At 44.5% G+C, this 72,089-nt stretch overlaps 1 protein-coding gene across 1 annotated transcript; it reads left to right on the plus strand.

The window, feature by feature from the left end:
• Positions 1 to 6,937: 6,937 nt before the first annotated feature.
• On the plus strand, positions 6,938 to 31,726 carry LOC115460039 (cathelicidin-related peptide Na_CRAMP-like). The gene is made up of 4 exons (XM_030189895.1): positions 6,938 to 7,198; positions 17,476 to 17,574; positions 24,291 to 24,371; positions 31,512 to 31,726. Exons 1-4 carry the CDS (start codon positions 7,010 to 7,012, stop codon positions 31,707 to 31,709), a joined length of 567 nt encoding a protein of 188 aa, XP_030045755.1. The 5' UTR covers positions 6,938 to 7,009; the 3' UTR covers positions 31,710 to 31,726.
• The last annotated feature ends 40,363 nt before the right edge of the window (positions 31,727 to 72,089 follow it).

Below are 72,089 nucleotides of genomic sequence, written 5' to 3' on the forward strand. Positions count from 1 at the left end.
TCCAGAATTTCTCCTCTCTCCCTTAAATCCATGTGCATCTCCTCCTCTGCCTTCCCTCCCCTCCATTCATGTCCAGCCTTTCTACTTCCTCTGTCTTTCCTCCCCTCCATCCATGTCAGCATTTCTCCTCTCTCCCTTCCCCGTCATCTGTGTGCATCTCCTTCCTCTGTCTTTCCTTCCCTCCAACATTTCTCCTCTCTTCCCTGCCCTCCACTCTATCCATGCCCAGCATTTCTCCTCTCTCCCCTCCTCTCCATCCATGTGCATCTCCTTCCTGTCTTCCCTCTCTTCTATCCATGTTCAGCATTTCTCCTGCCCTCCCCTCCATCCATCCATGTCCAGCAGCTCTCCTCTCTCCCCTGTCCTCCCCTCCCATCCATGTCCAGTGATTCTCCTCTCTTCCCTGCCCCCTTCTCCCATCCATGTCCATCGACTTTCCTTTGCCCTCCCCTAACCATCCATGTCCAGCAATTTCTCCTCTCTCTCCTACCCTACCCTCCCATCCATGACATATGGAGCCCTGTGGTTCAGTGTCTATGCTATTTAACATTATTTAAAGGCTTGAGGTAGATATAAATAATGTTAATGAATTTATTATATTCACGCTAATTTATTGCTTTAAAAACCATTATTTATTCACTGTGCACTTTAGCTTACATGACACATTTTATTCATGTAACATCTGAATTTGGGGATTAATAATTTAGGGGGTCTTTTACTAAGTCACGGTAGCGTTTTTAGCTCGAGGTAGAAATCAGCTGGCGGTAAACGCTGAGATGCCCATTATATTCCTATGGGCATCTCGGCATTTACCACCAGCTGATTTCTACCATGGCTTAGTAAAAGACCCCCCAAAAGAACTGTTAACATTTTCAAGTTATCACAGTCCAACTTAGCTTTCATTTCCTTCAATTTGTCTCAGACATCTTGGATAAGGTTAGTGTTTTTGTCCTTCCTTTCTTGGGTTCAGCATTTGCACTGAAGTAACAATCACTGACTACATTCTAGGTAAACTAGTAAGGCATTTGCTGAAACAAAAGAGGAAGCTTGGTCACACTATGATGTGGGGAAACAAAAAGTGAACAAGAACTGTGTTCATGATACAAGAAATCAAATATTGCAAGATTACTCTAGGCTTCTGGTAAGAAGCCTGAGTTTATGAAATCTTCAGAATTTCTGACTTGATTTCAAAAACCACATCCTCCTTGTGGTATTTGAGTTCCTCTGAAGTGTACAAACTATTGTCTCGTCTTGCTTCTGAATATTATTATCTCAGACTCCATGAGATCAGTATTCAAAAGATTTTTCCAGGTCATTTTTGAAGCTAGCCTGACAAATCTTGGCAGTTTTAAAATTTTTCCCATCCTATCCCACTCACTGACTAAATTTTGTCTCAATAACTCTTTGGTCAGAAAAATGTGGTTGGTTATGAAGATTTGGTATTTGAAGCATTTGACATATAGTTATTGGGAAAGGACACAGTGCACTTTTTATATAACCAAACAAAAATGATTAAAAATTATAGAGACATTAAGGGGGTCTTTTACTAAAGCTTAGCTCGAGATATCTGCAGCAGGGCCCATAGGAATAAATTGGGCCCTGCTGCAGATAACTCAAGCTAAGCTTTAGTAAAAGACCCCCGTAAGTGAAAAGTAATTTGGAGGTTTTTGACCAATGACATGACTGGGGTCCAGTATGAGCTGGCAATAAGATATTACACTTACTGCCAAGCCAGGGCATCTGAAGTCTTTTTCTCCATTTAGCGATACTAAAATTCCAGAGTAAGGAAACACAATATTGATTTGAAAGTTAATAGACAGAGACACAAGAATTAGGTTGAATTTTCAGCTTATTGTTTTGTCATCGACATTTGATTTTGTTGAATTAGTGTCTAAGTATTGATTTTGATCAGATAGAATTTAGCCAGACAGCACTGATCTTCAGCACTGTCCAGCTATAACCTTTCTTATGTGAAGGCCAATTTTGCATAGAATGTTGAGGTAGGAATTCAAACATCGAAGTCAGAATGTCCACAGTTCCCATAGTATTTCTCCCCACACCCCCTTTTTTACAAAACTGCACTAGCAGCCACCACAGGGCAATACCAACACAGCCCATTCACTTTGAAAGGGCACCCCTGAATATGGAGCCCTTTATAAAACACATATAAGGGCATGCAGGAATGTGCATATATCTGCTAGCATATACAGCTGGGGCAGGCATTTTGCAAAAACACATATCCAGAAAAAGAGTAGCATCAAATCAGAAGCTTCTACATAGTTTCTGTTTATGGTGGGCTCACTGAACAAGCTTATACATCTCATTGCCACCAATTACATTGAAGAACAGTCCAACTAGAAGTTGATGACTGTACCCTGATGCAGCCAAAGGTGAAACATTTATTTATTTATTTGTTACATTTGTATCCCACATTTTCCCACCTATTTGCAGGTTCAATGTGGCTTACATAGTACCCTAGGCATTCGCCAAAAACGGTAGGGGAACAAATACAAGGTGGTATTGTGGTCGTATAAAGGGGTCCATTTCTTTCAGGCATAAGGGAGATTAGAGAGAGAAAGGCCCATGTTGGCAACAGGTCCATCAGAAAATTAAGATAAGTGGTGTTGAGCTTATATATAACATTTAAGAGAAAGAAGAAATGTTTTAATGAGTTTGATATTACAATAAAGGCATTATAAATGATAATCAATAAACAGTGACCAACGAGGAAGCTTGCAAACCACAGATTGAGTGGTTCGTGTGAAAAAAATTGTCACTGAGGTTCAGAAGACTGTTATACGGTATGTGTTGTAATAATTAAGTTTTTTAGTTTTGGGTGATATATGGCATATTTTTGAATGACCCCCACTATTGAAATTATTAAGTTGGACTACCAATGAAATAAAGAAGCCACATTTTTTTTAAAATTTGGAGATGAACATACAAAATGGGGGATTAATGAGATTTTACTCCATTAGTCCCTCTTTTAAAACCCTAAGATGAATACTTTCTAAAAATCTGTGAATGCCTATGAGCTGATGCAAAATCCAATGATGAAATAAGTTTCACTATACATATATTCCCATCTAAGATGTAAAAGACACATAAATAGCACACACAGACTCCATATACTACCTCATGGAATGGAATAAAAGATGCAAATGCATACTAGATGAAATATCACCCTTAAGAACAAGATCTTCACATAAGCTTAAGTCGATACCATGGTTCAACGATGAACTGAAAAAGCTAAAAACACAATCCAGAAAACACGAACGAGCATGGAGGAAAACAAAAGATGAACACACACTCAACACATGGAAACAATCACAAAGAAAGTACAAATACGCTATAAGACACACCAAAAGATCATACTATACAACTAAAATAGGGACTGATTACAAAGACAGGAAGAAATTATACCAACTCGTGAACAAACTCCTAGACACCAATCTGGTCACTACATCGAATACAGACATCCCATCTGCAGATAAACTTTACAAATATTTCAATGAAAAAATTGTAAACCTACACAACACGTTACCTCAGGACAACACTGATATAGAAAACTTCCTAAATGAGTTGGACCCAACCACTGGAGAATACCTGGCTGACCGAACTTGGCTAAATTTTGCCCTCCTCACCGTTGATACAGTTGCACGGGCGATCAGCAGGTTCTCCAATACTCACTGTAAACTAGATACCTGCCCCAACTAACTAATGAAATCCGCTCCTGACCGCTACATAGTAGACCTCACATCCCACCTAAATTACATGCTATAACAAGGTCTCTTCCCTAAGGAAAATGGCAATATCCTACTCACCCAGATACCAAAAGACACCAAGAAAAAAACAAACGAAATCACTAACTACTGTCCAGTAGCATCCATCCCATTGCCAGTCAAACTGATGGAAAGCATGGTAGCAAAACAACTTACAGATTATATAAACAAATTCTCAATATTACACGAATCACAGTCAGGTTTTCGCCCCCTCTGCAGCACAGAAACAGTACTACTCACTCTCCTAGCCAAATTCAAGCAGGAAATAGCAATAGGCAAAAACATCCTCCTCCTCCAATTCGAGATGTCTAGTGCATTCGACACGGTAAACTACAATATATTAATAAGATTACTAGATAAGTTTGGGATCGGTGGAAATATACTAAGCTGGTTCAAGGGTTTCCTAACCACAAGAACATATCAAGTAAAATCAAACTCAAACATATCATCACCGTGGAAAGCAGACTGCGGAGTACCACAAGAATCACCGCTATCACCGATCCTCTTCAACCTAATGATGACCCCACTAGCCAAGTCCTTATCCAATCAAGACCTTAACCCCTTCATCTATGCAGACGATATCACAATATACGTTCCATACAAATCTAAACTGACAGAAATCACCAATGAAATCAAGATCAGCTTGAACATCATGGACTCTTGGGCAAATGTATTTCAACTAAAACTCAACAAAGAAAAAAAACTCACTGTCTTATCCTCTCATCCCAACACAGCGCGGACAACCCCACAATTATCAACACCCCAGATTACACCCTCCCTATCTCAGACAGCTTGAAAATCCTTGGCGTTATATTGGACCACAACCTTACACTAGAGAGCCAAGTGACCTCCACAACAAAGAAAATGTTCCAATCAATGTGGAAACTCAAACGCGTGAAACAATTCTTCCTGAGAGAAACATTTTGCAACCTGATACAATCAATGGTACTAAGCCATGTAGACTACTGCAATGGAATTTATGCGGGATGCAAAGAACAAACATTAAAGAAACTTCAGACCGCTCAAAACACGGCAGCTAGCCTTATCTTCAGAAAAACGCGATTTGAAAGCACAAAACCCCTCAGCGAAAAACTACACTGGCTCCCAATCAAAGAATGCATAGCTTTCATAGTCTGCACTCTGGTTCACAAAATTATCTACGGTGAAGCCCCGGGATACATGACAGACTTGATCGACCTACCAACTAGAAACACATCCAAATCAACATGAATGTACCCAAATCTGCACTACCCAAGCTGCAAAGGACTCAAATACAAATCAACTTATGCATCCAGTTTCTCCTACATAAGCACACAACTGTGGAATGCATTACCAAAAGCCATGAAAACTATGTACGGCCACCTAAACTTCCGGAAAAAACTAAAAAACTAACCTGTTTAAAAAGACATACCATACCAATCCAACAAAAATGCCTGATCTCTGCAACACAACAAAACTAAAGTATGTAATGGACATAACACAACTCTTATACGATCTGTGCCCTGAAGAGGACAGGTACAAATCAAAGTAGGGTATACACAAAAAGTAGCACATATGAGTTTGTCTTGTTGGGCAGACTGGATGGACCATGCAGGTCTTTTTCTGCCATCATTTACTATGTTACTATGTTATGTATGTTTCTGTTGTACGATTCCGTAATGTGGCTGTGCCACATGAATTTTATCTAACCACAATATCACTTTGTATTTGTTTACACTGGAGTCTGCAAACCTCTCTGGTACTATGTAAGCCACATTGAGCCTACAAATAGGTGGGAAAATGTGGGATACAAATGTAACAAATAAATAATAAATAAATATAAATTTTCAGTTTGTTCAAACTGTGCCCATAATATACCTCCTTGAAATCTCTGCATCCAAGGGATTCTACAGGACATGAAACACATCTTGGAATCCCTATAGACTGAAATTCCATGTCTTGGGCCTTAGACTTTTTCCAAAGTCTTTCTGCTTGTCTATATTGGCATTTGAGGCATCTCAGATTGGGGGAATACCAGGAGTTCCTTTTAGATGGATTTCGGCGAAGAAAAGCTTTTGGAGCAACATTATCTAGGACATGGGGCAGAATAGAATGCCAGGATTTGGTTTGATCAATAAGACCTTTAGAGGAAAAATCTGAAGGAACAGAGAAGTATGATGGTGAGAGGGTGGAAACATCTAATGAGAGAATGACCTTGTCCAATAACCATTGGACTGAAAAAGTGCCAAGAGGAGGGAAGGAATATAAATTTTAAAAAGAATGAGGTGGTGATCTGTCCGGAAAGGGGAGTGGGGTAAAAACTGATGGGCAATGTTGAGAATCCTGCATTGTAAGTGCTAGATCTAATGTGTGGCCAGCAGCATGGGTAGGGAAGGAAACCCATTGATGAAGAAAGAGATCAGAAAGAAAGTCAGCAAAAGATTTAGCTCAGGGATTGTTAAGGTCTTCCACGTGGATATTAAAATCTCCTAATATGAGTAAATTAGAAAATCAGATGGTGGCTTCAGATAAAGCTTGCTGACAGGATTCCCAACCATCAGCAGAGAGGGATGGAGGACAATAGAATAGAAGAATATACCAAGGTGTAACCGTGTCAAACTTGACAAGCAGTGCTCTAACTACTAGACTACTCCACAAATCCACTCCACTTGGCAATCCTAACTTCCTGAATCCTGAACACAACTCACAGCTTGCCCCCACCTCCCCAACCAGTGGACATGGGAATGACAATTCTATAAATACATCTCTACATTTACGTGACCCTAGCACATGTAAACACAGGAAAAAATAGCACTTAAGGGCATAAGTGACCTATGTATTATTCTTTAAGGATGCCCATAAGTGCTATAGCATATAACTGCAAGGGGGGGGGGGGGCGTGCATGTCGTAGGAGCATGGGTGGGATATGGGCAGGTTATGCAACTTACAAAATACTCATCTATGCATTAATACTAATATGCATTTTAAAAGGGAATGTTCAGTTGTGTTACAGGAATTATGTATGACAAGAAACACGCATGTGTCATTTGTGCTGGCTGTTTTTACTTTGAGCTGTCATTGTAGTTCTGGAAATAAAGAGAAGTTAAGAAAGTCATTGGGAAACAAATCGGTGTCATAAGCTTCTGGTAAACATTTGTAAGTGAGAGACAGTAAACATAACAAATAAAAGGAGCTCATGAAAAGCAAACTGTAAACATAGCTTGAATTTGATTAAAAGACAGGAAGGCATGGGGAGCTGGTTAAAAGTTGTGTTGGTGATCAGTGTGGCTACAGTGGTCACCCCTGTAACAACAACTCCAATTTTCCAGAACATCCAGGATGCCAAATTTATTGCACTAGCCATCAGCTTTTACAACAAGCAAGCAAATGTACCCTCTATCTTCAAGCTTCTGGAGGCTGATCCCATTTATAGACTGGTAAGTATTAGCAAATTGTTTTTCATTATAGGGTTCAGAATGTAATAGCAAAGCAGGGTAAGAGAGCATATTGTGATATACAATAGTACATTAGTGTAATAGATTTCTGTTCCCTGAGCACGGCCGTCCCGAGGCTGTGTGGACAGTGTGGCCACAAAGTGAGATGGAGTTGCAAAAATCGTTCCCCATCCATTGCCTTCCCAGTGATGGCTGTGATTTTAGAATCTTTACCACCAATCAAGAGGTCATCTTTGGCCATCGTCTTTCTCAGCTCAAAGAAAAAGTCCACAAAACTTTGCCTTCTAAAAAGAGTCCAGTGTAGCCTGAGAACATCATGATCACAGAACAACCATTCAGGAATGGTGATGTCATTGAAGACATGTGCAGGTTTTTCGGAGGTGGTGGTTGGCCTGTGATGAAAGCCGGTGTAGGTGTGTCCACAGAGTTGGTACCCTTGGCTTATGAGACCTATATTCTGAAATACACAAGAAGTGACCTTTAATATATGTACAAGGAATACCAATTCTTTAGAGCAAATTTATTTAACAGTTTCTTATTTTATTGCTCTAAGTATATACTGTGATTTTTTGATAATTCATCTTTTAAGTGAGCAATATTTTACTCACTTCCCCTTATGTCAGCATTGCTGACCTGAAAGTTGCTGTTTCAGAGGGTCACCTATTAATTATAACATAATGCTGTTGAATCGAGAGGTTATTTGCTTTCAGGTGATTAGAATATATAGACTAAGAATTTGTGAAAGTATTCTAAACTGCTGGGTATATGTGGCTGATTGTGTATTTGCTACAGCATTAAATTTGGACTTTTTAAACTGATTTAAAACTAAGGATAATGCAATTTCTGTAAGGGGGACAGATTTCTGTATACTGGGACTGCTTTTAAGAGTGATTTAAGTGGGCAGGAGAGGCTCTGGCCCACTTAAATCACCGCCTAACCACCAATATTCAATGACACTAAACCAGTCAGTGCTACTGAATATCATCTCTGACCACCCATAGTGAAAGAGGGCAGGTCAGGGGCGGTACAAAGGGTGGCACAGGGAGGAACCAGCTGTTATGACTAAACCTGTCATTACTTGGCTGGTTTAGCTATGTGGGTTCCAGCACTGAATGTTGACTGGGACCTGCATAACTCTTTTTTTTTTTTTTTATTTCCCAAGCCCCTCCCTTCCCCCCAGGCAGCCCCCCTTCTTCCCGTCCCCTTACCCCTAGCCTGAGAGTCACAACCCCTTCCCCTGTAATGCCCCCCACGATCCAGATAGGCCCCCAGGCCTACCTGTATCCCTGATGGTCCAAGTGGGGGGTGATGGAGGGTAGGAACAAACCCCTTTTGCTCCTTCTCCTCACAGCTACTACAAGAGAAGTTGAAGCAGCAATTTTCTTAACATAGCCACAAGGATCAGGAGCCTATGGGCTTTGCTCCTGCTCCCATCGCCCCCATTTGGACCACTAGGGATACAGGGAGGCCCAGGGAGGCCTATCTGGATTGGGGGGGTTGGAAGTTGGGAGGGCTATTCCAGGGGGAAGAGGGTTGTGATTCACAGGCTAGAAAGAGGGGGCAGGAGGGGGCTCAGGGAACTTTTTTTTTTTTTTGTTATGTGGGTCCTGGCCAATATTTATCTGTGGCCTGCATAACTGTCTTATGCAAGCCCTGGCTGAATATCGGCTGGAACCCTCATGAGCTCTGGCATCCAGTGCAGTACCATTTAGCCCTGGATATTCTGAATATCCAGAGCTAATCTAGCTGGTGATGGTCAATGTTTAAAAAAATGCTGACCACCACCTGCTGAATATCGTCCGGAATATATTCAGATCTCATTAAGTCCTTTGAGGTGTTAAATAAACTGAGAGCCCTTGCTATGAGCTCTACAGTTACTGATTGGTTTAGAAACCGGATGAGTAGAAGGCAACAAAGGGTAGTAGTGAATGGAAGTTACTCTGAGAAAAGAGATATTAGCAGTGATATGTCACAGGAATTGGCCTTGGTCCAGTTCTTTTCAACATTTTTGTAAGAGATATTGTAGAAGGGTTATCAGCAAACACTTGCCTTTTTGGAGATGATACCAAAATCTTCCACATGGTACACATCTTGGAAGGTATAGCTATGAGGACAGATATAGTTAAGCCTGAGGAATTTCCAAAATGTGGCAGCTAAAATTCAATGCTAAAACAAATTTGGGCTGCAAAACCCTTAGGTATGACAAAGTATAAAGGGTGAAGTTCATCAGTGGATGGAAGAAGGGTAGAATAGGGTGGGGGGGGGGGGGGGGTCAATTATATTTGATAATCTTAAGGTGGCCAAACAGGTAGTCAAGGTAACTGCAAAAGCTACAGAGATGCTTGGGTGTGCAAGGAGAGGAATGGCCTGCTGAAATGCCCATGTAACTCAGCGATTCACCACAGTTCTACTGGGCAGCATTAGGCCTCACTTCATCAGTCAGAAAAAGTTAAGTCACAATCTCACAATTACTACCAGGTGGAAGTGGTGTTCAGGCAATAGACATAGACAAAAAGAAAGAGACAGAGAAAGAATTTATAATTCTTTCCTTTTACTATCTTATACTTTGGCAGTATGTAAAATGTCGATCAATTACCAAAAAACAGAAGAAACCAGTCTTCGCAAAAAAACAAATAAACAAAACAATGAAGACGACTAAAATATAAAAGACGACCTTCCAGAAATACAATCTAAAAAATATATCTATATTTATTAATCATAAAAATTAAAGATTTAAACAAGAAAGGTGATTGGGACTCGACACAGCTATGTTTCGGACGGTAATTTGCCACTGAAACCATATAATCTAAAAGTCATTCTAATAGATTATCTAGGTGATTTTACAATGATTATTAGATTATATGGTTTCAGTGGCAAATTACCATACATATTCTGTGATTTGCAAATTATTATATATTTATTTTTATGATTCTATTGCTGCAATATATTGTGAAATCTGGTCAATGTGATATTTTTCTTAGATCTATCAGTGGTAATGATATAAAAAAAAATTTGTGCTAATCACAATTCTGTATGTATATGGTCAACCCACTATACGGGATTATGTTTCAATTTACTATACATGTTATGATTTTATTTCTTACATAGACTCCTGATGCAGGCCTCACCGGCCGAAACACAGCTGTGGAAAGTCGTCTTTTATATTTTAGTCGTCTTCGTTGTTTTGTTTGTTTGTTAGTATGTAAAATGTGTCATGTATAGTTTCTAAAATCTTGAATCCTCTGAGAGAGACTCAGATGGTAGTGGAATAGTTAAAAAAAGAAAGTAAAATCTACCAGCTTGAACTACTAGGCTTAGAGATATATGTTTGTAAGTCTTATTGTATGAACCTTGTGTGTTTCACATATCAGTAAGAGGCCTTTTTACTAAGCTGTGCTAAGAAATGAGCTTAACATATTCTTATGCAGGACAATCCTGCCAGCTAAGCCCATTACTAGAGCAGCCATCAAAAAGGGCTTTTTTCTATTTCTTGAATATATGGCCATGCGCTAATATTAGCAATAGCCTGTGACAATATTTAAAAAAATATTGTGGGACCACATACCTCCTCCTACTTAGGAGGTGCTAAGAGCCTCCCATTTTATGGGTGCAATAAGCAGTTAGGGCCAGATTCACTACATGGTGCTCAAAAAAGGACGATCCGGGCTGAACGTTCTTTATAGAAAAGCGCATAGCACCAATTCTCACCCCTAAATGCGGGCAATAGTATTTACACCAGCTGGAACCTGATATAAATGCCAGCAGCCTATTCATACAGTTCACAGCACCTAGAATATACTAAAAAATGGGCTCCAAAATATAACCACACAACCTAGTATATAACTTATATACAGGGTAAATTTCCTATAGAAAATTTTTTTTAACGTTTTTGATGACCTCATCAGACCATCTTTTCCGAAGCGCTTTATGCACTTATTTCATCATAGGTCAATATTATAACACTAACATTTGCTTCTTCACACTTTTAATTCTAAAAATCTTCATAGCAATATAGATATTCATCTGGTTTAAAGAAGAAGCCAGCTAGGGGATATTATTCCGATATGGCACATGTTTCGCAATAGCTGTATCAAAGCACCCCCTTATGTAGCCGAGCCCAACCGTCTTCTGTTATTTCACGATCAAAGCACCCTACTTATGGCATTTGGGCGTGTAAATGGCACTATTCCATAATACTGAGTGCAAATTTTCAGAATGCCCCTGACTCGCCCATGCCCCTCCTATGAATACTTCCTCTTTTGGATTGCACACCATGGGGTCCTTTTACTAAGCTGCAGTAAAAATTGGCCTGCAGTAGTATGGGTGCAGGTTTTTGGTGCGTGCTGGGCCATTTTTCACCACGGCTGAGAAAAAAGGCATTTTTCATTGGTGCAGTCCATGGCTGTGCATTAAAATTAAAAGTAGTGCATGGCTATTTACTGCCTGAGCCCTTACCACAACCTATTGACCTAGCGGTAAGGGCTCACATGCTACTCATGCGGTAATCATGCTGCACATGCAAATGTGGCCATGCTGTTAATTACTGCTGGGAACGCCGCTGCGGTAGAAAACAGAAATGATTTTCTACCATGGGAACCAGTGTGTGCCAACTTCGGAAGTACCACCGGGTGCTCACGCTACCCTGATGATAGTTCCAATCTAGCGCTCTACCCACGCATTAGCCCTACCACTCAGTGCTGCATACATCTAGTAGCGCTGTAGAAATGATGAGCAGTAGTATTATTATTATTATTATTTATTGCATTTGTATCCCACATTTTCCCACCTATTTGCGGGTTCATTGTGGCTTACAATACATTGTATTGATGGAAGTACAATCTGTTACAACATAATTATGGTTACATTATGAGGCGTTAAGTTAAAACAAGTCCCTGTATCGTTAAAGAGAATAAAACAATGGCAAAGAACAACAAAACAATAGAAACACCGGATCCTGATTGGGCAGCAGAGCGATAGCAAGAGATGGTTCGGGTACAATATTTTCTGTTTTTTTTACCTGTAGATTAGGTTTAAGCGTGTAAGATTGCGGGGGATAGAAGTACGGAAGAGGATGTATTGATGCATTGTTAACAGTGTGTGTGTGGACTTCATGTGTTTTGATCTTTTCGATATATTTTTTCAAAAAGATGGGTCTTTAGTAGTTTGCGGAATTCGGTTAATTCGTGGATCATTTTCAGATTTCGTGGTAGTTTGTTCCAGAATTGTGTGCTCATATAAGAGAAGGTTGACGCGTGCAGCACTTTGTATTTTATGCCTTTGCAGTTAGGGAAGTGGAGGTTTAGGAAGGTTCGGGATGATCTTTTAGCGTTTCTGGGTGGTAGGTCTATCAAGTCAGACATGTAGGCTGGGGCTTCATCATGAATAATTTTGTGGACTAGTGTGCATACTTTAAAAGTGATGCGTTCCTTGAGTGGGAGCCAGTGTAGCTTCTCTCGTAAGGGTTTCACTCTTTCGTATTTTGGTTTCCCGAAGATGAGTCTGGCTGCTGTGTTCTGGGCTGTTTGGAGCTTCTTCAGTATTTGTTCCTTACAACCTGCATATAGTGAGTTGCAGTAGTCCAGATGGCTGAGCACAAGTGATTGCACTAGGCTTCGGAAGACGGATCTTGGGAAGAATGGTTTTATTCGTTTCAGTAGTAGTAGTAGTAGTAGTAGACTCCTATGGGATTTAGGCACCCAGGGTTATAGATTAGTATGTGTGACAAATCCAAATTAGTGCCAATTTATGTCAATAATTGTTAGCATCCAATTATGGACTATAATTGGCTCATTAACTAAGTTGCACACATCTGAGGATCGCACCCAAATTTGGGCGCCCAACTTTGGTCAACCTTTATAAAATCCGGGGATTAGCATTGCGGTAATGTCAGCATGTCAACTGATTACTGCATTCATGCCCATTCTCCACCCTCTGACATAGCACATGCAGATGCCAAAACAAATGTGGAACGCTTTAGGGCATCCCGTGTTAGGCCATTTTTCCTGCATGAGGCGTCCATTAGCACCCTAATGCAGCTCAGTAAAAAGGGCCCCTACATTCCCTACCCACAGCAGGCGGCTTTGGAAATAAAGCAGTCTAGATTCATGATGCCAGGTACTGAGAGGACCCTTAAAAGAACATTCAGCAAAGAGTTCCTGCAGTGAGGAACAGGGATCCTAAGAGTGTGTGACTAGTGAATGCAGTGCATAAGGCACAGATCACCTCCTCAGAAATGGACCTCATACAAAATCATTTCTACTGAAGAAGTTGATGGAGGTTTTTTTTTTTTAAATACCACTTGAGGACACTATCACATGATTGTTGCTGTCCAGGAGCAGAAGATATTAAAGGCCCTGGATCTAAGAAATGTGGTAAAATGAGTCAGTTGAAGCCCCTTTCAGCTGTAATGGCACCAGGAGTGAACTTCATTTATACTATAGAACAGAGATGGGCAACCTTGGTCCTCAAGGGCTACAATCCAGTCAGGTTTCCAGGATTTCCCCAACGAATATGCATGAGATCTATTTGCATACACTGCCTCCACATTGTATGCAAATAGATCTCATCCATATTCATTGGGGAAATCCTGGAAGCCCAACTGGATTGTGGCCCTTGAAGACCAAGGTTGCCCACCCCTGCTATAGAAAAATCATATGATGCCTGGATGTGGTTCGCTAATGTAACGCCCCTTTGCCTGGGCGCTTATGGGTCCAGGGTCAGAGTGGGCTGGAGCCCCCGCGAAGGGCAGACACGATCAGACCCTCGCTTACTCACTCGCTTGTCACGCAGTGCTTCCACAGGGGAAAAGAAGTGTTAGCATGTGGGATGACCCTCTTCCTCCCCAGGAACTCCAAAAGTCAAGGTCCAAACCCCCATGGGAAGTAAGACTGGCAGTTAAAACAGGCTGTCTTGAGGGGACAGCGGTACACTGTCTAGTCCAAAACGATCACTCTGTAGTCAGCAGCTTAAAACTCAAAACAGTTTATTCTTCAACTTGAAATCACAGGAACATTCCAATTGCATAAACTCTCCATCACTTTGTGCAATCTTTAATTAAGTTGTGGTTCCAATATTCCCTGAGGGAACTCCTGTATTCTACTGTCTTAGGGTATATTTTACAAGATACTCTGAATCAGGATTATTTATACTTGGTACAACTCCAGTCCGTGCCTATCCCCAAAGATAGTGTTTCAAAGGCTGTGCTCATCTCAGACCTCCACCCAGGGTGACCTTTGTGTTGGTCCACCCTGACCTCTGGATGGGCATCCCCTGACTCCTATACCGCACTCCTGGGCTGGGTCTCGCCACTGCACACCCAGAGCTCTCCTTCACAGTTGCTGTTTTTTCTTAGCAGAAACTCTCCTTTTCTGTAGCCAATAGATTCACTTCTTTTAAATGGGATTCCCCTTCTCCTTCTTCGGGTCACTTGGCAGAGGCTTGCAGGCAACCAAAGACTCACTGCAGCAAACCAAAACCAAACAGAAGCAAAAAAAAAAAAAAAAAAACCTCTCTAGGACAAACTATCACCTTTATCTCCTCCTTGTCTCCTCCCCCCTTGACACTCTTCCTTACCTAGAGCTATCTCAATGCAATTTATTTCAAGAACCCTCCCCTTGGGCTGGGCTTCCTCCCACCCGGGGACCTCCCAGTTGTTGCTCCCCCCCCAGTGACTCTCTACAGGGACTTACTCTGTTAGTAATCCCCACAAGTTTGTAGTTCATGCCCACTTTAGACATGAGCACTTACACCATGCTGAAGGCTGTAGGTATTTATGCCTAACTGTTGGCAGTTAGGCACATCACACGTAACACCCCTGACCCGCCCATGCCCCTCCCATGTTCACGCCCCCTAGAAGTTGTGCAAGACAGAAATTCTGTGCACAGTTTCTAGAATCACAACTAAGGGCAGCTCCATGCACAACTGGTAATTGTGTGCCCAACTGACCTCATTCTATAAACTATGTTTGCAACTTGGCACGCTATGCCCTGGATTCTATATATGGTGTGCTGAGTAGCACGTGTAAATTTGTGTGTGCAGCCAATTTATGCACTACTAAATTGCTTAACAAGCTGCTTATTTATGATAATTGGCTGCTAATGACCAATTATCAATACTAATTGGACATAATTGGAATTTACACACACTTCTTGCTAGGCATATTCTATAAATAGGCATGTATAAATTCCCACGTGTGTAGCCAAAAAGGGGGCACAGTCATGGGAGGAGTGTGGGCGTGTCAAGATTGTCAATCAGATGTACGCATGTGGTTACTGAATTCAGGCCTATGTGACTAGATTTAGGCGCAGGCATTTACACCAGCTTTTTACTGGTGTAAATGGCTCCGCCTAAATATAGGCACATTCACTCAGCCTAAGCGTATTCTATAAACTGTGTCTGAATGTAGGCGTGGCTTATACCATGCACCTAGATTTTAGGCACCGTATATAGAATCGGGTCCTATTTTATAGATTTAGGGTATAAAAGTGGATTGAAGGAGTGGTCTAGTGGTTAGAGCACTGGTCTTGACATTCAAATCCCATTGCTGCTCCTTGTGATCTTGGGCAAATCAATTTACCCTCCGTTGCCTCAGGTACAAACCAAGATTGTGAGCCCTCCAGGGACAGGGAAATACAGTGTACCTGAATGTAACTCACCTTGAGCTACTAGTGAAAAAGGTGTGAGCAAAATCAAATAAATGCAAAAAAGTATAAATAATGCACAAGGTAAAGGAATTGTTCAGGAGGATGGAAGTTCTAGACCAAGTAGCCATTATCTTCTGGATTCTATATAGCATGCTGAGCATTCCGTGCTGAAATCTAAGCATTATGCATAACTTAATTGGATTAGCAAGCTAATCAGCATTGATAACAGCAACTAATGAGCACCAATTAGAATTTACAAGCACAACTCACTAAGGGGCCCTTTTACTAAGGCGCATAGGTGCCTATGCGCATAGAACGCACACCAAATTAGAACTACCACCTGCTTACCATGTGCCCTGGGCAGTAATTCTAATTTTTTACGTGTGTCCGATACGCGTGCCGTAAAATAGTTTTTATTTTCAGGCGCATGGCGCTAACCGGGCAGTATTTAGCAGTGTACGCACGCTATTACTGCCAGGTTAACACGTGAGACCTTACCACTAAGTCAATGGGTGGTGGTAAGGTCTCAGAGCTATAATGGACGCGCCAATTTTTATTTTTCTGCACGTCCATTTTTGGCAAAAAAAAAAGGCCTTTTTTTGCAGGTGCGCTGAAAAATGGGCCTGCGCGTGTCCAAAACACATACCTACACTAGCACAGGCCATTTTCAGCACACTTTAGTAAAAGAACCCCTAAGCGTATTCTGTACTGAACAGTGCCTAAATTCTAATGCATACAGTTCAAAAGGGGCATGGTTATAGGTGTTTCGTGGATGTTCCAAAATTTATGTGCGTAGTTATAGAATATGGCCCAGTGCGTGTAAATCTACACGCAGGGATTTACGCCACATTTTTATTGGTGTAAATGGAGGTGTGTAGTTTTAGGTGATGGGATATCAACACGCATATTCTATATACTGCGCCTAAAACTAGGTGCCGCTTAGAGAATACGCTTAGGCAGGCATGTTTATCGCATGGATTTCTTAGACGCCTTATATAGAATCTGGCCTTATATGAGGCTCAAAGCAGGGTAGGAAATACTTATTCCCAGAAAACATTGTGGTTACATGGAATAGTCTCACAGGAGAGGTGGTGGAGGGCCAAAAAGAAGATTGGATAAGCATGAAGGATCCTTAGAGAGCAGGATGTGAGAGTAAAGCCTGAGATCGGGGAAGTTCTGCAGTTTTAGATCAGGAAAGGGCAGATCAGAAGGACCTTACTGTCCGTATCTGCCTTCGTTTTCTGTTTCTAAGTAACCAAATGATGGGGGGGGGGGGGGGGGGGAGAGAAAAAAAGATCTCAAAAATCTTGCCTTGCTTGTCAATTGAATCAAGTACAAAATCCACTGGTATTACTATGATAACGGCAAATATTTTTATTTACATCATATGACAACAAAAGAAAGATAGAATCTGTTCTGATTTTGAAGAATAAATCAGTGAAACGTTTCCATAACTTGCCATGGCTGCCTTTGCTTTTCACCAAACGATTGTACCAGGAAATGCAGAACTAATTATGGGTATGAAGCCAATCTGGTGTTCATTGTTGCTCCATTTTATAAAGGTGCTCAGGCAGGTTCATCCTTAATCCTCACTGAATTCTGTGAATTTCTCCTCAGGGTGAGTCTGTTCAGCAAATGACATTCAGAATTAAAGAGACAGTGTGCCAGAAGTCAGAGACACAAAGCATGAAAGAATGTGACTTCAAAGTTGATGGAGTAAGTAAGTTAGGGTGATGTTTACTAAGCTGTATTAAGCATTTGGCAAGGATTTTATAACATTGTAGACATTAGCTTGGACCCACACTGATGGCTAACACACACTAAAACCAGCCAGGGAGGTAAAAATCCTGCACTAGCTATGTAACTTTCATAGAACTAGGTTGTACACATGACATGGGTGGCCATGATAGCTGGCGCACAGGTTGCTGTAGCTCAGTTGCAGTCTTGACTGTCAATAATGCAGCTGCTCTTAATTCTACCTCAAGACCTGGCGTCAAGTGCAGATGCTCTACTGGCAGTTCGGTAGTGTAGCTGCTGCCGTACATTGAAAAACTAAAGCATTGTACAAAGCCCCATCCATCCAATCCCCCCAATCAAACCATAAGCCTTCTTGCCCAAACCCTAACCCTCACACACACATACACATACAAGCCCCCTCAGTGAAGACCTCCTGAGCAACACTCCCCTCCCTGGTGAAGACCCCCCCAACCCATGCCCTTGCAAGCATCAAACCCATCCTATAGGAACCTCCTTCAGATCAATCCCCCCTCCCCTCAAACATCACACCCTCAACCCTCCCCTTCACCCTTCCTTGAGAGTCACCCAGGGAATTCCCTGATAGTCTGGCAGAATGGACTAAGAGCTAGAGGGAAGTGGGAAGTGGACCAATGACTCCAGCGAGATGGGATACTGATGTACAAAGTACCACTTTATTCACAGACTCGACACAGTACTGTGTTTCGGCCACAGGCCTGCCTCAGGAGTCTTAAATGTTTCTGGTACTCGGAATTGAAATCAGTTTGAAGATTAAATGGTCTTGAGAAAGACCTTTGTAGATTTATAACCCGTGGTCTGCCAGAACAAGAACAGCGTGTAAACTGCTGATCGGTTGTAAACAAGGATAGCATATACATTTGAAGGAGTAATGGAGTAAGAGCAGGCCAGGCAGAATGTTTTGTTCCAGTTTAGGGAAGGTTTTTCAGCTTTCAGCAACAGTAAAAGCAATTACTACTACTACTTAACATTTCTAGAGCGCTACTAGGGTTACGCAGCGCTGTACAATTTAACAAAGAGAGACAGTCCCTGCTCAAAGAGCTTACAATCTAATAGCTAGAATGTACCTCAAAGAGTGTGTCTTTATTTATCTATTCATTTAAAACATTTTTTTTTCCAAATATTTTATTAATTTTCAAAGAATACAAATAACAGGAAAACAATGATGGAAAAACCTAGGAAGCAAGAAACACAACAGGTGGGAAAGGAAAAAAAAAAGAGAAAGGAAAGAAGAGAAAAAAGGAGGGGAAAGCAAAATGGCTTACACTGTTGTGCAGTAACCATAATATACACCAAAATAAAATGGATCAGATCATTTCTCATTATTCCCAATAAAAACATCAACCTCCAGGTACACAAACAGCCTATCACCCCATATCTAGATCTTAGTGTTCCTCATGAAGTTGCCTTTCCACATGTGCCTCTCCTGATGCTAAGCCTCATTAATTATACTTTCCATTCTCTCATTTTCTGATTATTCTTTCACAACATCTATGCACTGGTACTACAATTGTACACTTTTCTGTTATATTCCCTGGAAAATCAAGAGGTAGCATGTAGGATGAATTTTGGATGAGATGTGAAGTGTGCATGGAGTTTTGGTCTTGATTGTACATACACTGTTGACTTGCTATGTTTTTTCTCTGTGCTTACATATAGTTGAGACAAAGGTGATCACTGAACAAAATAGAATCTGGGCTTTAAGACACACATGGTTGCAGATTTACAGGCTTGCTCAAAACGGTCATGTGGCCCCCAGACCATGGCAGCCACCACTTCTTGCTTACACTTTACAGTGGCTGTGGTCTCATGGTCCAAGATCTATTTCTATTTCTTGCGGAAAATAGCCTAGAACTCTTCATCAAGAAAACTGAGAAACAACAGTGACTAAATAAAGAGACATAGTTTCCTAGCACTGTTCTCACCCTCCCTAAACACTCCTGAAGAGAAAGCACATGGAATGTGAAACCACATTGTTTACATATGTCAGTAGCTACAATAGTCAAGTGGCATTCTTAGGGTGGCGGACACCCGGGGCAGCGCCCCACCCCCTGGGTGCAGCGCCCCCTCCCCCGATGCAGCGTGGACCCCCCCGGCGAAAGACCCCCCCCCCGTGAAAGAGCCCCCCCAGGTGCATGCCGCTGGGGGGGGGGGGGGTGCCGCAGCGCGCGTCTGCTGTGAGTTTACTAACTTTGCTCGTTGGCTGCAGCTCCCTCTGCCCCGGAACAGGAAGTAACCTGTTCCGGGGCAGAGGGAGCTGCAGCAAACGAGAGAAGTTAGCAAACTCTCGCAGCAGGCACTCGCCGTGGCACCCCCCAGCGGCGTGCACCCAGGGCGGACCACCCCACCCCACTGCCCCCCCCTTGGTACGCCACTGCGATAGTCTGTAACAGTGGAGAAAAGCCAAGTTCCTCCTTGACTGAGCATGAATCACTATGACTCTAATTACTAAGACACAAATTACAGGGATTTCCTTTCTTGGTTATGCAACATTTCTTTAAAAATGAGTGCTGCAGTGATCACCTGGAATATAGTAATCTGAACAGTATATAGTGGGATCACAAGGAGAACCTCAACTTAACCCCACTTATTTTGATGCTTACACATAGTACATACACATATGTATTTAAGGGGCAATTTTTCAACTAGATGCTTCCATCTAGGCACCCCAGTAATGCAGGGTAAGATCCTATTCTATATGGACACTTGTGCACCCTAGTGTCAATATCGAATTCTAGTGAACATTTGGGTACCCAACACTGATGTCTATTTAGGTGCCCCCATTGCAGTGGTGTACTGGAGCCGGCTCACACTGGCTTGCAAGAGCCGGTTGTTAAATTTTTTAGCTTCTTGCGAGCCGGTTGTTATGACAGGGCGAGCCGGCTCTCCTCCTCCCCGAGCTACAGGGTCCCAGGCTCCGAGTCCAGTACATACCTGAAGAAGGCAACCACCCTGAAGGTCCAGTGGATTCTTCGGGGCAGGCAGGAAAAATCCCCAGTCTTTCCTGCCCGCTGCCCCATCCACTGCTGGAGCGCTCTTTAATAATGGCCACCAAGACTTCCAGCGGTGGCCTCGCGAGACTTCCGCTGAAGTCTTGGAGGCTGCTCTTGTAAGTCTCGGCAGCCATTTTGAAGAGTGATGCGGCAGAGGGAGAGTCAGCACCGGCAGCAGGCAGGAAAGACTGGGGAACTTTTCTGCCTGCCACGAAGAAGCCACTGGACCACCAAGGTGGTTGCCTTCTTCAGGTATGTACTGGATTTGGAGCCTGGGACACTGTAGCTTGGGGGGGGGGGGGGGGAAGAGGAGATCCAGCTTGCTCTGCCCGCCCTGCACCACAGAATCTCAGTCTTCACAACATTTTTAGCTTATATGTGGTTTAAAGATCAGCTTTGCATTTATTATTATGCCTAAGTAGCAAAAGTTATGACAAATTGAAATCATGGTATGGATGGGCAGATTTGATATGCCATTGGTCTTTATGTAGGGTACTATAAAAAAAAAGTTGTACTTTCAAATATGCCGGCTTGTGCAGCATACGGATACTCACAGAGGAAGTATAATAAGGGAATAACTTTTCATAGGTAGAGTAGTAATTTGTTATAAATCGTAATCGGTGTGTCATGTGGAGGGGCTGGTAATAGGTACACCCTAACCCTGTTATATTGGTGCAGAGATATATTTTTCTCCTGGTAAAGGGCTTCTAAAACAGACATCATGTTATGAGAATCAGGTGCTCAAGGTTAAAAGTTTCTATTTATTTACTTATTTATGGCATTTTATCCCACATTAAACATGAATTAGATAGGAACCTGGGAGCATTTAATTTTTTTTTTTCCTGGAGAGAGTAACACATTACCCCCCCCCCCCCAGGCTCTCTCCCCGGCAATAGCCAGCTCTGCAATTTGGGACGGGGGGGGGGGGGGGGGCGCAGAGGTGGACCAGGGAGAGAGCCTGTTGTTAAAAATTTACCAGCACACCACTGTCCCATTTACACCTGCCATAGACCTGGCGTAAATGGGAGCACCTTAATGTAGCTGGCATGTAGGCAATTTTTTTTCTAAAAAAATTCTTTATTCATATTTCAAAAATAACATTACAAATATAAACTTGTTCCAGAAATACAGAGTTACATCACCCAAGCATCCCTAGAGAAAGTAACAATCTAAAGAAAAGAAAAAATACATAGGCGATCCTAACTCTTTCGTAGACCTCAAAAGAAATGGGGGGGGGGGGGGGGACAGCATAAACACTGCCATAATGCTCATTGCCAACTAACTAGAAGGAACATCACTGGATATTTTCTCAAGGTCTCAAAAAGATCTGAGAGGTTTAGGAGTAAAGAATACATATTTTATACCTCAGTATTTCACAACTCATTTACAAGGACTTGCCAAAAAAAATGATACTCCTAAATTTTCAGTCTCTTCCCTCATCACCAGGAATTCCTTCCTTTGCTCCTGAGTTGATTTTGTCACATCTGGGTATAAACAAACTCTGTCCACAAAAAAGAAGGCCAGAATTCCTGAAATACAATCTCATTATTGCATTTAAATTCTACTTGAAGATGAAAGAGACTAGCAGCGTAGCTCTGTCAGTCACCTCTGATAGAAAACTTTCCAGAATAGCTGATATATCATGCAAACCATTTTCTTCTGTTGGAACTTGAGTCTGAATAACCAATCCAGTCTCCCCTGTGGGATTCTTAATAGTAGATGGTAAATAATAAACCTTAATAGAGGGAACAGCTTCAGAAGGAATTTTCAAAGTCTCTAAAATAAACCTTTTGAACAAATCCACAGGAGAAACCCCAACAACTATGGGAAAATTCAAAACTCAAATTTAACCATCTATTAAAAATTTTCCAATTGCTGTATCCTTTGGTGGATAAACTTTTGATCTTTGACAATTGTTGTAATAGTTTTAAGAGTTCTCACTTCTGACTGAGTTAGTGAAACCTGCCCCAAGCCTAAGAAGTGAATGGGCTTTGTTGGCATTACCGCACCGGCAGCCACTAGCATGGCTTGTTATAAGGGGGCCATTTTTCAGCGTACCTGTAAGAAGGCCTTCTTAAAAATTTTGTTGAAAATGGACGTGCAGCAAAATCAAAACTGGCGTGTGTTCATTTTGTGTCTGAGACCTTACCACCAGCCATTGACTTAGCGGTAAAGTCTCACGCGTTAACGAGGCGGTAATAACCAGCACATGTCAAATGCCACTTGACGCGCGTAGCTGGTGCGCATTAGAAAATAAAAAATATTTTTTGGACACGCGTAGCAGACGTGCGCCAAAAATGAAATTACCACAAGAGCCACACGGTAATTGAGCGGTAACTCCAAATTGGAATGCATTGGGCGCATGTAGGCGCTTATGTGGCTTAGTAAAAGGGCCCCATAAACTGTTACATTAATCCAAAAATGGAATGATGTACGCCTCCACTACCACTCAAACATTTCCAGTGCTAGCCCTGCCACTAAGTGGGCTAGGCATCCACCTTGGGAGGCAGAATTTGGGGCTAATGACACAGCTCTGGCACAGAAGAGATCCGTCCTGCTTTTCCTTTCCCCCTGCTAGGCCTGCTGCCACTGCCTCCCTACCTCCTTGTAGGCCTAAAGTTGTAATAACAGTGAGCATTGTGTGGAGAATTTAAGCCCATGTCCGTGCTCAAGCTCTGCTATGTTTTGTCCCCTTCTGACAGGAAGTTTCATTGGGCAAGCAGAGGCTAACACAGCAGTGCTTGAATGCAATCCTGTGCTTAAAAGCCTCACACAGCACTCAGTCTTCTTATAGTTTTGGGCTGAGAGCAGGTAGCCCAATGGCAGCAGCAGGAGGTCCAGAAGGGAAGCGGGTGAAGATGCTGGACTTGAAGGTGGTGGTCGGGAAGAGAAGATGAGGTGCTGAACCAGGAGTTGTATAGGGAAGAGGAGAGGAGCAGCTGGGAGGTATGGAGGGGAAGGAGAGATGCAGGCCGCCTAGGGGGCTAGAGATAGAAAAGGAAGATGCTGGTCACCTGGGGATGAGAGAGAAAAAGGAGATGATGGCCATTTGGAAGAGTAGAGAGGGGAAGGGGAAATATTGGCCACCTGGAGTAGGTTAGGTGGGAAGGAGAAATGAGGGGATAGGGAAAGGAAGGGAAGATGCTAAACTAGGGGCTGTAGGGCTACAAGTCATCCCTGAGGGGGAGGGAGTTGCATGACTGAAAGTTCACCTAGAGCATCAGATACTCTTAGGATGACACTAAACATCTTCTGCTCTAAAAAAAAAAAAAAAAGATCTTAATTTTCTCATTTCTCCCAACTTCAAAACATTACTCCACATCCACAGTACCATATAAAATCACTCCCAAATTGCAAATCTTTATTGCTTTCTTCATTTCTTTATCCATTATTGTCCACCTCAAAAGAGAACTCTTTTTTTATTCCTGTCAACCACAACATCTATGTCTTAACCTTAGCTGGATCTAAGCCACTGTCCTCTACCTATTGCACCAACCTTCCCAACTTTTGATTAATCTCCACTTCTCTCTCCTTAATATCATCTCCAATCAGAAGCACTTGTACATCATCCACATCTAAGTATTACACCTACTGTTAATTACTGTCCAAATTCAAGCATCTCTTCATGTATCACGGTAAGAATGATACTTTGCTTTTCTTTTGCAGCTAGTGAAGACCTGCTTGGCATACTTCAGTCAACAAGAACCTCATCTAAGTGGATTCACCTGTCACACTGTGAATCAGAAGGTAAGATAAGCATAAAGAACACATTTTACATCTTGCATTTGCTTAGATAAGAGTAGAAAAGAATGAGAAAGAGAACAATGGAGTAGAAGAAATGAAAGATAACTGGATGAACCACACATTATCTCATTGGACACCTCCTTCTAGAGTCAAGCATATTTAAAACCTAGAAACTTATTTTTTCATGTTGGTTTTCTGGGGGACTTGAATAGCTGGAACAGTACATGAGCAGATAACAGCTTGAAATGCTTCAGATCAGTGGTTGTTGACTGTCTGTTGTTAAGTTATAGTGTGTGATGTTTTAAATGATAGGAAATCTATATTTTGTAGCTGAACTTTGGTTTGTAGTAGAAAAGCAGTTTATCAGTTATAGTTATAGAAGTACACCAGCCATAGAGCTGATGTAAATGTGCAAAATGCTAAAGATACACACATAATTTATAGTATTATATAAGGGATGAGCATAAGTGTGTGCCCCACCCAGGGTCCACCCATGTGTTTATTCCCCCCTTCAAATATACACATGCAAAATATGCACACATGTAAAGAACAGTGTATGAGCTGAGCATGCATGGTGGATGCCGGGTGTTGGTGGCTGGAAGCCAAGGTATTAATTTTTAACAGGGAGAGCGGGTGCAGAGGCAGGGAGTGGGACCAGTATATGGGGAAGTGAATCAAGGGGCCTTTTTATTAAGCCGCATAGGTGCCTATGTGCACCTAACACAGATCAATTTGGAGTTACCGCGTGGCTACCACGTGGCCCGTGCGGTAATTTCATTTTTGATGCGCGTCCACTACGTGCGCACACGGCAAAAATCGGGCGGTAACTCCAACTTGACAAGCATAGGTGATTACCGCACGGTTTAACGCGAGAGACCTTACCACTAAGTCAATGGCTGGCAGTAAGGTCTCAGACCCAAAATTGCAGACGCGTCAATTTTTATTTTGCCACACGTCCATTTTCGGCAAAAATTTAAAAAGGCCTTTTTTACAGGTGTGCTGAACAATAGATCTGCACATGCCCAAAACACGCGCCTACACTAGCGCAGCCCATTTTTCGGCACACCTTAGTAAAAGGACCCCCCATGTGTATAACAATTCGATACATTCATCAACTGGGTACAGTCCTGCATTCTTGCTTTTAGGAAGAGAAACATTACTTCCCTTTATAGAGCTGTATCCAGAGGAAACATCTCAAGTTACAGTGTACTGTATATGGAAGAGTGGGTAATCTATCATCAGGAAAAAATCCAGGAAGCCATTAAGATATCTCAAGTTGCATTGGAAAAAAGCAGGAATGAAAAATGAAGAAAATGTATGACAAAAATGTAAAAGGAGTGGCCCTGTAGGTGGGAAACTGGGTTCTGACCAGGAGACAGGGGCACCATCAACAGCACAAACTTCAGGAGATGTGGGACAGAATTCCATATCAAATTATAGGTATACTGGGAGAGGGAAAGAATGTTTTACGACTACAAAGCCAATCAGGTCATGTTAAAATTCTTCATCTAGACCATGTGAAATGGGTTAAAGTGAATGGACAGAGATAATTTCAAATGTTGGTGTAGTAGAAAATGCGCTGATTGACAATGATCCTACATTGGAAGCTAGAGCTGGTCAGACCACAGTTGCAGAGTCAGAGGGGCATAGTTGGTTCATTGTCACAAGTAAAATGAACTATGACGACAATTTGGTGCCATCTTCTATCTCTTCAACTTCTGAGCAGACAGAAGTTCAGCATTCTGAGAGAAGGAATACAGGGAAAGTTCCAGAATATTTGCAGCAAGATTATATTCTACATTAAATTCATAGTATTTTTAACATTTAAAATATAGTCATAATAAATAATATATACATATGTTGATATTGAAAAAGGGAAACAGGGATTTTTCTGGTATGTTTGAGGGGGTTTTTGGTACCTAGGGGGTGAGGGAAAAAAAGGTTTATTATATGTACAATCTTTTTTTTTTTTTTTTTTTTTTTAGTTTGCCAGCCCAAATGTAAATCAGAAGGGTTAAAGGAAAATTAAAATAACTGGTGGGGCTGGAGGTTGCCTGCCCAGCGTCTGGGTTCTGGAGTGGATGGGTCTAGTGGTCTGGGTCTGGCTCCAGGTTCAGGCAGGGTAGGAGCTGAACAGGAGGGAGCACTAGGCCTGCTGGAATGTTGCCATGGGTACCGCAGGGCTGAAAGTCTTATGCGGGTGCCACAGGACTGGAAGGCCAGTCAACTGGAGCTCTGGGAAGCATTTGAGAGCGGGAGCTGTCAGTCAGGAAGTGTGCTGGCCTGATGCTACAGTCTTCGCTGGCCGGAGGGGTGCCACGGTTTACATGATTTACACAGGCGTTGCATTGGGTGAGAGTGCTGGGGTTTCAGGCTGTATCTGTCATTCCGGGGATGGTGGGAAGTGGAGGAAAGCATGGGTGTCTGACATCACCTCGTTGGAGTGGCGGTGATGTTACTGGGGCCGCACATGTGCAGAAAGGGATGCTAGGCCTAAAATTGTTTTGGGGGCTCCGGAGCATCGTCAGGGATGCGGGATTGCTGGGTCAGTCCTGAAGAGGCCCAGAAGACTGGCGAGGGAGTTTTGGGACTCTTGGGAAAGCATGGATTAGGATTTTTGCACGTGCATGCACAGAGGAACTGCGCTGCCGGCAGGAAGCACAGAATGCACGAACTGGAAGACGGCTCGTGGCAGAGCCGTGCAGGAATCATGTGCTGAAGGAAAAAAAAGAGATTAATTTTTAGTAGAAAGGTATGTGGGAAAAAACATAAACGAATATTTTTAATTGTGTATTCAGTAGAAGAATTTTGTTGCATTCGGCTTCAGTGTCCCATGCCTCAGGCTCCTGGCAGGAGTCTTTGGAAAGATTCTAAACTGTCTGGTGTGGCAGTTGGGTGGATGTGATTGTGAGAGGTAGAAGTGTGTCTGGGTGCTTTGTGAATGGCCCAGTGTTTAAAGTAATTTTGAAGGAATTTTGTGATTGATGTGTGAAGTGAGCCTGAGTTAGTTAAATTGGAAGCCAGCAGTGAAATTTAGCTTCAGGAAACAGAGTGACTGTGTTGTATTATTGGAAGGAATTATCTTGGACCAATGTTACTCATACTTTAGAGGCTCAATTGAAAATAGAGATATCTGAGGGTTAAATCTAAAGACCCTTGCTCTACAGGTGTTAGGTTTCAAATGAGGGAAAAGGGAAAGCCTGCTCATTATAGCACAGCAGCTGTTTAAGATATTTAAAGGCAAATTTAAGAGTTCCTGGCACTGAAGGAAAATTGTTTTCCCAATTGTGAATGACTTTATAAAAATATTTCACTATGTTTTTAAGTTTTTCCTATAAATAAGTGAAAGAAGGCGGCTGTTAATTATAAAAGTTTAAATGTCAGTGCTGAAGCTGCTTGAAATGGTCCTGATTAATTTAAGGCTGATTATTTACTTAAAATGTCAGCATCCCTATGAGCAGAGAACAATTTGAAAGTTGCGGACAAAAAAAAGAAGGAAGGATATAATCTTCCGCCTTCTGGCCAATTGAAGGAATTGGGACAGTTTGAAAATTTTAAGGCTGTACTGTAAAGAACTTTGTTGAAGTTTCCTTAGAAATTGGAACTTTGAATGTCACTTGATACCCTAGTAACTAGTTATTTAGGTGGTTGTACAAGTAATTCAAAGGAGAATTTCTGGGGAAAAGATTTTGTGGGTGGGTCAGCAGGGATCATATAAAAATAGCCAGTCAGGGGCAGTAATACAAAATAAAGTGAAAATATAGGAGTAGGGTATTATCTTTTTGGTTTATTAAAGATAGGCAATTGGTACCCTTGCAGAGGATCCCGGAGAGGTGTATGAGCTCCAACATTAAAGAAAGGTGAAGATAGAAGAAAGTCAAGAAAGAGCGTTGAGCAGGAAAAGACTGACAGGCACCACAACACTTATACAAAAGAAAAGAAAAAAAAATAAACAAAGTTTACTTACCTGGATAAAGGGTCTTAAGTAACATGGAGGGGAATAATCGAACGGGGGTGCCCATCTCTAAGGACGGCCCTGTAAAGGGGCGGGGCAACCCGTATTATCAAAACAAGATGAACGTCCATCTTTCGTTTCGATAATACGGTCGGGGATGCCCAAATCATGAAATTTAGGTCGACCTTAGAGGTGGTTGTCCCCAGTTTTCGGCGATAATGGAAAGCGAGGACGCCCATCTTAGAAACGACCAAATCCAAGCCATTTGGTTGTGGGAGGAGCCAGCATTCGTAGTGCACTGGTCCCACTAACTGAATGGAAAAAGCCCTTCCCTTACTGAACCGGAAAGGAAATTGCATGCAAATGAGCTGCTCGCTGTTAGCTCATTTGCACACGATCCCCTTCCTAAGGAGGGGAAGCAACGGCAGTTGAGGCTGTCCAAAATGTGAGTGCTTCTGTGTGAAGGACATCCATGCCTTTGCTATGCCTCCAACACCCTCTTTATTTATTTATTTGGATCACAGGTAGCCACAGTGGGATTTAAACCTGCCACCTCAAGATTGCAAGACCAGTGCTCTAACCACTAAGCCACTCCTCCAGGCTACTCCACTCCCTTGAAATTGGTCATCCCTGTGGGGGGGGGCAGTTGAGGATGTCTAAAATGTTTGAAAGAAGGATGTCCATGCCTTCGTTATGTCTCCGCTGACACACACGTACCTCCTCCCCCAGGGACCTGCATACTGCCCCCCCCCCCCCAGGGATGGCCAAATTTCAAGGGAGTGAAATGGCATGGCGTGGCATAGTGGTTAGAGGACTGGTTTTGCAATCCAGAAGTGGCCAGTTCAAATCCAACTACTGCTACTTGTGATAAAAAATTCAAATAAATAAAGAGGGTGTCAGAGGCATAGCAAAGGCATGGATGTCCTTCTCACAGAAACATCCACATTTTGGATGTCCTCAACTGCCATCACAGGGACGGTGGCACAGCAAAGGACATACTCTAAAAAAAAAAAAAGACAAAAATTTTTGAAGTTGTTTTTTTCAGGGTGGGAGGTGATTAGTGACAGTGGCATAGCTACATGGGGCCTGGGGGGGCCTGGCCCCCGTAGATTTGGGTCTGGACCCCCTTGCCGATGACCCTGTCCACCCCCCTCCCGCTGCCAACCCGCTGTCACCTACCTTTGCTAGCGGGGGACCCCAACCCCCGCCAGCCGAGGTTGTCTTCTTCCTGCAAAAGTCTTCCTCCTTCTGTTTCTGACGTCCTGCACATTGTACGTGCAGGACGTCAGACTCACAGAACGAAGCCTTGCAGATCAGCTGATCTGCAAGGCTTCCTTCTGTGAGTCTGACGTCCTGCACGTACAACGGCGGGAGGGGGGTGGAGAGGGTCATCAGCGGGGGGGGGGGGCAAAGTTGGTGGTGGCGGCAGGGTCGGCAATGGCAGTGGGGGGGGGGGGTGTCGGCAGCGCCGGGGGGGGGGGCTAAAATGTGCCCCCTCACCTCGGGCTGTGGACCCCCCTCCCGCCGAAGTCTGGCTATGCCCCTGGTTAGTGACCACTGGGAAAGTCAGGGGAGGTCATCCCCGATTCCCTCTAGTGGTCATCTGGTCAATCTGGGCACCTTTTTGATGCTTGGTCGTGAAAAAAATGGACCAAGTAAAGTCGGCCAAATGCTTGTGAGAGACGCCCTTCTTTTTTCCATTATTGGCCGAGGACGCCCATCTGTTAACCACACCCCCGTCCCGCCTTCAGTACACTGCCGACATGCCCCTTTGAACTTTGGTCATCCCCGCGACAGAAAGCAGTTGAGGATGCCCAAATCGGCTTTCGATTATGCCGATTTGGGCGACCTTAGGAGAAGGACGCCCATCTCCCGATTTGTTTCGGAAGATGGGCGCCCTTCTCCTTTGAAAATAAGCAGGATAGTAACATAGTAAATGATGGCAGATAAAGACCTGTACGGTCCATCTAGTCTGCCCAACAAGATAAACTCATTTACACGTCTTCACAACTTTTCAACTACACCTGTAGAGGAAATGTTAACACAAAACATCAATCTATTGCTAGGTTTAATTACTAATTTTAGACTATTTTTGTTAGAAGGGTAGGTTGTAAACTTCTGATTTTTCTTGTAATGTTCCGTAGTTTGTACACTGGATTCAGCTGACACTAAAAAAATAAGATAAAACAAATTATATTACTGTGTTTTTGAGGATTATTCAAGTACCGTTGGGATAAAAGAGAACTCGACTGTTTCCTCATCATCTGTTCCCATTTTTCCTTTACCCTTTTCTTTTATATGACCCTGTTTACCCTGGGAGACAGTGACACCCAAGGTATCAGCCACTGACTACGTTGCAAGGGTAATTGTAGGGTGTGACTGGCTTCCAGAGGGCGGGGCTTACACTAAGGCTGAATAAAGAGGAGGTTTTTGCCAACAAAAGCATTAAGTGGAGTGTGAAGAGTGTTCCGGGTTAACCCAGCCTCGGAGCAGAGCAGAGAAAGCGTGTGTTCGGTACCAGAAGTAGCAGCTTGAAGAAGTGCACCTCTGGAGGAAGGTCAGACAGGGAGATTTAATCCTGAGTGGGTCCGGCAGCTGGATAGAAGCCAGCAGGGCAGCTTGATACCAAAAGTGTTGCAAGCACAGCCTTGGATTTTTTTCCCCAAAGGTTGGGTATTAGTCTGGTGGAGTTATAGATATGTAAATACCTATAGAATTTTATAAGAGATTATCAATTTAGTTTTAAAGACTTTAACCAATAGTCTTGGACTGACACTAAAACCTTTTTTAGCAAGTTAAACTGTTTGATATAAAGGAAACTGTGTTTCGATATCTGCCTGTTAAGTTCTGTTTTGCATTCAATACATATCCTGGAGTGAAGAGTTTCTTTGGAGTGAGCCTGAAGTTCATTTGCTCCCAGTCTAATAAAAAAATAACTAAAATGTGTGGCTTAAAGCCTACCAGGATCAAGCCCAACTTCGGCCTGCACTCAACTCAGTAGAAGCAGAACGATTGTTTGTGGTCCTGATTCGGGTAACTGACTCAAACAGCTAGCTGGTGCCCAGAACTTGTGTGTGAGACCAGGGTTACACTTGTAAGCAGCAAATATTTAAATGAAGAAAGAACATGATGTTTATGGATCTCTGTGCATGGGCTCAATGCCTTTACTTTCTATTTTTGTTTTCTAGCAAATTCGAGTAAGGCGGTCAAATCCAAAGAGAGAATGTTTCAGAAGAGGAAACAAAGTTATATGCAAGACACCCAGCCCACGCAGAACAACCAGCCCACCTAAAATTGGATCTGGTTCCCACATAGCTGGAATAGACGATGTGCCACACCTGTTGGAGAGATCAAAAATACTCCCAGCAAAAGAACATCAAAAATAAGCCTTTCACTGTATGGAATAAATTGTTAACAAAATTTTCAATAACCCAAAACACTTTTTATAGGTAAACTACTACCTAGGACCCTGCTTATCTCCCTCCCTCCCCTGTCCTTACCTCTAAACTCTGCACCTGGCATGGAGGAGTAGCCTAGTGGTTAGGTGTATGGTTCAGGGGTGCTCACTTCAAATCCCCCTGCTGCTCCTTGTGATCTTGGGCAAGTTATTTAACACTCCATTGCCTCAGGTAAGGCTGCAGACTGTTTCTTGCTGACTCCGGTCCTGGCGCAGATTCAAAATGGCCGCCAAGAGTGACCTTGCAAGACTTCTGCAGAAGCCTTGCGAGGCTGCTTCAACTCCCAGTAGCCATTTTGAATTTGCGCCGGGACCGGAGTCAGCAAGAAACAGTCTGCAGGCGCTCTGGGCAGGAAAAAGGGGGCTCTTTCCTACCCTGAAGAGGTCACTAGACCACCAGGGCAGTACAGTATGGTAATGGAAGGGGATGATAGGACAACACTAGGCTCGACCGCCCGCCCACCAGCCTACCCGTTTGTCCGCAAATCCGGACAAATGGGCAGGCTGGCAAAGCCCACCCGGTTGCCCAGCCATGTCCTCAAAAAGAGGATATGTCTGGGTAAAACCAGACATATGGTAACCCTACATTAGGCCACCTGAGGCGAGGACCTCCAGCGGCACTCAACTGAGGCGGCATCACCCCTCACCCTTATTTACCCAACCCTTTCCCACCAATTTACCTTTTCTTTCTTGTTTTTCTAAAGGAAGTGACAGCGATTCCCAGAGGCTGCCCTGCCATCAGTCCCGGCCCCTTCTGTCTACTACAGCTCGCGTCCAAGGAAAAAGGAAGTTACGTTAGAGAGGCGGGCCGTAGTAGAGAGAGAAAGGGCCGGGACTGGAGACAGGGCAGCTTCTGGGAATCGCTGCCACTGCCTTTGGAAAATCGAGAAAGAAAAGGTAAATTGATGGAAGGGGGCTGGAGAAGGAAGGAGAGAGATGGCAGACCACGGTGGGGAGTGGTGGTGGCAGCTTATTCCTCACCTCGGGGGGGAGCGGTGGCTTGGCGGCAGCAGAGGCTCATTCCTCACCTCAGGGGCAGTGGCGGCTCATTCCTTGCCTCAGGGACGTTGGCGGCAGCAGCTCATTCCTCGCCTCAGGGAGGCAGCTCATTCCTCGCCTCAGGCAGCAGATTGTAGTGTGCTGCCCCTGGATAGGGCAATACTATTGAGAAAGGTGTGAGAAAAAAAATAATACCTGTGTGAAACATTCCATAACCTACAAAGAAGCAGGTAAAAATCAGTATTTGTTTTGGCTTTATCATTTGTTTCTTTACAATTAAAGGTGCTAATAACGCAAATTCAGTAGCTTCTGTCTTTATTTTTGGTTGTCTGTCATTTGGGACATCCACAGATATTATAAGCCTTAATGTGCAGAATTAATTTGTTTTGCTATAGAACACTGTGCTAGATGCAACCACCTTTGATAATGTCACAAACAGAATATAGCCTACAGAGATAAATACTATCCAGACTTACCAAGTATCTAAATATCTGCAAGAGAGCCACAGTCCTGAGCGCAGCTTTGCTGTATAATTAGTACTGTGGGACTGGCAGAAATGGTATTAGGTGGGAGACAACAAAAACTACTGCATGCTGGCCAGGGGTTAGGGGAAGGTGAGACGGGGCAGTGCCGGGCAGGGAGAGAAATAGGAGCAGTGCAGGGGTAGTAGGGAGAAAGACAGTGGGGCAGGGAACGAGACAGGAGCACTATGGGGGGGGGCAGAGAGAGAGAGAGAGGCAGGAGCAGTGCCAGGGGGAGGGCAAAGAGAAAGAAAATCACTGTTGGTGAGGGGGAGATAGACAGAGGCAGTGCTAGGTGGTGGTGGTGGGGGGGGGGGGGGTAGAGATAGACAAGAGGGGCAATGCTGAATGATATGGGAGAAACAGAGACAGGCAAGGGGGGCAGTGCCAGATAGGGGGATGTGATAGATGGCATGGGGAGAAAAAGACAGACAGAGAGAGAGAGAGATTCAGAGGCAATACTGCATGGGAAGAGGAGAGAGAGGGGCAATTCTGCACAGGGGAGAGAAAAAGATGGGGCAATGCTGGATGGAGAAGAGAGAGAGAGACAGGGGCAATATTCCATGGAAGGGAAAGAGATGGGGCAATGCTGGATGGGAGGAGAGAGACATAGGCAATGCTGAATGGTGCAGGGGGAAGAGGGAAGAGAGAGACAGAGGAAATATTGCATACCAGGGACAATGCTTGATGGTGGGGTGGGTAGAGACATGAGAGGAGATGCAGGATGGCTGGGAAAGAGAAACATGAGAGGAGCTGCTGGATAGAAGGGGGAGAGAAACAGACACAGAGGAGCTGCTGGATGGTGTGGGGGAAGAAAGATACAGAGAGGAGCTGCTGGACAGGAGCGTAGCCAGACAGCAGATTTTGGGTGGGCCTAGGCAAGAAGTGGGTGGGCACTAAGTGTTCTCCCCCCCCCCCCCAACACCAAAAAAATATCTCAGTTGGTGGGAAAATGATTCTTTCCACCTTGTCAGTCTGCAGCAGGCATGTGCTGAAAACTGAGCATACACAGGTGCTAGCATCGTGGATAGCAGCGTTTTTGTTACCATCAGGGGGAAGTTTTCAGCTAGCGGCGCTTGGGATCCCCAACAGCTACTGCTAAACGTGTGCTTCTGTTGAGTGGGCCTGAGCCCTAAGTTGATGGGCACCGGCCCACCCAGGCCCACCTGTGGCTACACCACTGCTGCTGGATGGTGTGGGGAAGAAAGATACAGAGAGGAGCTGCTGCTTGGCAGGTGGAAGAGAGAGAGAGAGAAGCTGGATGGAGGGAGTGGGAGGAGAGAAGAAAGAGTAACTGAAAGACTGGGGAATAAGAGGAAGGAGAATGGGAGGGCCAGGGTGAGGGAAAGAGCTGTAAAGCAGTAGGTAGATGGTTTATGCTTTATTTAAAATTTAATATACTGCTCTTCCTGCAAAAACATCATAGGGCGGTTTATATGAAAGGGAAAATTTAACATTAAAAGAAAACTAGAAAGGAATGCTATTTCTAAGACAGGAAAGACACCACTCATACAACAAAGTATTATAAATAATATAAATAACACAAATTAAAATAATCAACAGTGAATCTGTGGTGTGTGGCCACTCTTCAATCTCCAGACCAAAAGCCTCTGGAATAGGTATGATTTCAAGGCTGTAGGAAATTTAGGATAAGACACTTCTGAACAAACATTAGGCGGGAGGGCATTTCAAAGAGATGGAGCAGTACAATAGATAGAATGCACTATTTCTAATCGATTCCGCTTAACATTCCTTGGTGATGGGATGAGCAATCGATAATCATTACAAGATCAAAGGAATCTATGTGGAGCACAGGGAATAGAAAGAGCATCAAGATAAGGAGTACCAGGACGCAGGGCCTTAAATGTAAAGATTAAGATCTTAAACTGTTTACGACAGATAATAGGAAGCCACTGATAAAAGAAATACAGGGGTCCTTTTACCAAGCTGTGGGAAAAAGGGCCCTGCGCTAGCGGCGGCGGAGGCCATTGTTCCCATGCACCAGGGCCCTTTTTACGGCAGTGGGAAGACCCCTGGCACACATGGCCATACAGTGAGAGAATTCTTACTGCATGGCCATGCGACAGGGAGCCCTTACCGCACCCGGCGGTAACCGGGCAGCGTGCGGCAATTCCCGATTATCATTGGGTTAGCGCTGTGCAAGCCATTTCCGTGGGTTTTCTTTTTCCCTCGGAAATGGCGCACGCTCAGGATAGGACTACAGCCGGCGGCCATGTTGGGCCAGTGGTAGTTCTGGAAGAGCAAGCGGTAAGCCCGTGTTGGGCTTACCACTGCTCTATAAAAGGGCCCCCAAAAGAAGTGTAATACAGTCAAACCAACAAGAGGGAAATACTGGGACATTTGTGGTATCCTTCCTAACCTAAGAAAATAGGTTTTGGCCTTCAAAAGCTAGTTAGCCAGTCCTGAAAGTGTCACTGAGTTTTCTAGGGTGTGCCCTGCAAAAAAAAAAAAAAAAAAAGGTGACAAACACCAGAGTCCAGCTGCAGTAACAGATTGTGAAATACTGAGTAGTGCAGACAGGAAGACAAGCAGGAAATGATTGTGATATTCTCAGTGGTGTGCCGGTAAATGTTTAACAACAGGCTCTTTCCCCGGTCCACCTCTGTGCCCCCCCCAGTCCACCTCTGCGCCCCTCGTCCACCTCTGCACCCCCCAAATTGCAGAGTTGGTTATAGCCGGGGAGAGAGCCTGGGGGGGGGGGGGGGCAATGCATTACTCCTGGAAAAAAAAATTAATGATCCCAGGTTCCAATCTAATTCATGTTTAATGTGGGATAAAATGCCATAAATAAGTAAATAAATATAAACTTTTAATGTTGAGCACCTGATTCTCAAAGTGGACATATTCCAAACACTATAATGAAAATATAATGATTTTTTTCTACCTTTGTTGTCTGGTGACTTTGTTTTCTAATCATGCTGGCCCACTATCCGATTCTGCTGCTATCTGTCCTCTTAACTCCGTTTCCAGGGCTTCCTTTCCATTTATTTCTTTACTTTCCGCCTTTCTTCTTCAATTCCTGTCCTACATCCATAAATAAAAGCTGAGTCCTCTGCAGACTTGATTGTCCAGTGGATCCAGCTTCTGCCTATTTTCTTCATCCATGTGCAGTTTTTCTACTCTCTTCCTTTTCCCTCATCTCATCTCCTTCCTCACTCCTCCCTCCCCCTCCATCCATGTCCAGGATTTCGTCTCTCTCCCTTCTCTCTCCTCCATCCATGTCCAGCAACTCTCCTCTCCTCTCCCCTGCCCCCCTCCAGCCATCCATACCCAGCAATTCTATCCTCTCCCTTGTCCCCCTCCAGCCATCCACTCCCACCCAGCGATTCTCCTCTCTCCCCTGCCCCCCTCCAGCCATCCATACCCACCCAACGATTCTCTCCTCTCCCCTGCCCCCCTTCCAGCCATCCATACCCACCCAGCGATTCTGTTCGCTCCCCTGCCCCCCCTCTAGCCATCCATAGCCACCCAACAATTCTCCTCGCTCCCCTGCCTCCGTCGCAGCAGCCGCAGTCAAAGCCCATCTCTAGCCTTCCCTTCGTTTCCTGTCAGTGTCCTGGCCTCGCGGAAAGAGGAAATGACATCAGAAGAAGGCAGGACACTGACGGGAACAAAGGGAAGGCTAGAGACAGGTTTTAACTGCGGCTGCTGCGATGGAGCTATCAACAATTTAAACCCCTCAGTGCGGCGGGGGATGAGGTAAGCATGGCTTGTGGTGCCCTCGTGCCATACCTCACTTACCGCTGGGTTGTGCCGCCCCTGGGAGCCGGCTCACCTGCCACAACAACCGGCTCGCAAGAACTTAAAAAATTTAACAACCTCTTGTGAGCCGGTGCAAGCTGGCTCCAGCACACCACTGCCTCAATCTTTAAGGGTCAACTTCACTATAAAATGAAAATTGAATAAAGCATCAGCATTTAAAGAGTGTAAAATTTAAAGGAGCTGAATAATCACTAAAAGCACCAGCATTTAAGACATATTAGTTTTTTTTAAATGTGCAAAAATGGCACAAGCCCACCCCCCCGCTAAAAATTGCCGTGGGGAAAAATCAATAAAAGGTATTGAAAGTCACCTTATTAGCAAACAGAATCGCTAAAAGAACTAATTAAAAATGAAGGAGATCTTTTACAAAGCATTGGTAAGCCCAACATAGGCTTACCGAACGTTAAATTGGGACTACTGCTGGCCCAACATGGCTGCCAGTGGTAGTTCCGCCCCGAGCACATGTTATTTCCAGAAGAAAAAGAAAACCCCCAGAAATGGCTTGCATGGTAGTAACCCGGCGGTAATCGGGCATCGCTGCATGCTGCCCGATTACTGCCGGGTTACCGTGGGAACCCTTATTGCCATCTCAGTGGGTGGCGGTAAAGGTTCACCACTGCATGGCCATGCTAATAAACAAATAATAAATACAGGTAAACCTCCTAAAAATGACATATGCACAAAAAAAACCCTCAAAATGGGCAAGAAAGGGGCATCAGGAACCACAAAACAAACAGGAAACAACCTGTAGAGGCTGGGTCATAGACACTCCACCACAGGAACTGGTTCTTGAAGGATACTTTATTCAGTACTTAGACAGTAGGACCTGACACGGTCCATGTTTCGGCGTAATGAAATGCCTACTTCAGGGGTCACTATGATATTCTAAAAACATATAGAAGAAATAAACATTTACAACAATATAACTAAAAAATATAAATAAAAATCTACCACAGTATAGATGAAAATTAACAATATAAGTAAAAAATAAAAAATAATCTTCATATAAAGACCACATGTGGAGTGTATAAATATAAAACTAAAGCCATATACGACTGCATTATGAAGAGATCTATGTTAGACCTCTATGTCTAGTTAAAAAAAACTATATGGATTCAAATAAAACGATCAAACGTAAAAAGTATATATATATATAATATAAATATGTTAGACCAATGGAAAACGATAAAAAAACTGAACATTAAAATTAAAGTATGGACAATGTATAAAATATAAATAAAATAGCCAGGGAAACTCACCAACCAAATCTAAATGAGTGGGAAAATCCAGAGTACTCCGTTCTAAAAGTAGAATAAAAAGCCGCTTATAAAAAACAAATGCACACAGAGAATATAACAACTATGATGGGTATACCAATGTAATGCACAATAAAAAGAAAGAATCCAAAATAACTTGGTAATATATAAAATAAAACTCTAGAAAGTGAAGAGGTGCCGTCAGCAACGGAAAAAATTTGGAACACAAACTTCATTTATTATAGGTGCAGATATGTGTCTGACAACATCATGGTGGAATAATTGTAATAGTAATGAATGTGCTGATATATTGCATACAAAAGAAATCACCTTATCAGACTTATGTGGTGTCACATTACAGGGAGTGGAGTCAGGGAGGAACCAGGTGTTTATGTGGACATCTAGCTTTGCTCACGTTAGCTATGCGGGTGCTGGCACTTATATCAGTCAGCACCTGCATAACTATGGAGTTGTGGCCTGATGCTAATTCCCCCCACCCCCCTAGTTCCTATCAGCTGTAACAACATCCGATTCCCCCCTGCCCCACCATGTCTGATCCTTCCTGATAGACTTGGGGGATCTCGTGGGGGGGGGGGGGGGGGGCTGCTTGGTCTTGGGAGGCGGGGATAGGGCTGGGTAGACTTATACGGTCTGTGCCAGAGCCGGTGGTGGGAAGCGGGACTGGTGGTTGGGAGGCGGGGATAGTGCTGGACAGACTTGTACGGTCTGTGCCAGAGCCGGGGTTGGGAGGCAGGGCTGGGGAGGTGAGGATAGTGCTGGGCAGACTTATACGGTTTGTGCCTGTGCCAGAACCGGTGGTTGGGAGGTGGGGCTGGTGGTTGGGAGGCGGGGATAGTGTGGGGCAGACTTATACGGTCTGTGCCCTGAAGAGCATAGGTACAAATCAAAGTAGGGTATACACAAAAAGCAGCAAATATGAGTTATCTTGTTGGGCAGACTGGATGGACTGTGCAGGTCTTTTTCTGCCGTCATCTACTATGTTACTATGTAAATATTCTGCACCCAATGGCTCACTCTATTGTCCAAGAAAACTGTCTTTTTAAAGACCAATACATTACTTCCAGTTTTCATTGGCTTCCTTTTTTTTTTGATATCCACACCATCAGACTCCTGAAGCAGGCACCGTACATGCCGCAACACGGTTGCCGTGTCGAGTTTTGAGTTTTCTATATATTTTAAGGGATAAATTGGTTTAACCAACAGCTTGTTTAGCTGTCCTTCATTTCACACTTTTGGATTTTTCCTGTCGGTTTCTCCGTGGGACTTTTGTGTTCAGTTACCGTTTTGGGTTAGTGTTGATGCCACATTTTTTGAGATTTTAGCGGAGCTATTGATTGTGGAATAGTTCTTTATTTTTTGAGCTAATGCTAAAGACGCCTGGCCGAAACCCAAATCGTGGCCCCTAGTATAGAAATTAAATTTACTATGTACTGCTTGGCCATGTTAAATTAGAAAGACCAAACAGCATAACTTAAAGATTGAGCGTGCCTCCATCGGAAGCCAGTGGAGTTTACAAAGCAACGGCCTGGCACTTTCAAATCTAGCAGTTTTACGTATCAGTTGGGCTGCTGTGTTGTCTGTAGTCAACGTCGGATAGATACATAACATCCAATATTTATAACGTTGCAGTAGTCCAGATGTGCCATTATTAGTGTCTGTACTAAACGTTGAAATACTCTAGGTTCAAAACAAGCTCTAATACACCTTAACGTCCACAAAAATGTAAACACCTTTGCTGTTAATAGCTATACATGGGATTCAAAAGTTAAAAACATATCTAATATAATCCCCCAAAATGTTCAATTGTAATTCTAGCTTGTAACTTACACCACCAAGAATAAAACCATTATTTGAACACATCCAGTGAGGGTGACTTATAAGTAAACATTTTGTCTTATCAGTGTTCAACTTTAATTTAGATGTCATAGCCCAGGACTCTAATCATTGCAACCCCTGCCTGATTTTAGGAATAATATCTTGGATCTCACCATCAAATGAGATATAGATGGTTATATCATTTGCATAAATAAAAGGGTGGAATCCTGCTTTTCAGAGTGGGGCATATCAAGAGATGTAAATTAATATGGAAATTACTATCCTCCCCCCCCTCAAATTTGCCTCTGTTGCAGGAGACTGAAGACATTGACTATTTTATGAAGGGCATTGGGATCCTGATATGTGCCGTGGTTTGGTTTCAAGAATGTGCATCATGTATTAAAAAAATAATAAATACAGATTTTGCAATAGTGTTTTCTATTGAAGAAAACACATTTTCTTTCCCATCCTTAACACAGAGGATCAAATGCTGCTCCAGTATGAGGAAGAAAACTAACCAAAATTAACCACTTGGTGTCACTAGGAGATCAGATTAGTTGCAGCTCTGCTTCATTTGATTTTATAGAACCAGTTCTCTGTGATTTGCAAAGTATGGCTTTCCGAATGCAGCACATTGGAATTAAGAACTTGCCCACTCATTCACACAATGTGCAAAGGGATCAACAAAACTTGTTCTCAGTCAAATTGCTGCTGAACATAGAACCATGCCACTTAACGGCATTAGATAAAACACAAGTCCTTTGAGCGATGAAGAATTCGTAAGGCATTCATGGTATACTTAGGGGGAAAAGGCAAAAAAAGAAGATCATTTTCAAACCTGTGTAGGCAGGTACAGAGTTTTAGTCGCTCTTTTTCTCAAAGGGAAAGTACACACATACAAGCATTCCTTTTGAAAGTTGCTAAAGGCACAATTATCTGCAGAGATTTGTACTTGGCTTTTCTTTGGGTACTCTTTTTGGCCAACACATGATGTTGCCTCCCCAACCTAACTCATAGAAACATAGAAAAGGTAATATAAAGACCATATGGCCTATCCACTGTAGCCAGACCTCAAGGTGGGAGGGGGCCAGAGCCCAAAGTGGGGGGGGGGGGGCACAATTTGGTCACCGCCCTGCCGCCGCCCCCCCCCACCGCCTACTGCCACCACTGTAACATCTTGGTTGGCAGGGATCCCCAACCCCTGCCAGTTGAAGCACCTCCACCGCAAATACCTTGGCTGGCAGGAGTCCCCAACCCCCACCAGCTGAAGACTTCCTCCAGCGCTGGTCTCCGGCGCCACCGTATTGCCTGTCCTGCTTTCTCTTCCCCTCATATCCAGCACACTTCTTTTAGTGAAATTTCACTAAAAGGTGCGTGTCCGACGTGAGGGGAAGAGAGAGCAGGGCAGTCAATGTGGCAGTGCCGCCGCAGGCCAACGCTGGACGAAGTCTTCAGCTGGCAGGTGTTGGGGACCCCTGCCAGCCAACCAGGGGCCCAGAGCAAATTTGTGGGGGCCCAGGCCCCCCTGACCCCACATAGCTAAGCCACTGATCCACTGTGCCCAACCATACTAACTACTAACTCTACAATCCCTTCCTCGCCATTAGTGATCCTCTGAGTGTGTAACTGTCTCATGCTTTCTTGAATTCAAATAGAGTCCTCATCTCCACTACCTGCACTGAGAGGCTGTTCCATATATCTACCATGCTTTTTATAAAGAAATATTTCCTTAGGTAACTCCTGAAATCTGTCCCCTTTCACCTTCATCCTATGCCCCCTAGTTGCCAAGCTTCCTCTTAATTGAAAGAGACTCACCTCCTGTGCATTTATGCCACGTAGGTATTTAAGTCTGTCCCGTACACATCACGATGACGACCACTGACCATTTTAGTAGCCGCCCTCTCAGCCAACTCCATACTGTTTATATCTTTTTGAAGGTGCAGTATCCATAATCATACCCAGTACTCTAAATAGGGTCTCACCAGAGAGACTTTTAAAAAGGCACTACCAGTTCATTTTCTCAGCTGGCCACTCCTCTCCCTTGCACCCAAGAATCCTTCTTGCTTTTGCCATTATCTTTTAAAAAAATCTGTTTAGCCATCTTAAGATTATCAGATATGATCACCCTCAGTCCAGCACTTCTATGGTAGCCTGGCAGTAGTGCCAAATTGGCACGTGGCAAGTCTTTGGTGGGCTTGCTGTAGCTTTGTAAATGGGCCCCTTAGTGAGGAATATGTCATTGACTTAGCGGTAAGGTCTCTCGCGGTAACCGTACAGTAATCGCCTACGTGCGTCAAGTCTGAGTTACCGCCCGATTTTTGCCATGTGCCAGAAGGATTTTAATAATTTGTGAAAAATCATGTAATCATTCACATACCTTAGTTATTTGGGTAAGGAGTTCCATTTTTTAGTGCTTTGGTAGGTAAAACCCGCTGTATGAATTGATTTGTTAATTAAATTCTTGCAACAAGGGTAGTGAAGAGTTAGGTAGTCTCTTGAATTTATTGTTGATGTCATGCCTCGGAGACATTTAACCTCATTAGTGACCCGTCCCATAGCCTTTGCATCTTCGGCCCATACATCAGTTCTTGAGGGTCCCTGAAATGCTACAGCTCCAGTTCCTGGCTTGCTACTGCTCTTGTCCCTGTGAGAATTCCTGAGATGTTACGGTACCTGTTCTTGAGAGTTCCTGAGATGCTACAATACCTATTCCAGAGAGTGTTCCTGAGACACTATCCACCTTATAATTGAAAGAGAAAAACGCCTAGATTTCGACCCAAATCGGGAGATAGACGTTTATCTCACAAAAACGAATAAATCGGTATAATGGAAAGCCGATTTTGGACGTTTTCAACTGCACTCCATCGCGGAAGCGTACAAAGTTGACGGGGGCGTGTCGGAGGTGTGGCGAAGGTGGAACTGGGGCGTGGTTATCGGCCGAGGAGAGATGGGCGCCTTTCGCCGATAATGGAAAAAAAGTATGCGTTTGTAGCTAGAATTTAGGGCACTTTTCCTGGACCCTGTTTTTTCACGAATAAGGCCCCAAAAAGTGCCCTAAATGACCAGATTACCACCAGAGGGAATCGGGGATGACCTCCTCTGACTCCCCCAGTGATCACTAACCCCTCCCACCACAAAACATGATGTTTCACAACGTTTTATTTTCACCATCAAATGTCATACCCACCTCCCTGGCAGCAGTATGCAGGTCCCTGGAGCAGTTGTTAGGGGGTGCAGTGGACTTCAGGCAGGTGGACCCAGGCCCATCCCCCCCTACCTGTTACAATTGTGCTGCTTAATGCTTAGTCGTCCAACCCCTCCAAACTCACTGTACCCACATGTAGGTGCCCCCATTCACTCCTTAGGGCTATAGTAATGGTGTAGACTTGTGGGCAGTGGGTTTTGAGGGGGATTTGGGGGGCTCAACACACAAGGGAAGGGTGCTATGCACCTGGGAGCTCTTTTACCTTTTTTTTGTTTTTGTAAAAGTGCCCCCTAGGGTGCCCGGTTGGTGTCCTGGCATGTGAGGGGGACCAGTGCACTACGAATCCTGGCCCCTCCCACGAACAAATGCCTTGGATTTATTCGTTTTTGAGCTGGGCGCTTTCATTTTCCATTATCACTGAAAAACAAAAACGCCCAGCTCACAAATTGTCGAATAAAACATGGACGTCTATATTTTTCGAAAATACGGTTCGGTCCGCCCCTTCACGGACCCGTTCTCAGAGATAAACGCCCATGGAGATAGACGTTTTCATTCAATTATGCCCCTCCACCTATTCCTTCTCAACAACATTATGAGCAGGAGGCCGCCTTAACCCTAGTCCCTGAGGAAAGAATTCTGAAACCCGCGGTGTCGGGCGTGTTCAGGGGAAGACAAAGGGCCGGACATTCATTTATTCATAGATACAACAAGACGTTGAGGAGATAATATGAAAGCACTATTCAGATAAGTGTTTATTGGTTTCTTGAAAAAATTGATAAAAATTGCCACTGATGAACATTGGTGTAGGTTGCACCTTTTCAATTGGTATATACAAGGCTGGTTTGGTACACATTTTTTGAAAAATTATACCAGTCTGTTAGCACTTTTTAGGTGTTTTATCACGTATAAAACGAGCAACCCGATGAAAGAAGTGCTACACCACTAAGCAACAGAAATTTTCTGTGTGCTCTGTATAGTGGGAATATCTGAGGGTGCTCTAAACAAAATATCATATAGAATGATATTCTATCAACTATACAGTTTGTGGCAATTTTGAGTAATTTAATTCGAAATAGGTTTCTTATATCCTGGTTTTAGTAGAGTGTTATACTTAATTTATTTACCAGTGATAAACGGATACTTATTATTGATTCGATTCTGTTGGCATACCTAACTATAGGCAGTTAGGCGCGTAAATTCTAATCCTCTATAACTCACATGCATAACTGACCGACATGCCTCAACCTGGTCATGCCCCTCCTAGGTCCACACTCCCTTGAATTTGCATGCTGTAGAGCTTGAGCACACCACTTATAGAATACTGACTAAGGGGTCCTTTTACTAAGCAGCAGTGGGGCTAATGCCAAATCGGCACTACCGCTGGGGTAGCATGGGCGCCACTTTTTGGCGCACCTTAGTAAAAGGACCCCTACGTTGTGTGCAGAACTGGTCTTATTTTTTGAAAATGAAAGAAGTCTTTATTAAACAGTTAGAGACAAAACTAAAACCAAGAATAGATCTGATACAACAAGTCATATAACTGAAAATAAACAGCAATAGAAGTCCCAAAAGGGAACAAGTCGCAACAGCAGTTATCAATACACAACCTAGAAACTTCTGGTTTTATTTTTTAACTTCTGCATGCAAATTTGTGCATTAGTTGGAAATTCAGGTGCAGAACTAGAATTAGGGGGGTTCAGTCTTGCAGTAAAAGAAGGCCAGCGAGGAGCAGGTCGAGCAGCCGCACGTAACATGGCGGCTGCCTGTGGCAGCTCCTCGGCCCGAGCGACCCTTCCCTTCTGGCTTCCCCCCGACAGTCTGGGTGACATGGCAGGAACCCCTGCCCGCCATTGGTTGGGGGACCGGAAGGGGGAGGGGCTTCGGAGGTGCCCCATGTGCCGCGTAAAGAGCTGCCGACGAGGCGGGGGAGGTCTCTTTGTCGGCAGCAAGCGGTGCAGGAGTTTTCATGACCCATGACTTTTCAGAGGTACCCGGGTCCACCAACGCGGTAAACGCAGACTCTTTCCCTGCTCGCAGCAGCCGACTGTGAAGTGTTACTGCGCAGAGCGGTTGTGGCCGCCCATTCGATCAGCTGATCGCACGGGCGCCTTTTATTTAGGCCATTTTTTTTTCCGTGTAGTCGGTTGTGCATTTCGGTTCTGCTTCTGCAGCCTACACAGTAAACAGCCTCTTTGGCTTCGCGGCCGCCTTTTATTTTGCCTGGTTTCCCGCATGGTCGGCCATTTTGGGCGTTTTGTCCCAGAGCCGCCCATTTTGGCCGTTTTCTCTCATAGTCGGCCATTTTGTCCTTCTTTTTGTTTTCCCTCGCGGTCCTTGTTAGTGGCCTCGCATGCCCCTCAATAAAGGCCTATCTTATTCCATAGCCAGCATGCCTCGCCGTGCACACGTCCCACAGCGTACTTCCAGCCAGGCTGCAGCACCGCAACCACAACACTCTTCAACGAGGTACGCTCATTCAGAGAGGTACATTGACTCAGACTGCCTCCCTGTTCCACGTGCCTCCGTACCATTGCAGTAACTGTGGCTCGCAAACCTCTCTCTAGCCACGTGACTTCAGATGTGCCCTGAGTTAACTTCCTAGCTTTGAACAGAACTGGATCCGTGACAGTGGCCTTAGAAGCTGTTGGTTTGTACTGACTGGGGATCTTACTTTGCCAGCTTCTATTCCCAAATGCCAAGTGTGTAAAGGCTGTCGATGGACATAATATTTAAGCTGCTGCTAAAAGTTGTTTGTAATCAGTTAAAATAAATACACTCAAATGAGTGGTGAAGGAATAAACTGCCAAGATCAGAAAATCAATTCAGGAAAACTGTCAAAAGTTCAAAGCTTGCATACTTTATTGCTGTATGACATGGCAGGTTATCAATAAAGTTTGGCCTTCAGAGTGAGCAATAATCAGAGCCTGGATTCTTCCATCACCAGGTGGCATAGAAATGTATTCATTCCAGAGCTGAGGTGGAAAAAAAAAGACATGTTCTTAGGCAGATCTGTAAAAAGAGGCCTCATGGATGTCACATGTCTGGGCATTCTTTATTTTTAGTTTTATGGAGTTTGCCAATGAATTCCATGCAAAGAAATATAGACAACAAAAAATCAGTATGGATAAGCTATAGAGGAAAAAACATCTTTTAAATCTGAAGTCTTCAATATGGGTAGAAGTACCAAGTCCAAAAATAAAGAAGAAATCTTAATCAAAAGAGGAATCAAAGAGACCGCACCAGTGGCATAGCCAGTATGGGGCCACGGGGGCCTGGGTCCCCGTAGATTTGCCCCTGGACCCCCCTGCTGACAACCCTCTCGACCCCCCTCCTGCCACCAACCCGCCCTCACCTACCTTTGCTGGTGGGGGACCCCAATCCCCGCCAGCCGAGCCGAGGTCCTCTTCTTCCCAATCCCGCGCAAGGCTTCGTTCTAGTCTGACGTCCTGCACGTTGTACGTGCAGGATGTCAGACTCACAGAAACAGAAGGAAGTCTTGCAAGCCTTCGTTCTGTTTCTGTGAGTCTGACGTCCTGTACGTTGTACGTGCAGGACGTCAGACTAGAACGAAGCCTTGCGCGGGATTAGGAAGAAGAGGACCTCGGCTTGGCTGCCAGCCAGCCAGCCAAATCTCTAACTTCGGACTATAAGATGCACCCCCCATTTTCCTCCCAAATTTGGGGGGAAAAAGTGCGTCTTATAGTCCGAAAAATATATGTTCTATCTTTGCTTATACCGTATGCTGTCAATTAAAACATTCTATTACATATTGTGCTGACATTGTAAGTAGTGTACTATCCCATACTTTGTATTGTTATTTGAATATTTTTACTGCTGTAATTGTCTATTGCTCATGTTTGATCTGTTCTTACTGTACACCGCTTTGAGTGAATTCCTTCAAAAAGGCGGTAAATAAATCCTAATAAATAAATTAAAATCAGCGCTGAAAAAGTGCTATTCTTTAAGCTGGGCTTAAAGTTAGGCATGGTTAATAGAATAGCGCTTACGCCCAGGAATCGTGCTTAACTTTAGAAGTAGCCATTTGCACAAATTGAAATGTGCTGCTATTCTATAACAACATGGATTCATTTTAGGAACACCCCTGTTACGCCCATGCCCCTTCAATTTTTGCACCTCCCCCCTTTTCAGATCATGTGTAAATTTTATGCCTAAATGCCAATTAAATGTAATTAGTGCCAATAGGTACTTGTTAAGAAACCAATTATTGGCAATAATTAGCTCATTATTGAATTAAATTGCACGTCCAAATTGAGCACTTGCCTAAATTTGCACACACAATTTTTGGCAACTTTTATGGAATTAGGGGGTTAATAGATTATGACTGCTTTCCCTGCTAACAACTGAGAGGCAGATGCACTAAACCTAATGAGCCAGTAACGTGGTTTTTTAAACCAATTCTAGCCAGTTTTGTAAGTAGTAAAATGAGACATGCACAAAAGGGCTCTTCGAGCCATTTTCCTGTCATGGTAGCAGCTAACGAAAACGGAATGCAAATAATCTAAAAGCTATTATAATGAGCTAATTAGTATTATAATGTACATGCAAGGTTATGCACAGCTGTTTGCTGACCCCATGCACAAAAGTTGTCCCTATCTTTACTGTGGAAAACCTAACGGGAGGTCTGCACCTCTCGTTAATGCCTGGCTGGGGCTAATGTGAGCTGTTGCTGGTGCAAGGAAGTTGTTGAAGTGCCAGTTGTTGCTGCTTCCAATGGCCATCGCCTACAAAACTATACTGGATTTATTGGAGGCTGTAGATGGCTATTATACATGCAGCTTGACTGCATATATGAAGTCGTCTTTGGCATTGTGCAGCAGAGGGAAACAGAGCAGGACCCTGGAAAGAGAGAGAACTTCCCCCTTATGCACAGGTAGAGAGACAGCAAAGATCCGAGGGAGACCCAGGTCTCGTTCCTCCAATCACATCACATTTAGCTGACACCAGTGACAGCTAAACGCGCTGTGATTGGCAGGCACTTCTGCTTTTTTTTAAAGTGCAAGAAGCATAACAGGCATTTCTGTGGCAATTTATCGGAGGCTGTAGATGTCTATTATACATGCAGCTTGTCTGCATGAATGAAGCCGTCTTTGGCATGCGCAGAACAGCCACGCTTAACGCTTGGCTGCTTTGCGCATGCTCAGCTGACCAACTGACTCCCCCCCCCCCCGGAAGGAAATCGCATGCAAATGAGCTAACAGCGAGCAGCTCATTTACATGCGATTTCCTTCATGCATACCTGTTTTATTCAGAATTGCTAAGCAGCAACTGAGGAATGGTAAAGGATGCACTTTTTCCATAGAGTTAGTGAATCTGGGCCTGACTGTCCAAAATGGTATATGCAGTCAAACCAGTTGTATAATCATAATAATAGTAATCATCCAAAGGCACACAAAATTACAAAAACAACAGACTCGGCTACTGTTGACTGTTTTATAGCCTTTTTAGAGAAAGTTAGCTGAAGTGTTAGAAAATAAATAAGGCTAGATTAGAACAAACTACTCTCACTTTCCAGGATCTTTGCCAACACACACATTTCTCTTTTTTTGCCAACGAGGTCCATTCATTAAATCAGATAGGACTCTTAATTGTCTTCTTCAAATTGACTAAAAAAATTGCTTCTAAGTCATGCTTCAAAGGCGTTTAGTTAAGAATTAATGGGCAGTAATGTTAATGACCATGTTAATCACACATTAATGCGAGCATTAGCTAACACCTCTGCATTATAAAATGAGTTAGTGCATGCTCTCTGCACTTCTGACAGTGTTACCACTTTTTCCCTGACAGTAAAGGCAATACTTATGGAAATGGTCTTACAAGTAAATGCAAAATACTCTAAGGCAGGTGCCTAAGTTCAAAGGCATAGGAGTTGAGGCTTAGAGTGAAAGATTGTACTTTATGTGGATAATATCTTGTGCACAGCTGATATCAAGAGCTTGATATCTTAAGTACATAAGTATTGCCATACTGGGACAGACCGAAGGCCCATCAAGCCCAGCATCCTGTTTCTAACAATGGCCAATCCAAGTCACAAGTACCTGGCAAGATCCCAAAAAAGTACAATACATTTTTTTGCTGCTTATCCTAGAAATAAGCAGTGGATTTCCCCCCAAGTCCATCTTAATAATGGTCTATGGACTTTTCCTTTAGGAAGCCATCCAAACCTTTTTAAAAACCAGCTAAGCTAACTGCTTTTACTACGTTCTCTGGCAACAAATTCCAGAGTTTAATTACACGTTGAGTGAAGAAACATTTTCTCTGATTCATTTTAAATTTACTTCTTTGTTAGCTTCATCATGTGCCCCCTAGTCCTAGTATTTTTGTAAAGCTCTGGAGTTGTCTCAGGATATAAGATTAATGTATCTTGGAAATCATGCTATTATGCCCAGCTGAGTGCGCTCAGAGGAGGGAAAAGGTGGTTTATCCATTGAGATGGAACCATCATAGTGCCAAGTACCCTTGACACTTTAGGCTTGTTCTGTGTGCTTGGGAAGAGAATGATAAAGGAGATTTTGAAATTGTAGTCACAGAGGCACCTACTTCCCGATATTTAAAACCATTTAACCAGCCAAGACTGGCTCCTGGCTGGTTAAATGGCACTTTACCGACTATCGGGCAATATTCAGTGGAAGATAGCTGGTTATCTCCTGCTGAACATTGCAGGTTAGTGTGCTGAAGAATGATTCTGTGCATGCCCAAAACACGCGTTTACACTACCACAGGCCATTTTCAGCACGCCTTTGTAAAAGGACCTCATAGTTAGTATATTACAGATATTAACTAGCTCAGCTGCAGCTTCACTCAGACTCCGATTAGGAGCAGCTAAGCGTAACTGTGTTGATTTGGACTTAAATGCAAAAATGGAGATTATAAAGATGATAGATAACCACTGTAAGTGAAAGGACATTGCAGAAAAGTTTGGTATTGATATTTCTACTATGTCAAAACTAGTTACCAAGCGGGACAAATGGATTTTCATTCGTCATTAGCAGCAGCAAGCTGTAATCGCATATGGACTGACCTGTACACGGACGTTGAAGAGGCATTGTTAAAGGGCTCAGTCTGTGACTGCTTTCAAAATGGTGCTTTTATTGACAGTTGGGCAGATATACATGTGGATGTTTTCAATGCTATGGCTCGTATTATCTCACACAGTGTAAAATCATACACTGCTGCAGATCAGCATATTTGATTTGAATGTTACCACCCTTTCATGTTTGGTATACTGTGTAGCGTGTCAACCCCACTGAATAAAACCGATCCTGGGGCTGCCGTGGACGTCACCCATCAGTGAGAACAAGCAGCCTGCTTGTCCTTGGAGAAAGCGAGGCTACTAACCTGTAGCAGGTATTCTCCAAGGACAGCAGGCTGATTGTTCTCACAATCCCGCCCTCCTCCCCTTTGGAGTTGTGTCTTCCCTTGTCTTTGCTTTATACTGGTCTGAGGAGCACGCTGTAGCGGGCGGGAAGACGGTCGCGCATTGAAGTATGAAAACAAACCTCTGGCTCTGTCTTCTCTGCTTTTAGGAGTCCTTTTACTAAGCAGTGGAAAAAGGGGGCCTTCGCTAGCCTCAGCATGTGTTTTTGACATGTGCTCAGGCCCCCTTTTACCACAGTGGGTAAAGGGCTGTCTTTTCTTCCTGAAAAGAAATGGCCATGTGGTTAGTGCACTCTTTACCACGTGGCCATTTCAGAGGAGACCACTTACCACCACCCATTCAGGTGGCAGTAAGGACTCCCACGCTACAAAAATAGAAAATATTTGTGTAGCGCCGGAACTGGTGTGTGCTGAGTATCAAATCGATCTATAAAGTGCACAAATATGATCATGCCACCCTGTTTCTTATCAACCCCACAAGGATAAATACCCCAGATTACACCCTCCCCCTCTCAGAGAGCCTGAAAATCCTCGGCGTCACAATGGATCGTACCCTTACACTAGAGAGCCAAGTGAAATCCACGACAAAGAAAATGTTCCACTCAATGTGGAAACTCAAACGTGTGAAACCATTCTTCCTGAGGGAAACATTTCACAACTTGGTACAATCAATGGTACTAAGCTATGTAGACTACTGCAATGGAATTTATGCAGGATGCAAAGAACACATCTTAAAGAAACTTCAGACCGCTCAAAATACAGCAGCCAGGCTTATATTTGGAAAAACACGATTTGAAAGTGCAAAATCCCTACGCAAAAAACTGCACTGGCTCCCAATCAAAGAATGTATTGCTTTCAAAATCTGTACCCTGGTTCACAAGATTATCTACGGCAAAGCCCCAGGATACATGACCGATCTCATAGACCTACCAACCAGAAACACGTCCAGCTCAACACGAACATATCTCAATCTCCACTATCTAAGTTGCAAAGGACTAAAATACAAATCAACTTATGCATCCAGTTTCTCCTTTTTAAGCACACAACTGTGGAATGCATTTATAAAAGCCGTGAAAACAACGTTTGACCACCTAAACTTTTGGAAATCACTAAAAACTAACCTATTTAAAAAGGCATATCCTACCGACCCAACTTAAATGCCTGAACTCTGCAACACAACGAAACCAAAGCACGTAATAGCATAACATAACTTTTCCAGCCTACGATTCCCAATATGTCTGTTCCACATGAACCTTATTTTACTACAACTTCACCTTGTATTTGTTCATACCGAAGTCGGCGAATGCCTCTCCGGTACAATGTAAGCCACTTTGAGCCTGCAAATAGGTTGGAAAATGTGGGATACAAATGTAACAAATAAACAACACTGGCTCCCCAATTTCCAGCAGAATATGGTATAAGGTCCTGGTTCTTACTCATAATGCATTTCCTAGTGGCGACCCCCTTTCTTTGTCCTTCCTCCTTACGCCATACAGTTCTAGAAATGTACTTTCTTCACATATGCACCAACTGATTATAGCTCTGTTCACTATGCCCTGACTGGATATGTTGCACTCTACTTCCTTCAGCTGTACACCTCCATCTTACCGGACGGCTCCCAGTAGACTTATGCTCAGAAACCTCTCACAAAAAAAATTTAGAGCTGCTCTTAAAACCTGGCTTTTCTGGCTTGCTTATCCTGACCTTGACTGTCTTTTCCCCTCAAATGGTGAGGCACCATTTTTTATTTCTGACTTGTGGACTGTCCAACTGACTCTCATCCTGTGAATTTATTCTCCTCCCCTTTTGTGGCCTGCTGATATGTTTCCGTTATTAAGATGGACTTGGGAAAATCCACTGCTTATTCCTGGGATAAGCCAACAACTCTATGGTAGATAGAAAGACCTGGAGTCAACTACTGTTATGTTCTATCTTTGATTATTCTTATATTACTATAGGGGGAAGTCTCATATATATAGTCACTGGGTAATCTTATCTTTTTGCTCACTCAATGGTGAGAACCCTTTTGTGACAATTTGTAATCATTGACAAGACCCCCTTCCTCCCTTCAAATGCTGATAATTTAAATTGAAAATTTTCTTTTTTTGTTAAACTTATCTTCTTTTTTCTGTTTTTCGTATATATTTAAGATTATCAGCTGCTGTTATTAGCAGTTTCTACTGCCGTTCTTATGTGTATCAATCTGCTCACATAACAGTGCATATATATATATATATATATATATATATATATATATACTCATATAAACACGCAAATAATGGCAGGCTGATAGTGGCCACCATAGGCGTAGTTTGACTGTTTCATTTGGGGGGGCAAAGGATGGGGTGGAGCATATTAGCATATTCATTTGCATATATACATATGCAAATGAATATGCTAATATGGAGGAAGGAAGGAAGGGAAAAAGAGCAGGCTTTTTTTGGGAATAACCATAATGAATATGTATGAGATATCAAGCCAGCTCTTTCTCCCTTCCTTCTTTCCTCCTTACCCAGCACTCCCTCTTCCACTCCAGTAGTATGGGGATAGTGCTGGGCAGACTTATACGGTCTGTGCCAGAGCTGGTGGTTGGGAGGCAGGGTTGGTGGTTGGGAGGCGGGGATAGGGCTGGCCAGACTTATACGGTTTGTGCACTGAAGAGGACAGTACAAATAAAAAAAGTAGCACATATGAATTTATCTTCTTGGGCAGACTGGATGGACCGTGCAGGTCTTTTTCTGCCATCATCTACTATGTTACTATGTTTCCCCACCCCCTTTCCCATACCATGCAAGTGTTGACCTTAGAAATGCATAAGCCACCTCAGTAAAGCCAACACACAATCTCTCCACTGCAATACACTATACACAAACTTGTGCAAAAGCACACTCATAACCTTACTAAACCATAACAACACTAATTCCAAGGACAGGATGAGCTGCAACCTTATGCGTGAAAAGGCAGAACTGTAATTACACCAGGCTCTAAAACACCAATACACTACCTCGTGAAAAACACATGGCACAACAGACATGATACAAGGAACTAGAAAGCAAAAAATATGAAGGCAAAATACTGAACTGGAAAGTTAACTCAAGAAGTCAGACTCAGCATGCAGCAATACCAGAAAATTTGAAACTTACGTGCAAAATTTCACAGATGCACATTTCCAAAAGCTGACATATTCCAATTAATAAATTCTGAATAAAATACTTTTTTCTACCTTTGCTGTCTGATCATTTAGTTTTTCTATTTGCTTTGGTACCAGTGTCTTCTGTTTTATGCAATGTCTTCTTTCCATTTGATATTCCATTTAATAGATTCAAAATAAAATACTTTTTTGTACCTTTGTTGTCTGGATGTTTTACTGTTCCATCATGCTGGTTCCAGTTTCCTCTTTTCCTGTCTTTCTGCTAATTCTCCTTCAACTGCTTGCTGTCCATTTGTCTTTTCTCTTCTCTTCTGTCTTATTCCATTCCTTCACTACACCTACCTTTGACACATTATTTCTTTTTTAGCTCTTTCCTCTCTGTTTTGTTTCTTTACTGCCTCTCTGTTCACTTAAATTTCACTCTCGTCCTCATCCTTCTCCTTTTTAGTTTTCAGCTATCAAATTCCATTTCCTTCTCTCACCCACTAGCTGCCCCGTTCCTCTTCTCAGTCCTTCCTCCAACCTTCCATTTCCTTTCATCATTATTTAATGAACTCTCCATTACCACATTTCTGCCCCCTCCCATCACTATCATCCTCTCATTTGTTTCCTTCTCACCTCCCCTTTGGCCTCTCCCAAATAGTTCCACCATTTGCAGCATCTTCCTCCCTCCAACCTTCTAGCCCAGCACGCCTGCTCCCTTTCTCCCCTCCCCACCCTTGTAGCCTAATGTCTCCCTGTCCCTTCCACACCCACACACACCCCAGCATCTTCCAGCCCCCCCTTTCCCTGTGGTCCAGCATTTCTTCCTCTCTCTCTCTCTTCCCTCCCTCCAATTGTCCAGCATTTCTCCCTTCTGTCCCTGGATCCACAATCTCCCTCTTTTTCTCTTTCCCCTCTAGTGTATATCTATCCCTCCCTCTCATCCATCCCCATGTACAACCTCTCTTCCCTCCTTCTTCTCTCCCACTGCCCACATCACTCTCAGTATCTCCCTTCCTTGCACCCTGGGCCCAACATCTATCTCTTTCGTCCTCTTCCTTCCCCTTTTAGCATCCCTTCATAGTTGAACACTTTAAATACCTTGGTGTTACCATTCATTCCTGTTTATCTTTTTCCTCACAGATCTCTTCAGTTTGTGTTCCAGTTTTCTAGCTCTCTGTAAAATCAGACTTCTTAGACTTTGCTTCTCTTCACTCATTATTTCACGCCTTAATCAGTTCCCTTCTGGATTACTGTAATGTAGTCTACGCAGCTGTTACCAAGTCTGAGTTAAAAAGTTTACAGATTCTTCAGAACACTGGGGCTTGGGTATTATGTAAAGCTAAACAAAGAGACCATGCTACTCCCCTTTTCAAAAAGCTCAACTGGCTTCCGGTTGAATTAAAAATTCATTACAAAGTTTTGCTTATTTTTAAAGCTCTCCAGATTACTTGGCTAAACTAACCATTCCTTACTCCATGCCACGACTGAATAAGTCTGCCCTCCACTATCCTCGCCTCCCAACCACCAACCTCTCTTCCCCCACCTGCTCCGCCACCCAATTTTGGCTAAGCTTCTGAGGATTCATTCCTACTGCACAGGATTCCTTTATGCATATCCCAAGCATGTTTGAATTCCGTTACCGTTTCCATCTCCACCACCTCCCGCGGGAGGGCATTCCAAGTCAGTGTGTAGCTAGACACTGAAGGAGAAGGACATACTACAGGAGGCTCTGTGGTTAGAGGAAGGGAGGGGAGCAAGGCCTAGCTCCCTTCCCAGCCATGAGGCAGGGCTCTGGGGAGCACTCCTCAGGGCAGGGCCCGGCTCGGGAAACGGCCGGGCCCAGCTACCAGGAGAGACGGAGAAGCAGCTCTCAGCCGAGCCTGGCCCCTGGGAGAAGAGAGCGGAGTCCCCTGGACCGTGGAGCCTCGAGGTCCAGGGGGGACAGTAGACCCAGCACCCCTCCCATGACCCAGCGGTTACCGGGTAAGGAGCACGAAGAGCATGGGAGGGGGAGGCAGAGGGTGAGGGTCCCGCAGGCCCAGAAAGTGGCAGAACAGAGGATGGAAGAGAGTCAGGAGCTTCAGCCGGTGCTGGACCCGTTGTACAGTGAGGATGAGTGGTCTGAGGAAGAGGAGGAGGAGGGGGTAGGGCAGCTGGGAAGCAGCAGCCCAGATTCTTCAGCCAGAGGTATCGTGGACAGGATGAGGAGGATTGAAGCCCTGGGGAAGGAGGTGGAAGTGCTGGGGAAAAAACTAAACAGGGCTAGAACCCTGCAGAAGTTGGCCCCAGCAGCACAGAAGAGTCTGTATGGAAAGGAAGAAGCTCGTTTGAGAAAGCAGCTTTGCCTGAAAAGAAAGGTGTTGGACTCCCTGAAGAAGGGCTCTGATAACCCTTTAAGGGAACTCTATATTACCAGGGAAAGATTTCAACCCAGGACAGTGCCAAACCAGAATCAGCCAGAGGAAACAGGAGAGTTGGTATCTGAGGATTGTTTTACAAAACACCAGGTTGCAGTAGATAATGTGGTGGGGACAAGCAGTCAAGACACTTTACAATTTATGAAGAATCTAGCAACTCAGAACCCTGCAAACCTTACCTTAGAGGCAGCTGCCAGGGAAGAGAGGGAAGGAGTTGAAGAGACCTCAGTTGGTGCTGCAGAGACTATGGCTGAAAACACAATGGAGTTGGAACTCAGTCAGCCTACACATTCTGCTGTCTTTGAAACTGAGGACGGTGACTTGGGGTTTTGTGTTATTTCACAAAAAGTGCCTGCACTACCCAACACTGATGCAGGCAACAGTTTGACAGGGAAGGTGAACACTGGAAAGCAAGCTGGAAAGCATACTGACATTGGGAGTGTGGAGACTAATGAACAGCAGGTCTTAGGGCTGCAGACACAGGTGAGCTTAGTTAGCTCCCTGATTGAGGCACCAGGTTTACAGCCACAAGTGGTGGATTCAGCAGCACAACCAGGCTCAGGGAATCCCCAGCACAGAAGGGAAGATGAGATAAACTCTGGCTCTGTAAAAACTGTAAGCAGCCTCACGCGGGACCTGCTGGTGCAGGGAGAACAGAGCTCTCCTCAGAGTGTATCAGCAGTCTCTCTGACAGAAGATATTGCTGGGAGATCTGCAGCCCAGGCAGAGGGAGCTCACTCCCAAGGAAGCATTGTGAAAGCTAAGGACTGTTCAGAACTGGTTATAGATTCCAGGGGGCTCAGTTCTCTGGGCACTGACTGTGGGCAGGGGGGAGGGGGAGGGGATGATGTTCAGGATATGTTGATTGGTGATGTGAGGGAGGGGGGTAAGGGGGAAGGGGCAGAGGGTTTGGGGAACTGTTCTGTTGGTGAAAAAGTTGGTGAACGGGTTGCTGTTCCAGTTTGTGGAAGGGGGGAGGGGGTTGATGGGGAGATGGTAAGGGAAGGTAAAGGGGGTGGGCAGGATCAGCAGGTGGGGGGGGGGAAGGGATCTTCAGGCAAGGAAGGGATAGGCTCAGGGAGGAGGGGAAGTCAGTGGAGGCAGGGTCAGCCCTCCTTTGCAGATGTGGTTAATAGGGAAGGAGGAAGAGGGAAGGGGCAGTTTTCCTTTAGTAATAACACAGATGCTGGGTTCGGGGGAGGTAGGGGTTATGGGCAACCGCCCAAGAGAAGGAATGTGGTCCAAATCAAGTGGGTGGGGGAGGGGGGAATGCCTTCACGTGATACAGTGTTGAAACTAGTTTTGGGGTTAGGGTTTGTCCCAGAAGACCTCCATGCCTCTCTGGGTCAGAAAACTGACATCGTATTCTGGGAGATTAACTGGATGAATACAGGCATAGAGGTCTTCTGGGAAAAGTATGAGGGGGTAAGAGGAAGGGGGGATTGGAAATGTTATAGGGTAGTTCCCATCAGTCGGCCAGATCTGGTGCAGGTGACTCTGCTAGTCCGTAACGAGTCCATCTCAGGGGCAGACTTGGCCTTTTGGCTGCACAGGTATGCCGAGTTGAGGACTCCATTGACCAAACTCCCGGATCCAAGTAGAGTCTGGGCGGGGGGCTTTGGTTAAACTTCACCAGGTAGGGCAGGTAGTACAACACATTCCTTCAGCGGCTTTTATTGGAAGGGACAGAATCCTGTGTTTTTACAAGGGACAGCCAAGACAATGTTTTCGGTGTGGGTCTTTCCGCCATTTTAGCATGTCCTGCCCAGTACAGCAATGTGCTAAGTGCGGATCAAAAGATCATCCCACCGAAGAGTGTTCTTCAATCAGGTGCAATCTTTGTGGTGGTCTGGGGCATGCCTTCCGGGACTGCCCTAGGGCGTCGCATAATGGGGGGAGGGAAGAGGGGGGGAGGGAAGAGGAGGTGCAGGAGGAGGAGGGGGGTTCAGGGTCAGGATCAGGGGGCAAGGGGGGCACAGAGGGAGGTTGTGGAGGTGGGGGTTCCAGAGGCAGCAGCACAGGTGGGGAAACAGGGGCAAGGGCTGGAAGGGGTAGATGAGTGGGCCCAGGTCCCCAAGAAGCAGAGGGGGGTGAAGGGGAAGGGTAGAGGGATTTCATGGGGGTCAGGAGAGGGGGCTCGGCAAGAGAGGGAGACAGGAAACCGGTTTCAGGTTTTGGCAGAGGAAGAGGAGGTGGTGGAAGAAGAAGGGGAAGGGGTCGGTGGGGTTGTGGGGGGAGGGGAGGAAGGAAAGAGGAAATTAGAGGGGGTGGAGGGAGAGGGGGTAAGCGTAAGAAGAAGGGGGGAAGGTTAGGAGGATGGAGATTAGTGTGGAGGGTGGGGGCGGGTTGGACGGGGAGGGGGAAGAGGGGGGGCAGGAGAGGGGGAGAAGCTTATGAAGCGATCGGATAGAATTCGAGCTCTACAGGGGAAGGATCACGGGATTGAGAGGGGGAAGGTTCAGGGGGTGGGAGGGGATCAGAGGGGGGAGGGGGGCAAATAGAGGAAGGAGGGCGGGGGGGTTTGTCTTTGTCTTTGTCTGAAGAGGAGGGGGGGTTGGATGAGTCTAAGAAGAAGAAGGGAAGGAAGAAGGGAGGGGGGAGGGGGTGGGGAAGGAGGGAGGTTTTGAAGCCGGGGTTAGGGATTGGGCGGAGGAAGAAGTGGTTGAAGAAGGGGTCTGGGCTCTAGGTAGGGGTGATGTGAAGGAAGCAGTTCAGCAGGAAGAGGTTGGGAGACAGTCATCTTTCCCTACATAATGGCAGGTATTATATTATTATTTGCCAGAGGGCGCAATGTTTGGCCTTTGAGGGCCTCTCCACGATCCAGGCAGACTGTTTCCTAATCCAGGAGACAAGCTTGCAAACTATGGAGGCGATCAGGCGTGCGAGGAGGGCCTGGAGATGGGGGCCTTCGGTTTGGGGCTTGGCAGGGGACAGGTATGGGGGGGTAGGGATATTATTTAAAACACATAAGGTACAGATTCAAAGGGTGATGGAATTAGTAGGGAGGTGTTTGGTGGTGGATGTTTTGTGGCACGGGGTGGCTTCCCGGATTATTAATGTTTATGGGCCACAAAGTAAGAGGGAACGTTCACGGTTATTTGGTAAAATTAAACCATATTTATACACGGCACGTCAGGTGGTTTGGGGGGGGGATTTTAACACCATTTTGAGGAAACAGGATAGTGGAGGAAGGGCAGCGCAGGTGAGGTATGATGGGATACGGCTAGCTGGGATAATGAAAGGGGCAGGGTTGGTAGATGTGCACCTTGAATTTTCACCAGAGGTGGAGGGTTTCACATTTGCACGGGGACAGTGTAGGAGCAGGATAGACAGATTTTTGGTCCGGGAAGGGGCATGAGTTCGGGGGCCCAGGTTGGTGGACGTGGACTTCTCGGACCATAAACTGGTGTTGGTGGAGGTGGGGGGTTGGGCGGGACATAGGCCAGGGAGGGGGTTATGGCGGCTTAACCTTAAATGGGTTACCGATGAGAAGGTCAAGGAGGAATATCGGGCCTTTTTGGGTGACCAGCTTTCGATCCAGGGTATTTTTCCTTCCATTGGAGAGTGGTGGGAGTTAGTGAAGAGGCGGACGAGGTTTTTTTTCACCCGTCAAGCTCGGAGAGAAGGAAGGGAGAGAACTCGGCTGGGGACTGCCATTAAGAAACGAAGGGACTATCTACTCTCCAATGGAGGGAGAAAGGAGGATATTCTGGATTTGCAGGAGCAACTTGAAAAGGTCCAGTATAATCGATATGCCTCCTTGGTCTATGAACGGGACTTTGGGAAATTGGTCAGCCCAGACCCGTTTATGTGTTGCAAGGAGCGGAGGGAGCATAGGATTGTGGGGGGTTTAAGGGACATGGGAGGGGTAGTTCAGGTGTCGAAGGAGGGGATTCTAAAGGTGGTGGAAGAGCACTTTGCACGATTTTTTTCAGATAAGCAAGTGGATAAGGAAGTGATGGGTCACTATATTGCGGGGACACCGGGGGTGGGAAGGGGGGGCCCATCTCTTCAGGCCCTGTTGCGCCCCTGGTCGCTGGGGGAGGTAGAAGAGGCCATTGGGGCCTTAAGGAGGAAGACAGCACCAGGGCCAGATGGACTCACAACAGAGTACTATCAGGCATTTAAGCACCTTCTGGCCCCAATCCTGCTGCAAGTCTGGGAGGCTGCACGTCAGCAGGGGGTTTTACCCCAATCCCTGACCGAGGTGGCGTTGATTCTTCTGAATAAGGGAAAAGATCCAGAGTCCTTGGCCAACTGGCGTCCGATTGCCCTGCTCAATGGTGATCGGAAGATATTCGCGCATATGCTTCTGAATAGGATGAAGGAGGTGGTGGGGGGGGGGGGGGGTGTTGGCAAGTTCACAGGCCTGTGGGATTAAGGGGAGGGGGGTTCTGGAGGCAGTGGCTTGGGTAAGGGAAGGTGTGGAACATAGTCGGGGGGAAGGAAGACTAATGGTGGCATTAGATCAGGATAAGGCTTTTGACAGGGTACAGTGGGCGTTTCTTTGGCAGGTTTTAGAGCACTATGGGTTTCCTAGGGATTGGGTGGCTCAATTACGTTTATTGTACACAAGGGCACGGTGTTTTCCCCTGGTGAACGGTTGGAAAGGGAATAGGTTCGGGGTGACAGCAGGGGTGCGGCAGGGATGCCCTTTAAGCCCGGTACTTTATGCTTTTGCAATTGATCCCTTTGTTAGACGGCTAGAGCAGGGAGGGAAGGAGGGACTTTGGGGGGTGGAGGTGTGTACAGGGTCTCAATTAAGGGTGGTGGCTTACGCTGATGATGTTACGGTGTGGGTGGCGGACACAACAGAGGGGGAGAAATTGAAAGGGGTCATTTCTGGGTACTCACAGGCTACAGGGGCTTTGATAAACTTCCAGAAAAGTCAGAGTCTGTGGGTGGGTCCTCCAGGGGGCTCTTTTGATTTGGGAGGGGAGTTTCCGGAGGCCATTAGCAGACTGCGGGTATTAGGGGTATATTTTGAACAGGGGGATTATGCAACCTTTAATTGGCAGCGGTGCATACAGGGAGCTAAGGAAAAGGTTGACAGATGGAAAGGGTGGAGGATGTCCATGACTGACCGGGTTCAGCTGATTAAATCTCACCTGGTGCCTATGTTTTTGTTTATCAGTTATATTTGTTTGTTGCCAGTGCATTGTTATACCACCCTATATAGTGTTTTTTTTCAGATGTTGTGGGGGAATCGGCTGAACCCGGTCAAGCGTAACATCACATACTTGGCCTGGGAAGAGGGGGGGGTAGGGATGGTAAACCCTGTACTTTTCTTTAGCTCCCTGTTTATTCAGTTTAACCTGGGACGGGCACTGGACAGAGATCCGCCAGGATGGGCAGGTAGCGTTCTGTCTTGGTGGGAGAGATTCTGGCTCCCGTGGAAGTTGGGAAGGAGGGTGGGGGTGGTAAGGAAGGGGGCTCCGGACCAGGTTGGGTACTATAGGCCCTTAGTTCGGCTGGTACGAGTTTGGGGAATTTTGGCAGAGGAAATAAAGACAGGGAGGAGGGAGGTATGGGTGGAACGGGTGAGGTCCCAAACATTCTCCTCGCCCCTGGTACTGAAGGATGCACCTGGTCCAGTGCTGAGGCAGGGCTTGCGGTTGGTGGCCTCACGGAGGATCCCGCCGAAATATAGAGACATTGCTTGGCTGTCTTTTCACGGGAAATTGTATGTCAGAGGGAATATTAACTACAGGAATGTGCAGGAACGGGATTGCCCAAGGGGGGAGTGCGTGGGGAGGGAGGAAACGATGGAACATTTTTTACGGGAATGCCCTTTTACACGAATGGTATGTGGCAGGGTAGCAGCATTATTACACATCCCGAGTTTTAATTCATATTCATATGCAGATTGGGTTTACGGGCGGCAGGGGGGAGGTGGGTGGTTAGATCCGGTGACGGAGTTCCTCATCTCGGTGATACTCCGGTTTAGCCTCTGGATGGCTCGGTGTGGGGTCTCCTTGCACCAGGACTACCGATCAGCCGACAGCGTTAGTTGGGAGGTGGTTCGGGCGGTCCAGGGGGTAGCCCAGTGGGAACGGGTGGCGGAGGGGATAGCAAGAACCAATGTTTGGTGGAGGCATGTGCACTTGAAACCTCCATAGAGGGGTTGGACAGTTTATTTTGAATTGACTTCGAGTTTTATTTGAATTTTATGTTCATTTAATTTCATTTTAGGATGGGTGGGGGTTGACAGTGTATATAGGTGGATTTAAGGTGGGGGACTTGTTTGTATATATTTGGTTTGGGGTTATATGTTTCTGTATGGCTTTGCATTTCTTTTTTAATAAAAGAGTTCTCCAAGCATCCACCACCCTCTCCATGAAAAAATACTTCCTGACATCTTTTTTGAGTCTGCCCCCCTTCAATCTCATTTCATGTCCTCTCGTTGTACTGCCTTCCCATCTCCAGAAAATATTTTTTTGCGGATTAATACCTTTCAAGTATTTGAACGTCTGTATCATATCACCCCTGTTCCTCCTTTCCTCCAGGGTATACATGTTCAGGTCAGCAAGTCTTTGCTCATACGTCTTGGAACGCAAATCCCATACCATTCTCGTAGCTTTTTTTTGCACCGCTTCCATTTTTTTAACATCCTTTGCAAGGTACGGCCTCCAAAACTGAACACAATACTCCAGGTGGGGCCTCACCAACGACTTGTACAGGGGCCTCAACACTTCCTTTCTTCTGCTGATCACACCTCTCTCTATATACAGCCTAGCAACCTTCTTGCTACAGCCACCGCCTTGTCACACTGTTTCGTCGCCTTCAGATCCTCGGATACTATCACCCCAAGATCCCTCTCCCCCTCAGTACCTATCAGACTCTCACCGCCTAACACATAAGTCTCTCGTGGGTTTCTACTCCCTAAATGCATCACTTTGCATGTCTTCGCATTGAATTTTAATTGCCAAACATTAGACCATTCGTCTAGCTTCCTCAGATCCCTTTTCATGCTTTCATTCTGTCATCAATGCCAAAAGCACTGTCTCAGTGCTAAAATTGGGGTGAAAGCCTGACTAATATCCAATAATTGATACTTAGAAAGATAATTGCATCCCCACCACCACTTCTACCATTTTATCCAGAAATGGAATATTTGCCACTGGCCTATAATTAGAACAAAGAACTGGGTCCACCTTTGATCCCTTCAATAATGGAGTTAACAAAATATAGCCCAGTTGAACTGGTATATTATCTTCCCTCAAACATTGATTAACCAGGTTGGTAAGGATAATAATAAAATAATAATAAAATATGAAGGGAGGCATTTCAAAGCCAGACACGGGTCCAATTTACAGGAACCTTTAGCGAATTTGGTACATAATTTCCCAATCAATGTCTAATCCACCAATGAAAAGGAACTCCAAAATTGATCAACAGGAATACCGTCAGATTGTGATTTTTCTACAACTGATTCTATGATATCCCTCTCAACGACCCCTAAGGCATGTCTTTCCTTAATTCCATTTGAATTTTATGGATTATTTCCTGAAAAAAAACAGCAAAATCATCTTGCGAGATACCTAAATTAGAAACCTGTATCTCTAGCGGAGAAGAAAAGGCCTTTAACAATATTAAAAATTTCTTTAGAGGAGTTGCCACACCACACAGAGATGCCAAGCAGAAGTAATTTGGGTATGGTTTGGGTGTGGCTTGAGCAAGACTAAAATCGAAACATTTCCCACTTTACATAGGGAATACACATGTATGGTGAAAAATGTCTATGTGGGATTTATAATAGCAGCTCAAAGGCACGTATAGGTTTTTAAAAAAAATGCTTGTTTCAGCCAGGGCTTTACAATTAGGGAGTCATTCTCTTTAATCCTGCATAGTTTGTTTCCACCTCCAAGTTTTAAATTGTGACCACACTACTTAATTGGGGGCATTTACACATGTAGCCTTGTAAAGTGGAATTGCTACACATGGCAATTATGAAATTGTCACTTCCACATGTGCTGACACCTCCTTGTGGAAGATGGCAGGTTTGCGCTGTATTCTTTTAACCTGTACATTTGTGAAATGGCTGCTCCCATTGCAAGTGACGACAAATATGAGTGCACTGCTACAGATGTTTTAGAAAGGCACTACCTGGACATCTCAGTTCTGATGCCTACATTCTTTCTAAAATGGGGTTCCATATTTCCTAATCCCTCATGTAAAGCCCTGGCTGAAATGAGCACTGAGTGCTTCTGAGCTCCTGCAAAACTCAAAGGGGGATTTTTTCCCCGCATTAAAGTGTATTCCCATTGTAAAACAGGAAATACATGTATAGATTTTTGGCTTGCCCAAACCAGGTCCCCACCATGCCCCTTTGAAATCTTTGCATAGGGGAGATAACCGTGTGAAAATATCAGCTTTCAAAAATCACCATTTACACTTGTGTGCAGTGAAGGGTTAAGCAACTTGTCCAAGATCACCAGGCGTGGTGATAGGATTTGAACCTGGTTTCCCTGGTTCTCTGCCCATGCTTTAACCACTAGGCCTACTCCTCCATTCCAATCCAGAGTGCATACATCAGTAATGATATTAGTAAAAAAAGGAGCATATAATGGTCTAATGAGGGGGCACACGATGAAGTTAAGAGGGAATAGGCTTAGGAGTAATCTAAGAAAGTATTATTTTACAAAAAGGGTGGTAGAAGAGTGGAATGACCTCCCGGTGAAGGTTGTGGAGTCGAGGACTGTGTCAGAATTTAAAAAGGCATGGGATAAACATGCGGCATCACTTAGGAAAGGAAGAGTTAGGGGTTACAGAGGATGGGCAGATTGGATGGGCCATTTGACCTTTATCTGTCGCCATGTTTCTATATTTCTATCTTAAGCTAATAATATAATTAAATAGACATCAGGTAGTCATGACCGCCGCTGAGGGTGCTGTAGACACGCACTCATATCCACTGCCAGGAGAAGAATTCAAGTCAACCTAATCACGATCTTCTGGCAATCTGCAGAAGACAGATGCACACTGGTGAAGGAGGTTGCTGCTGTAAGTAGGCTGTTTATGGGAGAAGATTTAGAAAAGCACAGGATAAACAACATAGGTCACAAGTATAGAGTCTCCACTTAGAGATACATAAAAATGTTATAGAACCATAACGAGAAAGTTATTGCAAGAGGAGAATACATTTTTAAACTAATAAAAAGCATTCAAACAAGAAGAAAAGCCATCAAACTGCATACAGTAAGAGCTAATGAAATATTCTTGCAATCCGATTACATGGAAGTAAAGTATTAAGTGAAAAGAGAGCTCCTGTTTCAGACTGAAATATTTGTACAACAATGGGCAATTAAAGCTAATGGGTATTGTGCAGGATACATTCAGTTTGCATCCAATATTTGCCTTCACCAGAAACATTTATTGGGAGAAAAGACAAAGATTTACACAGTATTTATATTTCACTTAAAATGGTTGCTTAAAATGGCTCATAAAATGGTTAAAGTAGTAAAAATCTCAAGACCAACAAGATATCCCACAGTAACAACAGGAGATGCTACAAAAGTTCTACAAAATATTTGCTTTTGATAAGGGGGTTCCAGAAGACATTTTGGATATAGGGTTTTAAGGGTAGATGAGAAGAAACTTGAGACCTGAATACGTATACCCTAGAATAGGGGTTCTCAACCCAGTCCTTTGGATACACCTAGCCAGACAAGTTGTCAGGATACCCACCATGAATATACATGAGACAGATTTGCATAGAATGGAGGCAGTGCATGCAAATGTATCTCATGCATATTCATTGTGAATATCCTGAAACCTGACTGGTTAGGTGTGCCCTGGGAAACCCTGCCCTAGAGGGAAGGGAGGGACAGGGGAGATATGATAACAGGCATTTAAATACTTAGATATTAATATACAAACAAATGTTTTTCAGGGACAGGGAAGTGGTAGAACTAGACTATGTAAATTAAAGTTCTCCTAGGCAGGGCTGCCGAGAGACTGAGCCGGGCCAGAGGCAGGGCCAGAGGCAGGGCAGCTGCCGCCTCCCGCCCCAGAAAGCCACTGGCCCCTGGATCATTGATACTCCCTCCCCCTCCCCCCAAGATCGCCACTGCTGCAACTGAGGTACCTTGGGGCTGGCGGGGATCCCGAGGCCCCGCCAGCGGAAGAATCCAGCGCTGCTTTTCACTCCATGCCTGCCCTGCCCCTGCAGCTGCTTTTTTCTCTCGTTGCACATGCTCGGTTTCAAAACTGAGCATGCGCCTGAGGGGGAAAAGCAGCCGCTCGGCACGGTGGTAGAGGCGAGCGAAGAGCAGTGCTGGAGGGGGGGTCTGGCATCGGAGTTTTCTCTCTCCTGCTCCTGTCAGGACCCGATCACTTGAGTTCCGTCAGGAGCAAGAGAGAGAGAGACCCCGGCGCCAGGCCCCCCTTGGAGGCCGGGCCCTGGGAATTTTGCCTCCCCTGCCCCCCCCCCCTTGGCGGCCCTGCTCCGAGGGAGGTAGGCCTAGGAGAAACATCAGAGAGGGTGGTGGATGCCTGCAATACCCTCCTGGAGGAGACGGTGGTGTCAAAAACAGTGACAGAATTCAAAACCACATGGGATAAATACAGAGGATCTCTTTATAGAAAGAGGATGGTATCAAAGCAAAACTTAAATTACCTTCACACTTTAAGTCTCTCTCTCCGTATCTCAAAAAAGATATAGTAGAATTGGAAAAGGTACAGCGAAGGGCGACGAAAATGATAGTGGGGATGGGACGACTTTCCTATGAAGAGAGGCTGAGAAGGCTAGGGCTTTTTAGCTTGGAGAAGAGACGGCTGAGGGGAGATATGATAGAAGTGTATAAAATAATGAGTGGAATGGATCGGGTGGATGTGAAGCGACTGTTCACGCTATCCAAAAATACTAGGACTAGAGGGCATGAGTTGAAGCTACAGTGTGGTAAATTTAAAACGAATCGGAGAAAATTTTTCTTCACCCAACGTGTAATTAGACTCTGGAATTCGTTGCCGGAGAACGTGGTACGGGCGGTTAGCTTGACGGAGTTTAAAAAGGGGTTAGATAGATTCCTAAAGGACAAGTCCATAGACCGCTATTAAATGGACTTGGAAAAATTCCGCATTTTTAGGTATAACTTGTCTGGAATGTTTTTACGTTGGGGGAGCGTGCCAGGTGCCCTTGACCTGGATTGGCCACTGTCGGTGACAGGATGCTGGGCTAGATGGACCTTTGGTCTTTCCCAGTATGGCACTACTTATGTACTTATGTACTAATGTACTAAGTAAGGCATAGAGGGGTGTAATCTGCAAGAAGCAGCAGGCACAACTCTAGCTACCGTATTGGGTAGACCAGGGGCGTAGCCAGACTTCGGTGGTAGGGGGGTCCAGAGCCCGAGGTGAGGGGGCACATTTTAGCCTCCCCGGCACCACTGACCCCCCCCCCGCCACTTTTCACGACCTCCCGCCCTCTCGACCCCCCCTCCCACCGCGAACCCTCCCCCGCCGTCGCCTACCTTCGGTTTTGCTGGCGGGGGACCCCAATCCCCGCCAGCCGACTCTTCATCCTGCAGTCAAAACAGTCTTCATTCTGTTGCATGCTGACGTCCTGCACGTTGTGCGTGCAGGACGTCAGCATGCAACAGAACGAAGACTTTTTTGACTGCAGGACGAAGAGGACGTCGGCTGGCGGGGATTGGGGTCCCCCACCAGCAAAAGCGAAGGTAGGCGGCGGCGGGGGAGGGTTCGTGGGGGGGGGGGGGTCGAGAGGGTCGTCGGGAGGGGGGTCCAGGACGAAATCTACGGGGGCTCTGGCCCCCTCAGACCCCACGTAGCTACGCTACTGGTGTAGACTAGATGAACCACGCAGATCCTTTACCTGCCTTCATTTACTATGTTACTACAGGACTCTTTTACTAAACTGTGTTAAACACTAAGGGCCCCTTTTACTAAAGGGTTGCCACATGGCAACCCAGAACTACCGCCGGCCCAATGCGGCTTCCGGCAGTAGTTCTACCTTGAGCTTGCGTCTTTTCATTTTTTTACATTTTTTACCACCGGGTTACCATGGGAGCCCTTACTGCCACCTCAATGGGTGGAGGTTAGTGCTCCTGCCGCATGGCCAAGTGGTAACAGTAATCTTATCACATGGACATTTTTTTTAGGGGCAGTGCATGCAAATCTCTCTCATGAATATTCATTGTGGATATCCTGAAAAGCTGACTGACTGGGGTGCCTCCAGGACCAGGTTTGGGAACCACTGAATAAGAGGATATTCTGGACATATGTAGTGTTCAAAAAGATATTTGATACAGTTAATTAAAAGAAATGTGGTACATGAAGGGAGTATATGATTAGCACATATTAATACCCAATCTATCTCCTCCTATACTCACTGTCTCCCCTATTCTACCAGATGGCCCACAACTTATAGGCAGAAATGGTGTAATAGTGAGCTAACTTTACACTCAAATTTCCTTGTGTTTGCCGTATATTATTTCAGTCTAAGAGTTTTCAGTTTTTTTGATCCTAAGCAACTAGAAGAGTTTTTGATTTCAAAAGAAGGAGTGAATGCAAATGTAGTGGTTTAAGAAACATATGCATACTGTGAGAAAGCGAGTAGGTCAAAGCGAATCCCGTGTATGAATAATTAAGATTTTCCTAATTGTATTTTCTTTTTCTTTTTGGATTCATAATTACCAATTTATTTTAAGGTCGATAGATTGAATTGTGATTTTCACCTATGTAAGTAGGTTTATAGTTCTTTTTTTGTTCTTCTTATTATACATTTGTATTGCAATTGCCAAATTAATTCTGTATGGAATAATATATAAATTAATAAAGACATAATAAAAAAAAATAAAAAGAAATGGTGTAATAGCAGGAAATGAGGGAAGAGATGAGTCAGCAGTGGTGGTAGGATGCACAAGAGAGTGAAATCTGCGCATGAGGTGGACAAGGTTCAGGTTGGAAGAAGAGACCAACGGCAGGAAGCAGAGGAAAGCACATAAGGCCTGCAGTAGGGAGCAGAGGAAAGTCATACCAGGGGTTGGAAGTCAGTTGGGCAAGAACGTCAGGCTTCTTATAATTCTGCGTCCCTGGGAATATTCTGTGGTAGTTGCAATGGCTGAGGAATAATTGGAAACTAGGAAAGAAAAAGAAATGGATTTTAAGTTTTGTAGGCAGCAAGGGCACATAAAAAGAATGAGCTTGGCAAAAAAACCCTGAATTTGATGAATGGTTCTGTAGGGGTAATAGAGTAGTTTTTGGTTAAGCCTGTTTATAGAACATTCTCTTAGAATTCTTGCTCTTTACTTACTGAAGATCGAAGACAAAAATTCAAATTCTCACATAGCACCTATATATCAGAGAGCCTGCTACAGTTAAATAAGTTATATGAATTCAGACTGGATGGACCGTGCAGGTCTTTTTCTGCCGTCATCTACTATGTTTACTACTATCTTCACACAAGACATCCACATGGTCAAGAAAGTTAGACACACAAACAACTGGAAACGAGAACCAGATGCAATAGGGGATTGGGATTTGATATACCGCCTTTCTGTGGTTACAATTAAAGCAGTTTACATATTATATACAGGTACTTATTTTGTATCTGGGGCAACAGAGGGTTACTGGCCCCTTTTTCTAAGCTGTGGCAAAAGGGGCTGATGCTGGCATCAGCAGGTGTTTTACACGTGCACCGAGGCCCCCTTTTACCGCAGCTGGAAAGAGAAGTCTCGCCTTCCTGCAGGAAATGGCCGTGCGGCAAGTAAAGCACTTGCTGTGCAGCTATTTGTTTTTTTTTTGGGGGGGGGAGCCCTTACCGCCACCCATTGAGGTGGCAGTAGTAAAGGCTCCCGCGGTAACCAGGCAACGTGCAGCACTACCCGATTATCGCCAGGTACACTCCGGTGCTAAAAATATAAATTAATTTTTGTAGTGCCGCAAATGACGGTGCACTAGGGGTGGGAAGTACCACCGGGCTGCTGCGGTAGCCTGGTGGTACTTCTTGTACAACGAGCAGTAAGCCCACGTTGGGCTTACCGCTGCTTAGTAAAAGGAGCCTTAAGAGACTTGTCCAGGGTCACAAGGAGCTGCAGAGGGAATCGAACCTGGTTCCCCTGGTTCTCATTTAATCATGGGTTTTGCCAATATCTCTTCAAAGAATTACTTTCTATCCTGGGTCATGGAAATCTATAAAGAATTTTCTGTCCATATGTATTTTCTACTAACATAGGGAAGGTGAAATATGCATTCTTCCTCTCCGTAGAACAAGATTTCATTACCAATAAAGAAGTTATACAGTATGAGGTGAATTCTATATATGGCACAGAAAACAAAAGCACTGTTCTATAAAGTTAGGCATGGTTTATAGAACAGCACTTTAGGAACTCAAAAGCGTGGCTCAATTACAACAATTATTCCTGGCACCTACAGTATGTAATCCAAATTTTCTCAGGTATCCAGTCAGATATAAAGAAGACAATACTTAAATGAAAATTTTTGTTATGAAAAATTTTAAACAGCCCTTCGTTAACTTCTTTATTTATACATATATATCTCTCTAATTGACCTCAGCAATGTTCATTGCCAACAAACTGTTGTTTTTTATGGCAATGTAGACAACATGTGTGGAGGAGTGGCCTAGTGGTTAGGGTGGTGGACTTTGGTCCTGAGGAACTAATTCCCACTTCAGGCCCAGCCAGCGCCTTGTGACTTTGGGCAAGTCACTTAACCCTCCATTGCCCCATTGTAAGCCACATTGAGTCTGACATGAGTGGGAAAGTGCGGGGTACAAATGTAACAAAAAAACAAAACAAGACATCTACTTCTTCATTGGTCAGCTATAATGCTTTCTCAGTTTTGCAAATCGCTTTAAATATATATAGTATAACTTATCTTTTTAAATTCTTTTTTCCATCAGACCCAGGGGTTATGTTGTCCGACACATGTTTCGCTCGAACACGAGCTGTCTCAAGGACAATCTCCTTAAGAACTTCTTAACGCCAGCTCTGCTATGTATCTTATCAGCAAAGATACTTTAGGAACTGCCATTTGCACCAACTGAAATATTGTGATGCTTTTTTCTGAACTGCTTCAATTCTTTTTACATCCTTAGCAAGATACAGCCTCCAGAACTGAACACAATACTCCAAGCGGGGCCTCACCAATGACTTATACAGAGGCATCAACACCTCCTTTCTTCTGCTGGTTATACCCCTCTCTATGCAGCCTAACATCCTTCTGGCCACAGCCACTCCTTGTCACATTATTTTGTCACCTTGAGATCCTCAAACACCATCACCTCCAGGTCCCTCTCCTCAACCGAGCTTACCAATCTCTCCCCTCTTATCTGGTACATTTCTTTTGGATTTCTGCACCCCAACTGCATCACTCTGCACTTCTTCACATTAATTTTTAACTGCCAGACCCTTGACCATTCTTCCAATGTTGGAGACTGCTTCTCATGGTTTTACTCCCTCCAGGGTACTCACTCTATTGGCTATCTTCATATCACCCACAAAAAGGCAAACTTTCCTTCTAACCCTTCAGCAATGCCCTGTATTTGGGGCCTTTCCTAGGCTGTGTTCCGCCTCCTATGATGTGACTTCCTGTAGCAGCGCAGGCAGGATGCAGCTGAGGAAAGGCCCCAAATGCAGGCAGAGGCTGCTAGCTTTGATCACTGCGGCTGTGTGTCTTGTCAGTAAAGGCACTTTCAGTACCTGGAAGGTGCATGGGGAGAGGGAGAGACACTGGATGGAACGGGGGGAGGGGATGGGTGGAGACAGAGGCAACGAGGAGAG

This window comes from Microcaecilia unicolor, chromosome 1 (assembly GCF_901765095.1).
Source record: "Microcaecilia unicolor chromosome 1, aMicUni1.1, whole genome shotgun sequence".
NCBI lineage: Eukaryota > Metazoa > Chordata > Amphibia > Gymnophiona > Siphonopidae > Microcaecilia > Microcaecilia unicolor.

What these genes read in the sequence shown, in the direction of transcription:
- LOC115460039 (XM_030189895.1), top strand. Translation starts at nt 7,010, where the DNA reads ATGGGGAGCTGGTTAAAAGTTGTGTTGGTGATCAGTGTGGCTACAGTG. An exon ending in GTGACTTCAAAGTTGATGGA is followed by an intron (nt 17,575 to 24,290) that starts GTAAGTAAGTTA and finishes TTTCTTTTGCAG; the next exon opens with CTAGTGAAGACCTGCTTGGC. An exon ending in GTCACACTGTGAATCAGAAG is followed by an intron (nt 24,372 to 31,511) that starts GTAAGATAAGCA and finishes TTTGTTTTCTAG; the next exon opens with CAAATTCGAGTAAGGCGGTC.